The 72,089-nt window shown below is 39.2% G+C and overlaps 1 protein-coding gene across 1 annotated transcript; it reads right to left on the bottom strand.

The window, feature by feature from the left end:
• Positions 1–40,331: 40,331 nt before the first annotated feature.
• On the bottom strand, positions 40,332–64,425 carry LURAP1L (leucine rich adaptor protein 1 like). Its single transcript, XM_051643404.1, has 2 exons — positions 63,833–64,425; positions 40,332–41,239 (listed from the first exon to the last, which is right to left on the bottom strand). The coding sequence occupies exons 1-2, from the start codon at positions 64,070–64,072 to the stop codon at positions 40,865–40,867; spliced, it is 615 nt and encodes a 204-aa protein (XP_051499364.1). The 5' UTR covers positions 64,073–64,425; the 3' UTR covers positions 40,332–40,864.
• Between the last annotated feature and the right edge of the window lie 7,664 nt (positions 64,426–72,089).

Raw genomic sequence — 72,089 nt, 5'->3', positions numbered from 1 at the left:
ATCAAGAATCATCCTACAGTGTCTTTTATATCTTTTATACAGTGCAGTTTGAGAAACAAATGTCTTGTTCTGTCTTTGTTCTTGTTAGCCTTTCTGTGTGATAGCTTCTCTTCTGTGCATGTTCTCCATTCTTGGTAATACAATGCTGGCACATTAAGCTTCTGAAGGAAGGGAAGGCAGGCAGCAGGTGGTTCTGGAGGGAAGAGATTGATTACACCCTGATAATGACACAAGTGATTCAGAGGTCTGAAGTAATGACAATTTGAGGGCTGTTACTAAGAAAGTATGTGGGATAAACCTTCAAGCAAAGCTTATGTTTCATGACTTCCTCACCCATTGAGAAAGCAGACCAACTATCTCTTAGCCTGGTAGAGCAAGCTTCCCACTCATCAACCTAAAGTTTGCTGTAGATCCAAAGAATGTCACAGCGAAGTTTTATTTTAGGGTCAAAAAAGGGCAGATCTACATCTAGGGATTGTTGGTGAACTCTTTCAACAAAATTACCTGGAAAGGGACCTAGCTGTCAAATGACATACCTCAGATTGGTACAGGGAATAAAATAAAATAGAGCTTGACCATTATTTCCAAGGGGTTTGAGAATTCTTTTGCTACAATTTGCCTTCCCTCTCAATCAATGGGTCATAGTATGAGTTATATATACAGGAAATATATGTATATGTAGAGAGGAAAATGGTTGTTTGAAGAGGCCTATCAATAAATTTCTCTCAACCTTTGAAAAGTTGCATACTAAGAATTTTCAGACCTAGGTGGAAACAATACTGTATGAATGCAGAGGAAAGACAGACTAGACAATAAAAAGTATGTGCTAAAACAAAAAAGATTTGGCATCCCCCCTGAATACCTCAGTGCCTGCTCCTTCATTTATCTTTGCTGCCATGTGTAAACTGAATCTGGAAGAGACAGTGGCATCAGTGAAGGTATCATAACTCAGCCTGCAGCCTGCATTCAGCTTTGTGAAAAACAAACTCTTTGCCATAATTTGATAGAAAACTGGGTTTAACAATCTGAAAAGCTGATCAACATATAGATGATTCTGATCTGTTGCCAGCTTAACTTAAAGAAAGAAGGATGAAAGGGTGCAGGTCCTGGTACTTGGGTCAACAGAGAGGTTAGTTTGGCTGCAGATATGCAGATTCAAATTCTCCAATATTTTCAGTAATAAATGATGGTCTGATGATGAGTTCATTGTGGGTATTCAAAGGAAAAGCTCTATTCATTTTACTAGGTAAGCATGGAGTTAAAGAAATGGTAAGATAATTTTTGACACTTCTTTTGTCTTAGTTGGGACTGGCTGTCAGAATCTTCAGGGACTGAGGTCTTCACTGTCTGATACAAAATTCAAGAGATTCTTTTTATTGCTGCTAGAAGAAACATTTTTGTTTGTAAGGGGCCAAGTCAGGTTGCAGCTTTGACTTCGGGGAATCTGCTTGACCCCACATTATTTCTTTGCAAAGGTCATCCAGCTCCTGTTGCATTTATGACTGTTGACATCCTTCAGCCTTTGACTTGCTCAAAAAGGTCAGCCTCAACTGGACCCCATCAAGATACGTCTCTGCAGCTGTGGTTCTTGCTTGCAGGCACAGGTGTGGTGTCAGTCAGGCTAGCAGCTCTAGCTGTGCTGAAAAGCTTCTGACAGCAGCTGTCCCCCTCTCCAGGGGAATGAACACTCTTCCCACACTGCAAAGAGCTGTAAGTCAGTCTTACAGGACAGCAGGACTTCTTGTTTTTGCTCCCTAGTCTCGGTGAAGTTTGCCATTAAACGCTTGCCACTAGCCCAGTGGAGTGCTGTAAATACCAGAGACATACTTAAAAGGAAAACCAGTAACCAAGTTATTTGCTTGTAACTTCTGGGCTACAAGGAACTCCCAGAGAAACAAGCATAAATTTTCTATGACTTTGGAGATATATCGAAGAGAGGATGTCTCATCCATGCCACTGACTGCAATACTGCTGTGCATCAGCAAGGCTCATACCTGTTAAAGTGACTATAGGAGCTCCTATATGGAACAGCACTGTTCTCAGCAGAAGTACATCAGAAAGATTCAACATGTTGCTCCTTTTCACCCTGTACATTTCATGCTTTAACTAGAAAAGCTAGTGGGCTTGTTTCCATTGAAAGACCATCCCTACATGTCAGGAAGTGAGAGGGGCAAAAGAAAGTAGGTAATAGCATGTGTTCAGACTGTAATACAAATTAGGGTTTCTGCTTTACAGATTTAAGTCCTTATGCATCATCCATCAAAACATACCTATAAATAAAAATAACAAAATAAGTATTTAGCAGTGTGTATATATATATACACACATGTTGCAAAAAAGGAAAGGGACTTCAAGTTAACGTGCCCCACCACCATTCAGGAGAAAATAAATTTCCAAACATATAAAGAATTTCTTAGTAGAGTCAGTTAGATTCTTTAGAAGCATATTGATGAACTAAACATGTAAATTAATTTGAAGAAACTAGATCTTGACATATTACATATACTCTGCTCATCTAAGGAATTCCAATTTAATTACAGTGTAGGACACAGGCACTAGGAAAAGTTGATCCCAGATAATGCAATTCAGTCTTATTAACTTCATGGTTGGACACAAAAAACATGGTCAAACAGTGTATTTCTTATAAAGCTGGGGAGTTAAACAAGCATATTAAAAAGGGAGTGGAAGATCTATTTTGTTGGAGTTTTTTTGGTGAGCCATTTGAACATAAGACTTCAGTCTATGCTAAACAATGTTGTCAAAACACTGATTACAATTATTGCAGATCTGGATAAACTACTAGATCACACAGTCTATCTCCCTCCTGGCAAATCTGTAGCATTCCATTGTTCATATGTACAGATTTTTTTACTCTTACAATATTAAATGTCATGTTCAGTAGGTTTCTCCTTCACATATAAAAACAGGTTCTTTAAGAACAAGATTGTAGTAATATTACAAATTAACATGACATTAAAAATATCTAGTCAAGTAGTTTTTTTAATAGTCACAAGAATGATCTTCATGGTTCCACAGATAAAGTACTAGACAATTTTCAGCTCCAAGCTGAAAGGACATAGCTCTTCAGTAAGGAATTGCTGTCAATCTGTGCCAGCATACTGCATGATTATGAGACAGTTTTCCTACAAAGCTGATTTATAATGGGCTACATATCAGACAGCAGGTGAAGAGGGCCACAGTTTATTTCATATGGACAGAAAAAAATTCAGCTGAAATGGAAGGGAAAGCACTTCAATAATTATTACATTTAACAGCTTGCTAACCATATCTAGAAAGAGTAAATAATTCAGAAACAGCAATGTAGAAAATATTTACACTTGGCCATATTCTACAAAGCAGAAAATTGTCGAGAGTTTAATAGATAAAGAATGGAATGCTATCAACTGTCATGGTTTGATTCAGGATCGGCAATTACCTTGTGTTGTCCCATTTCCCAGTCTGATGAGAAACTCTGACTCACACTGACGTCAAACTAAGATAGGTTTCTGGCTAAGCATGAACAGAGTAAAAAAAAGACTTCCTCCACTTCCATGAGAAAATTAATTTGGTACCAGTTGCCACTTCAGCTACAATGTTGAAAGCCGTAGAGATAGGGCAAGTGGAAGGAAGAACAGAACAAATGTGATGGAAAATACAAGTGTTCTCACCTAGCGATGATCAGTAGACCACTGAACCATGAATCACTGAAAAGATACTCTAAGATGCCTACTACTCTAAGGGTCAGTGTATAATTTCTCAAATTAACCAAAATTTCAAACCTTTAAAAAACTGACAGCATCAGTTTCTGTGTTAAATCCCTTTAAAATTCTTCCAGGCTTCCTGAGGAATGTAGTATGCAGCTGAGAAGTAAGGGGGCACGAGGTTACAGTCCCACTGTACATGTTAAATATGTCTACAACCATATGTAATGAACATGTAATACATTACATACACCTATCTATCTGTCTGTCCGTCCATCTGTTTCTAATGTCCTTCAAGAAAAAGGCAGAGAGGAAATTGTCTGCTCCAAATAAAATTAACTTGGAAGAATAATATCTCTCATAATCTTCTTTTTCTAAGCAATTCATTTGATACTGAGCTCCATGTTTCCAAAGGAACAAAGATATTCTACAATAGATCACCTTCAGACGTTAGATGACCTGTTGCAGGGGAAAAAGAAAATAATATGAACTACCATTGCTTAAATATTTATTGATCGTGCACAAACTTTCCACTTTACCTAGAAGAGATTTAATAGATAGAGCTCTGAGACAGCTGAAAAAATACTGTCAAATGCTAACATTAAGCACTCCTATTTCACCAAAATGAAATCTATATAAATGAGACCAAACTAGAAAGCAAGGTATTGTCACAATTACCCAGGGATCTAGCATAAATAACACTGCAGAAGACAGAAATACAGAAACACGAAGAACAGAATAACTGTTCTGCACATACAGAACTTTTACTCCTATATGCAATTCTGCAAAAGTTGCATACTTTGGTACTGAATGTGAAAACTGTAAACAAGGTAATACCTGTGACTCTGAGGATCCTAAAACCAAAATTCCTTATAAAGGATGAAATAATAAAACTGCACAACTACAGTTTGGCGTAGACATCCACTCCATTTTCTTAATATATGTAGCAAAAAGAAAAATAGCAAAAAAGCTATCACATACCTGTGTTATGCATATCTAAAGCAGATTAAATCTTAGGAATAGATTTCTTTTTTCCTCATTCCCCAGCATGGTCGGCATGGATATTATGCACATTTAAATGTGGTCATAAATATGTCAGTGTTGTCAAAGAGATGCTAGAAGACTGAATGGCAACAGAGTGAAGAGGAATACTGGAAAAACTCATTTGAAGGCAAAGGTGGAGAGTTTTGGTCATATGAATCATACTGAAAACTAAAACCAACATAAAAGTGGTTGCAGATCAAAATCTACAACTTAGACTACTCTTTCATTGCCAGAAAATGCAGATAACTCTTTTTTTCACCATGGAAAAATTGCTCCTTCCTGTGCACATTCTCCTGGCAAAATCTGGTCATTAGAGACAGTTGCATTCCACACTGTTACGAATAAGAGAATGAATGAATGAAACTAATTTTGTTTGCAGTGTTAATATTTGCAGTCTTACTAGGGCTTATCAGCCTTTAACATATAATTGGGGGGGGGGGAAGAAAAAAAAAAAAGAAAGAAATAAAAGTAACATTAAGTAGTAATTATGTTAGTATGGACAGAATTTAAAGACAGGCCTTTATTCTAACTGTCTCGGATTCTAAAACAGAAATGTGTGCAGATCTTCCATGCCTTTGCATTTAAGAAGAGATAAAATATGAAGATGTATATCTGCTTCTACTTACTGCAGAGTAAAGCTGTTTAATGAGAATATAGCCAGATTCAAACTCCCTCCAGATTGTTTCAAATTGAAAGTTGAAATACCATAAGAAATAATATTCCAAATGATTTATTTTATTTTTTTTTTAATTTTTGGAAAATGGAATGCACTCCTGTTGGAAGTATCAAAATTTTACTAGCTTTCATGCATTTGATTACTTATTCTTTTCTTCTTAGATGTCAGAAATATTTTCAAGGTCACAATGAATTTGGCTGGGAACTCTATTAGCAGAACTTCTAAAATGTAATGAGAAAGGAAGATTATTTCACTAGCCATCCTTGTAAAATATAATGACTGACAAAGCAATACAAAATTAATAGACTTCATAGGAAAATTAAACTTTGGTACATTTAATAGTGACAGCTGTAAATATTGGTGTAAGAAGTTGGTAAAAGCAATTACTGAAGTCTACTTAAAGCCCTAAACATCTTCTAAATCTAATATAAAACAGCTGGTGCTTCTGTGGCAAATACGTCCACCAAGATGCCTTGCTAGCTCAATATTTCATCATATTTTTCAAGGGACTGGTAATTGTCCAAAAGACAGAATGTTTTCAGCTCCATCCGATCCTCCTCCTACATCTCCTAGCCCAAAATATAGGACACCTATCCACAAATAAAAAGGATTAATTGAACTTACCTTGTTATGAACTCTACAGTGTGCCAAGAACTAAAATTACTGACATATCAGAATCTTATGGGGCAAGTTAATAAGGCAGTGCCTAGCTCTCAAAAACTGCTGAAGTTTCTTTAAGCAGAAGAAATATCTTTCCCAGATTTGACACTGCTTGCCGTTTTCCCCAGGGTCATGGAGATATCTGGAGGACTGTGGCCAGCTGAGGGAAACTGCAGGCACTTCAGAGCTGCACTGCAGAGAGGCATGTTGGTTTTGTGCAATATGGTGTAGTCATCTACAAAAGAAGAAAATAAAATATCAGAGGGAAAAAGGAATGTGTTCTGTCGGGCTGAAATGCCAAGTATTGCAACACAATTACAATTTGCTCACTAAAAGAATGACTGATAGCCTTTGATAAGGGCTTTGACACTGTCTCCCACAGCATTCTCCTGTAGAAGCTGGCAAATCATGGCATAGACAAATTTACTCTTCACTGGGTAAAAAACTGGCTGGATGGCCAGGCCCAGAGAGTTGTGGTAAACGGGGTCAAATCTAGTTAGTGGCTGGTCATGAGTGGTGTCCCTTAGGGCTCAGTTTTGGGGCCAGTTTTGTTCAATATCTTTATCAGTGATCTGGATGAGGGGATTGAGTGCACCCTCATAGGTTTGCAGATGACACCAAATTGGGTGAGAGTGTTGATCTGCTTGAGTGTAGGAAGGCTCTACAGAGGGATCTGGACAGGCTGGTTCCATGATTTCAGTAAGGCATTTGACACTGTCTCCCACAGCATCCTTGTAGATAAGTTGATCAGGTATGGGTTTGGTGATCAGGTAGTGAGGTGGATTAGGAACTGGTTGATGGGAAGGAGTCAGAGAGTTGTAGTCAATGGGGCAGAATCTGGTTGGAGGCCTGTGACTAGTGGAGTCCCTCAGGGGTCGGTACTGGGACCGGTGTTCAACATCTTCATCAACGACCTGGATGAGGGTATAGAATGTACCCTCAGCAAGTTTGGTGATGACACCAAGCTGGGAGGAGTGGCTGACACACCAGAAGGCTGTGCTGCCATTCAGAGAGACTTAGACAGGCGGGAGACTTGGGCGGGGAGAAACATGATGAAATTCAACAAGGGCAAGTGTAGAGTTTTGCATTTGGGGAAGAAAAACGCCATGCACCAGTACAGGTTGGGGGCTGACCTGCTGGAGAGTAGTGTAGGTGAAAGAGACCTGGGGGTCCTGGTAGACAGGAGGATGACCATGAGCCAGCAATGTGCCCTTGTGGCCAAGAAGGCCAATGGCATCCTGGGGTGCATTAGAAAGGGTGTGGTTAGTCGGTCAAGAGAGATTCTCCTCCCCCTCTATTCTGCATTGGTGAGGCCGCATCTGGAGTATTGTGTCCAGTTCTGGGCCCCTCAGTTCAGGAAGGACAGGCAACTGCTGGAAAGAGTCCAGCGCAGAGCTACTAAGATGATTAAGGGAGTGGAACATCTCCCTTATGAGGAAAGGCTGAGGGAGCTGGGTCTCTTTAGCTTGGAGAAGAGGAGGCTGAGGGGTGACCTCATCAATGTTTACAAATATGTAAGGGGTGAGTGTCAGGGAGATGGAGTTAGGCTCTTCTCAGTGATGACCAGTGATAGGACAAGGGGTAATGGGTGTAAATTGGAGCATAGGAGGTTCAAGGTAAATATCCGAAAAAGTTTTTTTACTGTAAGAGTGACAGAGCACTGGAACAGGCTGCCCAGGGAGGTTGTGGAGTCTCCTTCACTGGAGACATTCAAAACCCACCTGGATGCGTTCCTATGTGATGTACTCTAGGTGACCCTGCTCTGGCAGGGGGGGTTGGACTAGAAGATCTTTTGAGGCCCCTTCCAACCCCTAGGATTCTTTGATTCTATGGGCCAAGGCCAGTTGTATGAGGTTCAGAAAGGCCAAGTGCTGAATCCTGTATTTCAGTCACAACAGGCTTGGGGAACAGTGGCTGAAAAACTGCCCAGAGGAAAAGGACCTGGGGGAGTTGGTTGACATCTGGCTGAACATGAGCCAGCAGTGTTCCCAGGTGGCCAAGAAAGCAAATAGCATCCTGGCCTGTGTCAGGAATACTGTGGCCAACTGGAGTAAGGAAGTGATTGTGCCCCTGTACTCAGCACTGGTGAGGCTGCGCCTTGAGTACCGTGTTCAGTTCTGGGCTCCTCCCTATAGGAAGGACACTGAGGTTCTGGGGCATGTCCAGAGGATACTACCAAGATGGTGAAGGGTCTAGAGAACAAGTCATATGAGGAGCAGCTCAGGGAACTGGGTTTGTTAAATCTGAAGAAAAGGAGGCTGAAGGGATACTTCATTGCCCTCTACAACCACTTGAAAGGAGGTTGTAATGAGGTGAGTGCTGGCCTCTTCTCCAAAGTAAATAACAATAGGACCAAAGGAAATGGCCTGAAATTGCAGCAGGGGAGATTTATATTGGATATTAGAAATAGTTTTCATACTGGGAGAATGATGAGGCACTAGAACAGCCTTCCCAGGGTAGTGGTTGAGTCACCATCCGTGAATGTATTCAAGAGGTGTAGGTGAGGCTTTTTAGGGCATGCTCTGGTGAGCAAGGTTGTGGGGGTTTTAGTGGGTGTTTTTTAGTGTTTGTTGGGTTTGGTTTGGTATAGTTTGGTTGGATTTTTTTTTATTTTTTTTTTTTTGTCTTCATGGTTGGATTTGGTGATATCGGAGGTCCTTTCCAACTGTGATGATTCTGTGATTCTGTGGTTCTGTGGTTCTATTATTCTTTGACTGTGTAATAAAACACAGTTCTGAAATATTATCAATGTATTGGTATGTTTTTCTTTCACCTGTGTAATGCAGATACCCATGTGCATGTCCAGCATTATTTCAGCTACCCTGTTTACAAAATTAAAGCAAAATATTGAGCCTGTCCAATTCTGGTGCCCTACAGTAGTTAACACTAGATACCTTCAAAGAACTTCTCTTGTTTTGATTTTATATTCCACATAGCTAATTGCTCAGCTGTAGATCCTTTCTGCTCTGTTTACAGTTTCAGTGATGTATGCTGAACTGGAAAGTATCACCAGTCAAAATACAGAACACATAAAAGGTCAAGTATATTGTAGGAGGCCGTCAGTGTTTGCATTGTCATGGAAAACTATAATGAAAAAAATGTTAAGAGGAGCTAAACTTGCTGACAAATAAAGCTCTAAATTATTCCTTAAAAAAAGTACTCACAAGTTTAGGTAAATACTCAGGTTTTTTAAGTATGTGTAGAAATTTCTGCATTTGAAGGAATTAAATAGAATACCTTGTTGTATCCCAAACTAAATAAATTAAACCAGTACCTATTATAATTTGCTAACTTGGTGGTGCCTAATTTCATAGGTGGTGTATTTAGCCTGTAAATATTCTGTAAGTATCTCTATACCATAATTTCTTTATGTTCATTCTAAGAATAAAATCCAAGGTATCTTAACAGGATCATGTATTACGATGGATTTATTTTTTTATTTAGTGCTAAAGATCCTTGTATTAGGCCAACACATCCTAGAGTGCTAATATTGTGTTAGCGTGTTTGGACATAGTGGTCTTGTGGATGAGAAAAAGACTCCAGATTAATGGAAATATATATATTTTAAATAACAGAAATCTCTTTAGTTCACCAGGGTCTGCTTATGTAACATTCATGTTCCTTTAGACAAGAGGAACGGGTAATACAAAATAGAGAGAAACATCTATGTTAAGCAGCCTTATGATTAATTGCTTTTGAAAGCAAAGAATGAAAGTTGCTTAAAGATGTTTACTGCAGTGCTCTTTCAGCACAGTAATTGCTGTCTCCTAGATTCTGCTTTCAATGAATGCCTCACTCTTTTTAAATTTATTTTTTTTTAGAGAATATTAGAAAAAAAGCTCTTTCATAACAAATGTAAAACTGTCTTTTGCCTTTAGTTTTCCAGTTGTGACATTTGAATATTCTAATCACCCCAAAGTGGAAACCGGACTCAAGCGCATCATCATTTTTATCTGTTTTAAGTCACTTTTATCCTGACCTTAGTGATTAGTTTTGTGCCATGAAGCAGTGAATACTATGCAGATAAATTGTGTATGTAGCTATAATTTTAACTAGACCAATTAAATGTTCACTTAATGATGTTTGCATTCCTTAAGCTTAGAATAGGCAACTACATAGGAAAATATAATAAGAGAGCATGTATTAATGATTATTACTTGTGGAAATTAGAAAGAATCACACAAGGAGAAGAATGTATTTTCAAACTGCTGTACAAAATAGGAGGTCACAATGCATTGGACTTAGTGTATTTATTAGAGGATTAGATGCTTCCCACACATCTTCACCTGAGTTCACCCTAAAGTCTTCCTTCCACTCACCAGCTGTCAGACAGAAGAGAATGATTATTGTGCCGTTTGCTGTGACACAGAAAGCAAGGCCATCCCCAGCAGCTGCCCAGCTTACGTTGCTTGAGCCTCTCCTGCTTCACACTTTCACACAACAGCATGATCACTTATCAGGTCTCTGAAGCCATGGCACTTCAGTTCTTCCTTATTTCTTAACTCAAAATATATTTTATTATTTCAAGAAGCTCAGAAAACTCCTCCACCACTGCTTTCAGCTCATTGCAATAGCAAAACACCCTACTGTGTGCAACCACAGACTAAACTATTTTTTTTGGATAGATAACCTTGAGTGACAAAAATGAAAGTTTCCTTAACTTACTCCTTTATTTCCTCCTTATGCTTTCCTCTTTCTCAGACACTGAAGACACTCCCTTCATATATTTACACAAGTGACTGAGCTACCTTGAAAGTCTGACCCTCTGTTCCAAATTTTCAATAATTAGGGAAACTAGAGACCTCTGGCAAATGCTACATTATTAAAAATACTCATAAAATTCAAACTTCTCTCAAAGTCACAGTGATGGAGAAACCAACCATGTCACATACACATTATGTGCAGACTGCAAAAACTCCTTTATACATGGAAAATTTCAGATTTTCCTCTCATGCAAACTGAGGAATCTGAAACTTAATCTACTCAAGAGACACAGATGTGCCAAAGAACTGGAAAAGAAAGGGGGAAAAAGTGAAATAGGAAAAGTCATTAACCTTTCATGGTCTGATTTATTTTGCATATATCCCTACTACTTTGACTGCTGTTTTGAGAAAGCTGGCATAAAAATTGTTCTGTTTTTCTTCCATCTGCAAATCTCTTTGATAAATCAGTCAGATAGGCCCTGTAGAAGTCAGGATGGATAGGCTTCTTCAGCAGTGGCATTTCTGGTATTTCAGTGTTTATACAGAGAGGAGTTTCAGCCCATGCGATATGATGGTGAAGAGCAGGGAGGCTGTGTGCTTTTCAGACTTCCAGTTTCTCACAGTGGACTGGGAGTGTTCAGTACCTAAAGGCAAAGTATGAAGAAAGAAACAATCCATTTCCCCTAACTACACAAGTTTTACCTTGTATCCTTGTCAGACCATGAGGCTGTCACACCTCCAAGCAGCTAAACACAGCAGTGCTTTGAAGGAGTCCTGAAAGAAACATTTAGTGAAGATTTACCTTCCAAACACCTGGTCAGTCCTTTTCAATATTATTTGCATTACTGCATGTTTGTGAAATGGTGTGTGAGTGTGGGGCTACTGACAAGGCCAAAAAAAGAAGGTAAATCGGCAAGAGGTGAGTATGAGAGCTCCTTGAAGTCACCATTTTTTAAACACCCCATGAAACACTGGTAGGCAGATGGCCTTCGTGGGGCTGCTAAGAGAAGCTGCTCGAACATGGTGTGAGGCTATGTCTTGGAGGAGGGCTTTTTTATGTAAAAATTCAAAAGTAATTCCAAAATCAAAAGAAACTCTGGGTGTTTACTCTTCCACTCCAATTATTACTCAGTAATTAAAGGCTATGCATACCAGGTGCTTAAATCCTCAGAATGTATCTAAGTGGAGAGAGACATTTTTGAAACTGTCTACCTTCATAAAGGTGTTCAAGATTAACATGATTTTAATGTGGTCCTTAATGTCACTACGGGCTTGTAGGAATCTTCAAATTCCTAAATCCATTTTTAAAATGTAAATAAATCTGCCTGTCTAAATATTGCCTTCCCTTCTTTCATATTATTAAAGGTACAAAATGTGTCAATGTACTAGTGTGTCAGCAGTAACTGAACTGGATTTCATGTCAGGACTCCAGAATTTTCTAAGAGAGTTTACAAACTGGAGAATTCCATAATCTCTGCCACTGATTCTTGACATCAGTGTGGTCAAACACAATGAAATCCAGAGAAATACAAAGGCTTTAAAACCATTAATTCTAATACTAAATAATTTTCAGGACAGTTAAAGACTCATCTTGAACCATAATATAAAAACAAAAACAATGTAGTTTTTATTTACAGAGCTACTTCTAGAAGTAGGATAATAAGTTCTGAAATAAATACATGTTTTAATAGGATCTTATACATTTTTTTTCCCTATCAAATATTTGATTCTGAAGGGAATCTTTCAGTTATTCCTGTCTAGATGCTTCCTGGGTAGGCTGATATGGGACATAACCAATGTCAACACTAAGAACCACCTGGAAGTTCATAGGTTACTGAGGAAACAAATGGAATGCTCAAGTATTTTAAAGGTAGATATTTTGCTGGTGTTTAGAGTAGTTTGCATTCTGTAAGTATTGTACTTACTAAAAGAGACAACATACAGTATGCATATAAGGTAATGATTGTTGGCAGGACTAGAAAGCAGTAAATTGTGTCTGAAACACAGCTAGTGCTTTATAACATTAGTAGTCAGGGAGTCAGTCGGCAGTTTTTGGTTGCTTTGATCAGTTTGTTTTCTTTTAGGTTTCCTCCTACCCATTGTTTTCAGAATCATTATTATATTCTTCATTCCCACCTCTAGTTCATCACAGTAGATTTTATAGTATCTGAACCAGCAGGTAAGGGCTATTTTATAAGTTTAAGGTGTGCTATACTTCTAAATTAATAAGCTGTTTATAAACAATTTCAAAAATTTACTGAATCAGCTTGCTACTCACTTATCACTAGTGACTGTCTAGATGGGAGAAAACCTGGAAAGTGCTTTACCAAGTTCTGCTATGTCAATGCTGCATTAACTTACATCACTAGACATCCTGCAGAAAGTGCAGCTAACTGGTAACTGGGTCTCCCACGCTAAAGGCAGACACTGTAATGAAAAACAGTAAAATCGTTCTCATGTGTGCTGTTACCTATTTTAAATTGAGGAAAAAGTGGAAGTGACATTTGACAAATACCAAACTTCACTTTTTACAAAAGTGACAAATCACATAAGACTACAACTTGCTGTTTACGAGTCTGAATTCACAAAAAACGGTATTGCTACAAGACAAAACAGACATCTTTTGCAGGAAAAAAAGGCCCAGAAATTTTTCCCAAAGTGGAATTATATCCAAGAAGGATCCCATTTCTAACCCACATATTTTTTTTTTTCACAATCAAAACTTAATTCTTTTTTTTAAATACAGACCACTTTACTCAGATGCATCACTAAAGTACAGGTCAAGGTATTCTTGTTCATTCTGTAGAGAATTGTGAAGCCACATCTTCATACTACCATTGACTCATTTAATTTCTGAGTCTAGTGATCCAGAACTCATGATTCAGCAAACTGCAGACAGTAGAAACTTATTTTAAAAAATGTTATATAAATGCTTGGTGAACAAGAAAACAATCCTGTCTTGCCTTGAGACAGCTGAATAACTCTTACTTTTGAAGTCTTTCATCATGTTATTACATGATTGTCTTATGAAATGAATGCTTACAGATATACATAAGAAGCAGAAGAGAACTACTGGCTGTTGTTATCGTCTAGAGAATTTTGCTAGTCTTGTAATTTTTTTGTATTTCAAGATACTAACTCAGAGATCTACCATGACTGGGATTTCTAACATTGCAGAATTCTTTGAATAAGTAGCAATATATTATACTTTAGTCATTACAATATGACTTTGACAATAAACAAATCCTTGTGCAGCATTAGAGACCTGTATCTTATTTTCCAGGGTTGGACAAATATACACATGACAGACAGGCGATACATGGTGATTAAAATATTCATCCTTCCAGAGGATGATCAAAACTGTGTGAGTTTTAGGATTGAATTATAAAATGTAAAATATAATAAAGGTGCACTCCAAGTGCTCTAAAACTAAAGATCAGTGATAAGAGCAAACCTGTTCCTGTGGAAAAGCTGCACAAGAAATAACATTATTCAGGTTCAGTATCACTCAGTTCACAAGGATTTTGTGTTACAGCTCATTGGTCTACTCAATATATTTTTAATTAAAACTACTTGCTATCCTAGGCTTAAGCTAATACCTAAGAATTATAGACATAGATATATAAACCAGAGATAAAAAAGTTACCATCAGCTAACCACAGAACAAATCTGGGCTCTTCAGGTTATCATGGGTGAGTTTTGAAAGTGAGGATTAATGCATCCAAGATTTTGTTTCAACCTGTAATAAAGTAACCTCAAAGAATGAATCACAGAATCACAGAATCTTAGGGGTTGGAAGGGACCTCAAAAGATCATCTAGTCCAACCGCCCTGCCAGAGCAGGATCACCTAGAGCACATCACACAGGAACACGTCCAGGCGGGTCTGTACTGTGAGAAACAGTAGGTAAATTGAACCACAGATCTGAATGCAATGTTGACCTCATCTAGATGTTCTCAGTATTTTGCTCCCCTGGGATTCTCATATTGATAGAGTTAAGATGCACTAATAATTTCAATGTGGAAAGGAAGGGAAGAAAGAACTAAATTGATACTAGTAAATATTAACATTATAACTTATTAAAATGAGGCCTTGTTCTTAGATTTGAGCTAGCATAAAATGAAGTCACCATGCAGATTTGTAAAGGTCATCTAAAAACTATATCTATTGATGCCAGTAGAACCTAGACTAGGGAAGAAACAGTTTGATAGTAAGGCTGCTTCTTTGCTTCTCTTCTAGAAATGTTGTGAAAGAAAATATTGTAGACAAGTAAATGATAAATAGTTGCCATTGCTCCTTTGTTAGATGGTTATCAAGGAAAAGATTTTACATCAGTACATAACTTTTGATTCTCCACTGAGTTAAAATGAACATCTTCTAGAAAGATGCCTTCTAATTTTTATTTTTTTTTATTTATCTGATCATTAGTGTGTTGATTAAATTTGGAACTAATTGGCAGCAAACCCTCTGTTGTTCATTGCCAATGTGTTGACAAAAAATGGGAATATTTGTCACTATGGAAGACAAAGGACCTGCTAAAATGAAGAGTTATTTCTATATTGTTTATCATCTCACTCTGCATATGAACACTTGTGTTGTTGTTTGTTGTTGTTTTGTTTTGTTTTGTTTTTCTTACTGGAGAGACGACAAAGTAAATATAAAGTCAAACCAATTAAGAGAAACAGAGAAAAGATAAACATTGGAACAAGAAACAGAGCTGTATTAAGTACCATTATGTCCATTTTTCGCTTTAAAGTAATCTTGCTTGAAATCAGTACTTTCATAAGAACGAAAAACTTGTGACTGGAACCTAGGAATGAAAAGCACCTCATTTGTTTAGCTACTTCACTAGTTACTAAGATGCCAACTTTTTGATAATTATGTTTATTAATTGGAAGAAACATCTTCCTAATGCTCCCTGATAAAGACCTGTGAGAGCAGCCTCATGAGACCACTGCTATCTGTCAGTCCTTCCTTTCTGCTTGTTGTTGGTAAAGATCTGGTCTACTGACTTGAATAATTGTGCCTTCAAATGCACATATCAAAGCAATATACAAGCAAGAATTCATTAATACGGAACAAATGAATAGGGAATTAAGTATTCCAGTTTATTATTTTTTAACATCCTTATTACTGATTTGGAATACTGTCACGGTTTAGTGCAGGGCTGGCAATTAAATGAATGACAGATGCTCTCTACTAACCCTTTCCCTTCCCTTACAGGGAAACGAGAGACATTAAGGAGATAATTGTGGGTTGGAAGCTAGACTACACAGCCGTAAGGAAACATTAGGGATTAAAAGGAAAATAATGAAATATGTACAAATGCATACCAATATATACAAGAAGAATACCACTTCCCCAGCAACCCCCCAGTAATACCTGTGTCACCACTGAGGTTGTACAGCAGCTCTGGGAAAGTCCCCGTCTTGACTCCTGGCCTCATAGGCAGATGGGAGTTGCACACACACAGGCATTGGGATCAAAGGCAGATGAACAGAGTGAGTCCTCTCAGGATGTCAGCCATGGACAAAGTGAGATTGACTCTCCTGATCTTTCAGATTTCTAGCAAGTCTGATGTGTATGGGAAGTATTACTTGGCTTGGTCAATTTTGGTCACCTGCAGGTCTGCATTTAGCATCAGAAATGTCTTAATTATGAATGAAGGATGGATGATAAACCCTACTGAAAGCCAGTCAGGAGCCTAGGGCTGTCCAATAGGTTAAAAAATAAAAAGAAACTATCCTTTGCTGAGGAAAAAAATAGCAGTTTTGGATGGACACAAACCCTGGGATACAACACTGCTGCTCTGTTACAACACCGTTTTTCAAAGTTCAGAACAACTTTTCCACAATTTTACCTCCACTATCTCCCCTTTGAATAATATAAGCTTGAATTAATGGAAAGCTAATTCTTAAAGTTGTTGTCTGTGTCCTGGTTTGAGCCAGGATGAAGCAAATTTTCCTTTTATTGATTCCTTTTTTTTTTTTTTTTTTTTTTTTTCCCTGCAGTGAGCTTTATTTTAATGACCAGCAAGTTTTACAGCTAGTGGACTGATAACACTGGAATATTTATGTTATTGCTGAGACACCTAGATCGCTTCTTCACTCTGCCATCACAGATGCTATCAGAAGCCCTCCCATAGGGTGGAGTGGAATAGATGAACAGCAAAATTGACCAAAGTATTCCATTCCACACATCTATGTAAGCTCATTGTAAGGTCAGAGATCATGAAAGTCAACTTCCTTCTTTCCCTTCTCTTCCCTCCCTGGCTGGCATCCCGGTAGGACTCCATCCATCACCTTTGATCCCCAGGCTCGTGCTTCCCTGACCCTCATCACTCTCCCCTAAGCTCCTGTCTGCTCTGCCTGTCTCTCTGGCAGCTTCAGGACATTTCAGAACTGCTCACAGCTCAGGAGCTGCTGTGGGAGCTGCTGGAGGTGCGGGGAGGCAATAAGGTTTTGCACATTCCTGAACACACTTGTTTATAATTGTACATGTTTTCTTTTATCGCTAGTGCTTAATTAAAGCTGTCTAATACAGTTTTCAATCCAGAAAGTTTCTGTCCTGATTCTCTCTCTCTTTCCATAGCTGGGCAGGAGGGGGAGGGGATCCAAAGTGTTATTGTCACTAGTTTAACTGCCCATCCTGAGTCAAACTGTGACAACCAGTTCAAGAGAGCAAAGCCTAAATGATGTCTTAGTACCCACAATAATTTTGTTTAGCTTGACCAGTGCCTTGTTCTAAAATGAAGATATGCATATTAGGGAACAAGCAAGAGGCAGAGCACCAGTATTTATGTCATGCCTTCAGTGTCGGCTTGTAGATATAGAAACAGCAGCATAGATGGCAAAAATATCTAGGACTTGTCATCTGTGCTGTCCAGACTTCTGAGTTATCTCACACAAAGAGAAAAGAAGTTTCAGCCACAGGCAGTGGAACAGGCTGAGCTCTGAAGCACAGTCTGAAACTTTCCCAGTCCCCATAGGAGAAATTAAATTCTGACTAACTGCATAACACTGCTGGTTTTGCACTAAAACCATGATTTCTGTTTGAATTATAGTGTATCTTTTGAAAAGACAGTTTGCATTGATTTAATTGTTCAGGTGGCACGAAAAACACTCTGCTGTTAATAGATGGCTTTATTTCTAGTTTGCATTCACCTCCACCGGCTTCCTTCGTTTGATCTCATGCTTTGTTGTTGTTTGGTTGGTTGTTTTATTTTTTTTTAATTTTCTGCTAAAATCCATAAATCTCTCCTATGCAGATACTTCAAAAATTGGATCAAGCCACGGCTAAACACCTGTCGGATTATTTGATGGACTGATACCTTAAATCTTCCACAACAGAAGGGTCTTAAATTTTACTCTATTTAGTCCATTATTCAGACTTCAGACCATCTCTGTAGATGTTTCCAATTTTGTATATTACTTCTAAATATGACTGTCAGGCACAGTAATAGCCTCACTGATGCTATAAAGGGTGAGAGCACTTCCATTCTCCCACTAATATTCTCCAACCACTCTGTTCTCAGACCATATTTGAGATGTGTTTCTGAAGCTTATTTTTCAATCAAAAGATGCATTTAAGAAAAAAATATCTTAACAGGAATATAAATTTCCCATTTATTTTTAGCTGAGTTTGTCCATTCAGTAGAGGCTATACTGACTGTATGGTATGCTTTTAAAATCAGAATATGTGAACTGAGCCAACAAAGTTCCTGTTCTGATTCCCTGTACAGTGAAGATACCATGTTACTTTGCAGCATTGTTTTTAGTACTTGAAAACAAGGTCTGAGGTCTATAAAGGATCACAGTGTTACTCTGTAGCACTTTTCATGCAGGATATCAGTATTTCTACAACTCTAGACTCCTGTGAGCCACAAAAAGCAAGAGGAGACAGCCTTTGTATCAGAGCTCTACTGAACACATCTAGGCTGCTCCCTCCGGGTGGAAATGGAAACAGGCCAACCAGGCCTTGCATTACTATTCAAAAAAATGGAGAAAACAACACATATTATGTCAGGAAGCATACCTGGTGCAATCATTCCCTCAAACATGTTTTCTCTTTGTATGTTAAGAGAAACACAAGACTTGAAAGCATAAAGCACTGGGCCTGAAACCTTGCACACTGGACTATCATAGCTGCAACAACATGGAGGAGTTTGAATTTCCCTTTCCTTTGAAATGAAGGCAGAGTAAAACAAACCCCATCTTGTCTTCTAGGGTAGGGGGCTGGGGGGGCAAAATAATATGGCAGCAGTTGTGCTTGCACTGTGGTGCTGTGTGAGACTGAGCAAGAGCTTCCTTCCTCTGCCTACCAGACAATAGCCTCTCGTTAAATGCACTAGTATGTTGCATCCTTCAAGAGGCAGTGCCTCACTGCACACTGCAGCTGTAGAGCTGGAACTACTTTTCCAAGATCCAAGAAAAACAGTCAAGGACAGAGCTGGTTATATGAATATTTGAGCTTCAGGACCTTCCTTTAGGTCAGATTTAATTCCTTGGGGAAAAAAGATCATTGCTCTGGGATACTTAAAGAGTATGTATTAAATGTATATATGTTGTGTGTGTGTACTAATAACACACTAACACTTAACTGCCTGTGAATAACATCTTTCCAGGAAACGTGTCTTCACTTTCCTGAAGTTCTTCTTGACATGTTAGAGGATTCTGGCAATAACCATGGCACCTGCAATCAAATTCCAGGGTAGCAGTTAAGGAAACGTTTCAGAACTATAGGTTTTTAGAGGTACCACTTTAAGATTCCAAGGCTTTACCCAAATTTACACTTCAAAAAGTTACCTTTAAAGCATCACCCCTTCTTTTTATTTCCTGATGAAAAACATTCGGTACATGCTTTGCTGATCACACAAGCCTCTAAAACATTTGGGAGCACATTTCTCCATTCTATTTGTGATACAGTGTCAAATAAAATATTATTTCCTCTTCACATAATAAACACCCATCTCATCAGTGTTTCTCCATCAACAGGAAAGTGAAATCCAGACCTGTACTTAATAAAACTGATGCCTTCCTACATTCCAAGTAAAGCTGTATCAACCATCTCTCATTTCTTAAAAAATAACAAGTCTTTTCATGGTTATTATTAATCTACACAGTCTTGCAAGTACTATTATTAAACTCCTTTTGATGCTTGCTCAGCAAATGCTGATTTTGCATGGCCCAGCCTCCTTTTTCAACAACACAATGATTGCAGGGTAAATACTTTGAAACAAGCATCAGAATTAATGTTCCTAAGGACAAATTAAAAAAAAAAAAAAAAAAAAAATTCACATTACTGTTTTTTCTACGTAAGAATACATAGTTTTTACCTGATTTGGGACAATTCTCTATAATAGGAATTGAAGCTTCTTCATGCTTGCATGTTCCAGGACAACTTTTTCAACTGTTTCATTATTTTATTTTAATGAAATAATGGTATCTATCCTCTACAATAATTTAAATTCCTATGAGAGTCTATCCCAGTTCATTAATATGATGAGGGTCCAAGCATGGAAAACCTAGATTTCCTGTCAGTCACAGCCTCAGTCTTCTTTTGTGTGGTAGTCCTGCATTTGGGTTAGGACAGTAGTAAAGGCAAGTTAATTAACTTTGAAATTCCGAGGTTCTCGTATGCAAAAATAATATGTACATTTAAATTCTCAAAGTAGAGTGCATTGACAGTTATGTCTTTAAATTCCAAAGTCATTGTACTAATTTGCATTCTTGTTTTACCAGCTATCATAAGAAAGAAGTTAGGCAAGAAAAGAGATATCTGATAACACATACTTGGACTTCGCCAGGCATTGTAACATAAAGCTCGGTAAAAAATAATCCTTTAAGTGGCAAAATAGCCATTAACAGAGACAGTGGTGGACACAAAATATATCCACCTTAAATTTTCTCTCATTTAATTTGCACATTGATGAACTCAAAACAATGAGAAATGTAATGTAAATTACATTCACAGATTATAAGGAAATAGATTGGTGGAGTCAAACCCTGAGGCAAGGGCAGGAGGAAGAGATGCTAGAACAAGTGATGGATCCCCTCCCCTCCTGTTCTCAGACAGAAGGAGAGAACTTTAGGAACATGGAGGAATGGAGGGAGGTCCGTCCTCGGAGAGGCAAGAAAAAACCCTCCCAACTCCGTCCATCCTCCGAATTGCCCTTGAAGAATAGGTACGAGGTCTTGGAACTTCAGGGAAAGGAAAATGAAGCTGGAGTGACAGATTTGTCTAGTGAACCGCCTATGACTTGTCGCTCAGCTCCACGACTTAGGACTTCTTCAACTAAGAAGGAAAGGAGGGTAATTGTGGTGGGTGACTCCCTTCTGAGGGGAACAGAAGGGCCCATCTGTAGACCTGACCCATCCCACAGGGAGGTCTGCTGCCTCCCTGGGGCTCGCATTAGAGATGTTAAAAGGAAACTCTCTAGTATGGTAAATCCATCTGATTACTACCCACTGCTGATTTTTCAGGTTGGCAGTGACGAAATTACTACAAGAAATGTAAGGGCAATGAAGAGAGACTTCAGGGCCCTGGGACGGCTAGTTAGGGGGTCTGGAGCACAAGTCGTGTTTGCCTCCATACCTCCTGCAAGAATGGGTGGAGAGATAAGCAGGAAGAGTTTAATGATGAACGAATGGCTAAGAGACTGGTGCCAAAGGCAGGGCTTTGGCTTTTTTGATCATGGGCTGCTCTATGAGACATCTGGCCTGATGGTGGCAGGTGGGATGCACCTGTCCCAGAGGGGGAAAAGGCTTTTGGGGCAGGACTTAGCAGGGCTCATTGAGAGAGCTTTAAACTAGATGTGAAGGGGGAAGGGGAGAAAACTGTGTCTGTTGGGGACAAGCCCAAGAGGAACATACCAGGGCCTGTAGGAGGATGGGCTAAGGAGGATTTAGTCCCACCGATGTGCTCTACTTGCTTCCTGAAATGCCTGTACACCAATGCACGCAGCATGGGGAATAAACAGGAAGAGTTAGAGGTCTGTGTGCGGTCTAAGGGTTATGATCTGGTAGCAATAACAGAGACATGGTGGGACAGCTCACACGACTGGAATGTGGCCATGGATGGCTATGTGCTTTTTAGGAAAGATCGGTCGGTGAAGCGAGGTGGTGGAGTTGCCCTTTATGTGAGAGAGCAACTAGAATGTATTGAATTTTGTACAGGGGCTGATGAGGGGCAAGTTGAAATTCTGTGGGTAAGAATTAAAGGACAGGGTAGTATGGGTGACACAGTTGTGGGGGTCTACTACAGACCTCCTGATCAAGATGAGGAAGTTGATGAGGCTTTCTACAGGCAGCTGAAAGCAGCCTCACAACTACAGTCCTTGGTCCTCATGGGAGATTTTAACTATCCCGATATCTGCTGGAAGACTTATACAGCCAGCCTTTCACAGTCTAGGAGGTTCCTCCAATGCATTGATGACAACTTCTTAATGCAAATGGTGGATAAGCCGACTAGAAGAGGAGCGCTGCTGGATCTTGTGCTCACCAACAAGGAGGGCCTTATTGAAGCAGTGGTGGTCAATGGCAACCTTGGCTGCAGTGACCATGAGATGGTGGAGTTCAGGATCCTGTGTGGGAGGAACAGAATTTCCAGCAGGACCAGAACCCTGGACTTCTACAGAGCAAACTTCGACCTCCTCAACCAATTGTTAAGGGAAGTCCCATGGGACAGAGTGCTAGAAGGTAAAGGGGCTCAAGATAGCTGGACAATATTCAAGGACCACTTCTTGCAAGCACAGCATCAGTGTGTCCCAATGGGTAGAAAATCTAGTAAGGGAGCTAGGAGACCAGCGTGGTTAAAAAAGGAACTGCTGGGGAAACTCAAGTGGAAGAGGAAAATCTATAGATCATGGAAGGAGGGACTGGTCACTTGGGAGGAATATAGGAATGTTGTCAGGGAATGTAGGGAGGCAACTAGGAAAGCTAAGGCCTCCTTGGAACTTAACCTTGCAAGTCGGGTTAAGGACAGTAGAAAGGGCTTTTTCAAATACATAGCCAACAAAGCTAATACCAGAGGCAATATAGGCCCAGTGCTGAATGAGGTGGGTGCCCTGGTGACAGAGGATATGAAGAAGGCAGAGGTGCTGAATGCCTTCTTTGCCTCTGTTTTTACTCCTGCAGGCTTTTCCCATGAGCCCCAGATTCATATAACCCCAGAAGTAGTCAAGATAGGTGAGGACATAGTAGATGAGGATTGGGTTAGGGATCAGTTGCATAATCTGGACATCCATAAATCGATGGGTCCGGATGGAATGCACCCAAGGGTGCTGAGGGAGCTGGCGGAGGTCATTGCTAGGCCACTCTCCATCATCTTCGGTAAGTCATGGGTAACTGGAGAGGTGCCTGAGGACTGGAGGATAGCAAACGTCACTCCATTCTACAAGAAGGGCAAGAAGGAGGACCCGGATAACTATAGACCGGTCAGCCTCACCTCCATCCCTGGAAAGGTAATGGAACAACTTGTCCTTGGCACTATCTCTAGACATATCAAGGAGATGGGGGTCATCAAGAGCAGTCAACATGGTTTTACCAAGGGTAAGTCATGTTTGACTAACCTCACAGCCTTCTATGAGGAAATTACAAGGTGGATAGATGATGGTAGAGCGGTAGATGTGGTCTATCTTGATTTCAGTAAAGCATTTGACACCGTCTCCCACAGCATCCTTGTAGATAAGTTGATCAAGTATGGGTTTGATGATCAGGCAGTGAGGTGGATCAAGAACTGGTTGAAAGGAAGAAGTCAGAGAGTTGTAGTCAATGGGGCAGAATCTAGTTGGAGGCCTGTGACTAGTGGAGTCCCTCAGGGGTCGGTACTGGGACCGGTGTTGTTCAATATCTTCATCAACGACCTGGATGAGGGCACAGAATATACCCTCAGCAAGTTTGCTGATGACACCAAGCTGGGAGGAGTGGCTGACACACCAGAAGGCTGTGCTGCCATTCAGAGAGACTTAGACGGGCGGGAGACTTGGGCGGGGAAAAACCTGATGAAGTTTAACAAGAGCAAGTGTAGAGTTTTGCATTTGGGGAAGAAAAACGCCATGCACCAGTATAGGTTGGGGGCTGACCTGCTGGAGAGCAGTGTAGGTGAAAGGGACCTGGGGGTCATGGTAGACAGGAGGGTGACCATGAGTCAGCAGTGTGCCCTTGTGGCTAAGAAGGCCAATGGCATCCTGGGGTGTATTAGAAAGGGTGTGGTTAGTAGGTCAAGAGAGGTTCTCCTCCCCCTCTATTCTGCATTGGTGAGGCCACATCTGGAATATTGTGTCCAGTTCTGGGCCCCTCAGTTCAGGAAGGACAGGGAAGTGCTTGAAAGAGTCCAGCGCAGAGCCACAAGGATGATTAAGGGAGTGGAACATCTCCCTTATGAGGAAAGGCTGAGGGAGCTGGGTCTCTTTAGTTTGGAGAAAAGGAGACTGAGGGGGGACCTCATCAATGTTTACAAATATGTAAAGGGTGAGTGTCAAGACGATGGAGTTAAGCTTTTTTCGGTGATGACCAGTGATAGGACAAGGAGTAATGGATACAAGTTGGAGCATAGGAGGTTTAAGATGAATATCAGGAAAAATTTTTTTACTGTAAGAGTGACAGAGCACTGGAACAGGCTGCCCAGAGAGGTTGTGGAGTCTCCTTCGCTGGAGACATTCAAAACCCGCCTGGACGCCTTCCTGTGTGATGTACTCTAGGTGACCCTGCTCTGGCAGGGGGGTTGGACTAGATGATCTTTCGAGGTCCCTTCCAACCCCTAGGATTCTATGATTCTATGATTATAAGTTTTGGTGTGGTAAAATAAGAACACTAAAGCCAGAAGAGAAATGAGAAAGGATAGACTCTTGGGCAAGAAATAAGAAGTCTATTTTGGAAAATATGCAGGCCACTGCACCTAGGGGAAAAATAACCCGAAACATAGATATTTAGCAGCAGAGGGATTCAGCCAAAATCCCTTAGGGTAATACCAGATAGTAAATTATAAGGGATCTTGCAAAGGAACATAGCAACAAAAAAATGCCAGACTAAATTCAAGTGCACATGTAGAGGCACAATACTGTGGACTAGAGAGAAGATAGCCCCAGTCTGTGTAGTGTAAAGGAGACCACACCACAGATCCTGCTTATGGTTACAAGCACCTCTGTGCCAAAGAAAATCAGCAAGCTGGAGGGAGTTCAGACAAAGCAATAGAAATAAACATGTGGTTGTAGGGATTGATTTATGAGGAAAGCTCAAATGAAATAAATACATTGGTTTGTCTAACTTGTTATTAGGGTGAAAGGCGATTACATTCTTCAAACAATTCAGGACTGTTACCATCAAGGAGAAGATAGATAGGATGCACAGGAGATCTGGCTCTGCATCTAATTTCATAATACCCACATGCTTGAAAAGACCTGTGTTTTCTTCCAGATGACCTCTTTCATAGTTAAAATTACTTTCAAAAACTGATGTCTTATTATAGAGTTCAAGCAGATTTTTTTTTTTTTTTTAAATAGGTCAGTTTATCCAGTTTGAAATATTGTTTTAAACTTCCCTTTCAGTCATAAACTTCGTTTATGAAGTCATTAGGCCAAAGGTTAGCTTTAGAAGCAGCTGAGGAGATACTGTATATGAGTTCTTCAGTTTCTTCTGATGATGTGGTTCTATCTTGTAGAAAATACTTATTTATTTGTTGACAACAGGGCTGTAACTCAGATGTGTCACTTTCCAGGGGAGTGGTTTAACCTATAAACCTTGTCATTCAACAAGGAAGTATCTAGAAGCAAAGGCATTGAATTAAAAGTTGGAACGTGTCTGAATTGTGACTTTCACATCTAGATGGTAGGCTGAATAATGGACTTCAAGAAGAAAAAATCTGTTAGAAGAACTTCCTTCTTATTCATTTGGAAGATAAGGTTTTGTTCCCCTTTCTCAGGCTGGCTTGAAAACTTGAAAGAGTCTGTTCACAAAAAGTCAAAATGTACTTTCTTGAGATCTCCAAAATAATTGTCCTTTCAGTTCAAACTAAATTGTTGACTGAATTAGGGCTGGATTTATAAATAGCTTTAATGTGGCAAAGTTGGCATTTCTCAGCAAAGATAACTATAAAACAAGCCAGGAAACAAAAAATATATCTCAACTATAGAATTCATTTAGGCTGTAAATACTTCCTGTGCAGATCTATTTACCCAAACCATAGCCACAGCTTAACTAATGCTCATAAAGTCCAAGTCAATTTTGAATTTGATGGAATTAAATCATTAATGAAGCTGTTCAGGCATGTGCATTGTTAATTTTTTAATATGAAGTTAACAGGCTTCATGAATTTGGCTCCACCACTGGGGAGTTAAGGCTGGTAAAATTAATCTTTCTTACTGGAAAGATCTTCAATCTGAGTCATGCAACTAGCCAAAGTTAAATAAGTAGCCAGAGTCGTATTGGTAGGACGTAACTGAGCCAAAATCTTCAAGCAAACTCAGAATAACACGTTTTGGCTTGCTTTATAGAATTCAAGGACTTCACTATGTGCACCTCATTTGTGCACTTAATAAGCATTTCCAGATACAGAGGATGTTAGTACCTTTCTGTTGGATGTTGTCAATACTTTCCTCTAGGCAGGAAGTGTTAACTGTGATGAGCATGTACATTCATGTTGCTGCTCAGTGTTTTGGGAAGCTGGACCACTTACTTGTGTTCCTAAACATGGATTTATTTGCTGAGTTTTAGCCAATAAGCTTTTAAGCTGTTGACCTTTATTTAAGGACAACTTATTCAAGTCAAAGGTAAACTCTCACTGAACTAAATAGAATAGTTAAGCTATCTCATAATATTGGAAAAAACATCAATATTCCTTAATTTCTGTTGACAGAGGAAGTCAATAAACCAAATAAGAGACTTGTATTTAAAAATAGTTGTCTGTAGGTACATACTCTTTTGAAAGCACCAAGCTACATACTTTCTGTAGGGAGAACCTAGTTATAAACCTCGCATATAGAATTATCTCCAAAAGGCAGTACAAAAACATAGATACTGCTATGCCAGTTATTGTGAAGAGAGTATAATAGTTCTGTTTTCACTTTTTTTGGTCAAGCAGATTGTGTTTTGTCTACCTGAGCAGATACCATTTATGATTTAGTCCTATACTTGTACAAGATGCTGGTCCAAAATATTTCTATATTCTTACACAATGATCTGGAAGCTTTTTCTGTGTAATCAGCATGTAATCCCCCTGAGCTATTTTACTGCACAGTTTTTCAGAGTGAAGTGAGTATATATTGACATTTTTGTCCTAATGTGGCTACAGATACTCCAGCTCTTGTTAGGCTAGATCAGGCCCTTGTAAACATGTAGACACTTCTGAAAGCATTTATGCCACCCAGGTTTTTTGCCACAATGATATTCTCATATTTTGACAAGAATAACTGACCCTGTACTGCTTCTCCCTCTCAGTGAAAGCAACAATCAGATCAGATAATAATTACAAGGGTTTTTTTTTTCTGTTGTTGGGCTCCAGTACCTAAGTAGAGCAAAGCTTCAAAAGCTCAAACACTTGCATATGCTCATGTGCTTATACCCTGGGGATGCAATCTACTGCAATAATTATTTTTTCAACAGTCATCGATTCCCTCTGTACTGGTCAATACTTACTTAATTCCATAGCCTATTATACAGATTTCTTGATTCTTGCTTTTATTTGGTAGCAGAATCCATTAAATGTGATCCTGCCGATCATTTGTCTGAATGTCCTTGAACTTCACAGAATCACAGAATTTTTGGAGTTTGAAGGGACCTTAAAGATCATCTAGTTACAACTCCCCTGCATGGGCAGGGACACCTTCCACTAGAACAGGCTGCTCAGAGCCCCATCCAACCTGCCCTTGAACACCTTCAGGGATGGACCCCCCCCAACATCTCTGGGCAGCCTGTTCCAGTGTCTCACCACCCTTAGACTGAAGAATTTAAGCTTGATCTCTAACCTAAATCTCTCTTCTTTCAGCTTAAAACCATTACCCTTTTTCCCCTCACTGCAAGCCCCTGTAAAAAGTCCCTCCCCAGCGTTCCTGTAGGCCCCCTTCAGGTACTGGAAGGCCACTATGAGGTCCTCTGGAGCCTTCTCTTCTTCAGACTGAACAACCTCAACTCCCTCAGCCTGTCCTCATAAGAGAGGTGCTCCAGCCCTTGGATCATTTTTGTGGCCCTTCTCTGGACACGTTCCAACAGATCCACATCTGTCTTGTGCTGGGGGCACCAGAGCTGGAGGCACTATTCTAGAATCAAATGAGCATTCCCTAGACAATCTTGCATTTCCACTGAAAAGAAAACAGACGCAGCTTCTCATTAGCATGAAACACATTTTTAATTAAAATGTGAATTATATTAAAGAAATTATGATAAATAGCTGGAACTTTCCCTGCAAGATAGTTTTATATTTAAAATAAAACAACCAATGCATAACAGAAATTTATTTGATCTGTAAAATGAAGGTTTGGGTCTCCTTTCTCTTTTGTATGAACACTGATAGCTCCAAGTCTACCAACACCTTCTGGTTTTACACTAAATAGGTGCTTATGCTCTCAGATTAAGATTTTATATCTCCTGCCAGATCCATGATTTCTAGGGGTCACAACACACACATGGGAGGAGAAGATAGCATAACAGATAGAAAATAGTAAATTATACTGGTCGCACTGTGTGGGACTAAGTTTTGGCATACTGTGTGCTGTTTATTTTCTCCCACAAATGGTTCTATCAAAGTTCTGAGGGCTATTTGGATAAATAAATCTGAGCAGGTGTGTAGCTGTTGACAGAAAGTGGGTTAGTCCTCAAGCATTTTTGAATGATGCAGTTAAGTTTAAGAAAATATTCTCTTATTTTCATTTTAAATGCCAGCTATTTCTATACATTTCATCTTCCTCATTCTTAGAACTATCAAGTCTACCTATTTTCTGGTTGTGGGGTCTGTGAGAAAGCTCAGACAGTTAGAACTACTTCAAATTTTCTTTTCATTTTAAAAGAAAAAAGAAATCTTCTTTTGTTAATTCATACCTAGCTTCATAAACACTAAATGAAAACTCCAATAACATTTGAACTCCTTGATCGTGGAACGCATACAGTCACCACAGTGACACTGCTTCTCTTATATATCCCTGACTAGAAGAATAACATTCTGCTGCATCTCTCTCTGTTTGTCTGTGATAGCTTCATGACTTTACAGGCTTTTAATGTTTTGCTTAAGAGACAATAAAAAAGAAAAGGCTTTTGTTGTTTGTTTTGTATAGATAGACAACAATGGAACTTCAGCAGTCAAAGAAGTTTTAGTCAAATCATGGAATGAGGATGTCAGTCAAAATAAAACAGGAACTTAGGAAGAATATCCACACAAAGCAGTTACAGAAATACAAATAGATGTATCCTTCCTTCTCCTGTTCTCACTTTTCTAGATTTTAGTAACATATGTAATGTCTTCAGGTACTACACTATGCTATGTTAGTACACAATTCATAGAAGTCCTTACTAGCAACTTATAGTAAAACTTCACTGGAGAGCTGAGAGGTGTGGCCTTTATTCCGTATGATGAAACAGCTTCCCTTATCCTTAAAAAAAAAAAAGGAAAAGAATAAAGCCATTGATAGTTCATTTTTTTCATGGGCTACTTTGAAGGTATCTGGCAAGCTTAGAAAGAAATTAGAAACTTTAAACATCTAAAGTAGGTGCCATGACATAAAGTAGTGTTGATGTAGTTGTGATTGAATAATTAGTATTTTCCCCTACTCCTGGCCTCATATATATTTTCCTTTTATTTATTTTAGAAAGACTGACTTAAAAAACTGGCCTAGATTATTACACCCCTTAAAACAAGTATTGGCTCTTAGAAAATTCTCACACTTTGACCAATAAATCCTCTTCTGTTTTGTCTGAACCTTGGTATGGTCACAATTTCTATGTCAGCTTTATCAGAGAAAACTGCTGTAAAGATTAAGAAGAAAACAACTGAAATTTAGCTGTCTTCCAGTAATGTGATTTCAGGGACAGTGAAAACAATGAACTGTGAATAACTAGTAAAGACCATCCTGCAAAGTTTCATTTGGAAAGATTCAGTGCCTGCAAAGAGTCAACTCTGTGCAGGCTGAAAGGATAACCAGAAAGATTTAGATCCTGATTCAGTCAGGCATTCAAGGACATGAATCATCTCATTGAAGTCAATGAGATTACTCACTTACTTGAAGTTAACCACATACTTAAGTATCTTCTGAAATGGGCACCCACGCTTGCAGAACAGTAGTAGGAAACTGGTTTGCCGGAGACTGGTTACAAATCAGCTTTGTAATGTTTGTTTGGAAAGTCTGGCAGAGCTTTCCCATGAAAAGGTACATTCCTCCACCCCATTGAACTGCCAGAATAGCTAGAGGCAAGTAGCTAAAACACATAAAATAGTACTTTGCCTTGTTCTTTAAGATTCTGTTGGGACATAAAGGAACCTCTTTGCACTTTGCCTTGTGTGTCAAGAGAGACAATTTTTTTTTCTGGACTTGATTTTCTCATATTTTAATATTAATGAGTAAGCTTATTAGTGTAGCAAATCCTCCTCCTGGGAAGAACTTCTAAAACGAAATTAAAGAACAAGTGCCGATTGATTTGCAAGATTTGTAAAAAGTTATTCATGTGGTTGTTTTTCAAAAAGGACAAAATATACGAACAGAATTATTCCAGAACTTTGAAAGGAACTATCTCTGTCAATGATGAACATTCTCAGATGAAAAGAAGCAGAAGCTGAGAGGGAGGATGGCACTACTGTTCTTATTTATCTTCAATTAGAGCAACAAGAAAGAGAAACCAAGGTCCATTGAGTAAAAAGGAAAGAAACCATGCTTTTGCACTGTGAAAACAAAATGCTAAAAAATTGAAAAGGTCCTTAATTTAAAATAATTTTAAACACTGAAAGGATGAGGAGCCTGCACACAGAACAAAAACAAGCAAACAAGCAAGCAAACAAACAAACAACAAAATGCCTATTTTCCAAAATAAGACTAATTTAAAAAAATGACTATGATTTGTTCCTTTAAAAAAAAAAAAAAAAAAAGAAGAAGAAAAAAAATTCTTCTACAAAAAAGAGTAAAATACTTAGAAAACATGAAGTGCAACACTTTGGGTTTTTTTGGCCTTAGAGGATGAAAGTCATAAGCCATGTTATAAAAAGATACCTACAGCAGAGAACAGTATTTTGTCAATAGGAAAAGGTAGTCCTTGGTAAAGTTACATGACTTCAGATACTCAGAGCTTTATTCCAAATCTTACTTGGAACTTCACTCATTATCAGGAAAAAGAGACAAACACACGTGCCTTATTGCTCCATATCAAAAACCTAGATATTACTTTTGTTTTCCCCTAAATTTCTTCATGGCGAAGTCTAGCATTTTTTAAACTGTAACTGTGATGCTTTGACACTATAAAGCCCTATTTTATATACAAGCTGCTGAAACATAAAGAAAATATAAACTGTTGTTGAACTAAGGAATCACCAAACCTATTTGTCACCTTTCCACTACTTTTTGAATAATAAAGCTCTATTTACTGTACTGGTTAACACAAATGACCAGCTGGAGGAACTGCAGGACAGTTCTGAGGAGGGAACGTATATTGAGTAGTGGTCAGTTCTCTCTTTGCCATCATTCCTTCCCTGAGTTTCAAAAGGTACAGGGTAGGTTTCTTCCAGGCTCTTCCCAAGGTGAAAAAGTAAGTGGTTTGAGGAAAGAGATAGAATCGTCAAGCAAGCTATAGAATTTTAAGGGGTTAATGAAAATTTCCCCTATATGTGTAGAAACAGCCAGTGAAAAAGAATGATGGATCATGGTTGCTCTACCAGTGTACACAACCATTACCTCTGAAATGGTGGAAACGAGACAGACTGGACAAATGAGATGCAAATTTTTTGCTGATTCTTGTCTTTCATGACTGATCCTGCTTTGTGCTCTTAGTTCTCAGCCACTGTCTGGAACATGACACCAGCATCGTTTGTTATTGGCTACATTGTAATCCTTTCCCCTGCTCTCTCTTCAGCTCCTAATCTTTCTTGCTAAACAGTTATCTTCAATATCATATGCATGCCAACAGCCTCTGAGTTTTGCACCAAATAATCTCACACTAATGAAAATGTATGTTTGTTTTCTGGGTCTGGTTGTAAGAAAACCCAGCAAAGTAAGCTTTGAGTTTGTATCTCAGAACATGGCTTTTGTCCAATAACATGTCAAGTTTTTCAAAATTCTCTCACTGAAGCCCTTTATTGTCACACACTGGTGAAATGGTTTGCCTGAAAGGGAAACAGAGCATAATAAATTAAATGAATTGCACATTGTTCGTGACAGATTGTGATGGTACAGTCTTCTGTGTGCTGTGCATTCCAAATACCACCCCAGGTCCAATCTGATCAATATTCATCTGTATAAAAGCAGAAGAATCAAGTTTGGATTGGTAGTACAAATCAGTCATTTCTAGGATGAGCCAGTGAAAGAATTTCCCAGGCTAAATCATATGTCACCTAGTCTTAAACCATGGCAATATATCATATTTACATTGTCAATGACTCATTAGCCTAATGACATGGCAAAACTGGCAATTCAGACTTTAAATATTTCTCTCATAATATCAAGATTAACGTCCACTTAGACATGTGAAGTAACCTAAACTTGTAATTTTCATTGCCCTAATTGCCATAATAAAGGATTGGAGGACATGGTTGTTGCCTTGTAAGTCCTATACAATTTTTTGACTCCTTGAGAAAACCCCAGTAAATTTATTTGTCTTCTAAAATAATTGTTGCATCTTTATGAAATAACAAGAGTTCAACAGTCTTGCTAGAATTTTGTTGATCCAATGACAATGGGAAGAGAAAAATAGCTCTATAATCCATTGTATTATGAACATACTGTATTATGGAAAAGAGAGTTATGAAACTCATAGAATCATAGAATGGTTAGAGTTGGAAGAGACCTTAAAGATCATCTAGTTCCAACTCCCCTGCATAGGCAGGGTCACCTCCCACTAGACCAGGCTGCTCAGAGCCCTATGCAACCAGCCCTTGACTGCTTCCAGGGATGGAGCTTTCACAACTTCTCTGGGCAGCCTGTTCAGTGACTCACTACCCTCACACTAAAGAATTTCCGTTCGATCTCTGAGCTAAATCTCTCTTCTTTCAATTTAAAACCATTAATTCAAAGATATACCAAATTATTTAAATTATATTTATTTAAAGGTACAGAAATATCAGCATTTTAACAGGAAGTCCAACTCAAATTGCAGTGTTACAGATCATCATTACTCAGTGAATGCCTTTTTGGCTCTCATAGATAAGCACTTGAAAATACATACAGAAAAAGGGAAAGTATTTGATTTCCTAAACCTTAGATTGGTAGGAATATGAGTTTTCCCTTACCATGCAGTAAGGAAAAAAAACCCAACAAAACAACAATAACCTAAGAACCAAAAAATCCAAAATTCCAAACTCCAAAGCTGACAGCCACAAAACCTTTACCCAGAAGAAGTCTCCACAAATACTGCATTAAATTCCCTGTCTCTTGTAAGGTTCACCTCTGGAAATCCATTCAGATTTTAATTGGTTTCCAGGTTTCCAGGTTTTCCATTTGTAGTACATACTTCACTAGGATCAGAGCTTACTCCATTTGCTCAAATTATTCTCTCCGTATTCACTGACTCCCTCATCTATGTAACCTAGTTCACCAAGAAACTATATACCCTGGAGAGTTTATATTCTCACTGAAAATTGGTGGTGTCTTTCTCTTTTGTGTATGCTTCTGCATAAAGAGTCATCAATAAATCACAGGTTTCCTGTTAGAGCCTGAAAGTAACCCTTCAGCTTTCCTCACTTGCTGAAGTGATTTAATCTACAGTATGACAAGTGGAATGATAAGACTGAAATCCCTAGGCTTATACTACTATTTAAAAAACAAAACAAAACACACACAAAAAAACAACCCCAAAAAACACAACAGCAACAAAATATCTGTCTAAAAGACTGTTCTCTACCTTTCTTTATGATGCTGTTCTGAAGAAGCAATCTGTCTTATGTGAAGTTTGAAACAAGTTTGTGGCTTACCGTACAGCACAATCACTCACTTTGGATATGTCTGCAGATATCAGCATGCTGAATACCATGAGAAAGAAATTAACCCAGCAATGACTTTGGGTAGCTTCATGGATTGAAGCAAATATTTACATTACTTCAGGCAATAAGGAGGTGGGGTGGTACAATGAAAATCATATTTGTCCTAAGGATTATGTCACTGTTCCAAACACAGCCTCTCTGTGCAAAAAGTGAGGAACAATTTAATTACCCTTCTCCTCCCCAAACATGAAAATATTTTTAGGATTATGTGACTGTTCAAACTCTGTGATAGCCAGTTGTGAGGAAACAAAGAGCACTGTATTCCTGAGGGAAAAAGATGGTCTTCTGAGCAATCAAAACCCTGAGAGAGGCACAAAAGTTGTTTAGGTTCTCCCTAATCCTATAATTTGTGATATCAACTGGGCAGTAATAACTTTGCCTAAAGAATTGATTGCAAAATATATAAACATTGGGACAGTCCTCTAATGTTCACAGAAAAAAGTACTTTTTAGAAAAAATGGTACCAACTTTAAGACATGGCTGTCAGAAAAAAAAATAGGATAAAAAAGATACAAAATACTCCAATTAAATAGTTTTTTTTTATATTAATGTACTACTTTAAGACAAATGTAGCACATTCTGTTCCAACATTTCAGCTGTCCCCTGGAAATCATTGTGTCTTACTAGTAGAACAAGCAGTCTAGGAAGACATACTACCACATGTTTGGCTCACAATTTTTTTTCTTCCTTGGTTTAACAAACACTTTTAGGTAGAGTTCAGAAAATGGTTTGAAATGAAAAATGTAGAAAAGACATTCAGATCTGGTTTCTATGGGTAAACCATTTCGAATGTCTCCTGCAAGCTTGGTCATAGGAACACCTCTGTCCTTAACATACTGTGGGTGGGTTTGTTTTTTGTTTGTTCTTGGGTTTGTTTTGTTTTGTTTTTCCTAAAAAGGCAGCACAATCACTTCATCACAAGTACTACTTTAAGCCATATTGCTTAATTTTAATTTGCCCGATAAGTCATATGATGTTATTTAGACACTCATCTGGTAAGATGATGGCAACATTTCCAACAGTAAAACTTGAACAAAGAAAGAATCAAGACATTTTCTACAAATACTCTCACATACAGCATTTGTTGTTTTCTTTCTATGGTGTTGGTTCTTGGAATTTGACTTTGAATGCAAATTTAAAAAAGAACCTGAGAGTCAAAAATAAGATTTGTATTTTTCTTTAAAATGAAATTAGTAGCAGTAGCCATATTGCCCAACAATAAATAACTTAGAATTAAACTTTCTAAAGCTTAAAATCAATTTTTAACTCAGTATTTTGAATATTATATTTTATTCCTTCTGAATAAGAAAACAGAGCTGTTTTCTTTTACAAGTAAGAACAGTTGTGAAAAAAAAAAATCATATAATGCCATTTGAAAGAAGTAACCTGCTTTTATTTTCAAGTGGTATACCAAACGTTGAAGAGAAACACTGTATTCAGCAACCCTGAAGAGAAACACAGTCTACTACAAGATAGACCTAACACAAAACGTTTTTCGTTTTATTCTGTACTTTGTCCTTGGAGTTTGTAATTCTTAGACCAAAACTACGTAAAACAAAACCAAACAACACTATTGGGAAATGCCAGTCCCGAAGACCAGGTACGTTTGCTGGAAGACCATGCTTTTAAAAAGACTTCATGAAGATTGTTTATGTTATTAGTGGCGTGCCATATCACAGAAAATTCTATGGGAGAAAAAGAAAAAAGAAATAGTTTTATTTTCACTCTAGATAAACTTACTATGGAAATGAAATTTCTCACCAATGGAAAGGTTAAGTGCAGGTGGTATTAAACTTTTTAAATTTATATAAGGGAAAAGCTTCCATTTGTTTCAGGGCAGGATATTCTTATGCTGTTTCTATAGTAAATTAAAAATAGTCAAGTTTCTGAGAAAGACAAACTTGCTGTAACAGAATATATTTAAAGTGAAACAAAGCCTCCTTTGCTCTAAAGTGATGGAAGTTTTCAACTGATCTCATGTTTATTGGGTATATGTTAATTCCTTATATCAAAGACACATCTTTTAGGCTTGGTTCAGAAGAAGTGTTGGCAACATTAAAAATACTAGCACAAGCTTTTTAGACAGCTTTGTAACTGCTTAAGATTACTAAACAAAACCCCCCCAGTTTCTCAGTGGATTGTATAGGTTATTGTATAGTGGATTATATGAGATGCAGCTACATGGTATCATCAGACATTATTTCATGCTTCATAGACCTTTACTAACCAGTTCTCTTCTTCAAAGGGAAATGCAGAGAATGACTTTTGAAACTTCAAACTTTAAAACATTTTGACAGTACTTCCAGCATTTTATCACTCCCTTCAAAAGTTAGGACACATTTACACAAGATACATGAAGATTATGGGCATTTTTACAATCCTGTTTCAATTTGCAGGATAATGGTACTGCACCTTCCAAAGGCAGAGATACAGTTCTGTCTTCAGTGTCCTAGTACATTTCTGGCCTACTGATGGATCCAAAAGCTCATCTTTGGTTCTTCATCCTCTGATAGTATTTGTGGAGACACAAACAGTCCTGCAGCCCCGAGATCAAGACTAGAGCCAGTAGCTGGCAAAGAGATTTAAAATAATTTTAATTGCTCTTTTGAAAGTGCAGTGAAACTTCATAGCTAGGCTGTCTTGGCAGAATCTTTAAAGCACCACGGATTGCAGATATGAAAGTCTGAGCCTTTTTTTTTTTTCCCCCTAATAGTTTGTGAACCAGAGCACATCCATTTACTAGCTGGTTCCTAACATTAGAAGGAAACAATTATTTTAAAACAGAAGAATACTGAATCTATCTTTTTTCACTGTCCCTTTTTGTCTCTGAATTACACAGCTTACATAGTGGAACATCATTCAATGAAAAACATTCAGCAGTATGGAAATAAGAATGGATGGGGTGGTGTTCATTGTCTGTGATTTCAATAATTGTCTTGAAATTGCTTGTAATGCCTGGAAGCAAGGTAAGTGGCAGAAGTACCACGATGATAGAAAATTACCAAGAATAAATTAGTTATATTAATTATTTTTTTATCTTTTTATTATTATTTTTAAATTCTGTTGCTTCTATGCATTTGAAACAGACATAGATTTGTAAAGTGCTGTCAGGTATACTGCTGAGATTCTGAAAGTATTTAAGTATCTATGCTATTGAACATTGTTTTTTTTAGTTCTGTATACCAGAAAAAAACAAACCCTACAAGGCAAGGGAAAAAAGAACCCAGTGCTGCAGAATGCCAGAAAAGCAAATCCAGATCCCTTTTTGCTGGACAAAAATTTTGCAAGACCAAAGTTGACTATGTCAACAGAAAGCTGGAACAAATACGTAAACTGTTTAAAAGCAAAATTAATTATGCAATGGAAATATTTTAAGGAGCATTGAACATTTTCTACTGTGTGAATAGTGAAGTTGTAATTAAACTGTAAGCTGTTATCATTTTAGGAGGTAACAAAATTTCATGCTTTGTCTTAAGCAGGAAGTTAGAGTAAGTTACCATCTTCTGGCTATGAAGTCCTATTAATGTAATTAGGGAATCTAAGTCAAACCTAAATATATATATATATAATTTTTTTTTTTTCTTATGCTTTAAAATAAATACAAAGGTGCTCACGCTCTTGGATATGAGAAACAAAACACCTCGTAATCCTCATTTTCTTCTAACCGTCTTCTGGCATTATTTTGTCATTTTTACTCTTTCTCCACTTCCAGCCAAGAGGCATAAAGGAATAAAAGCTTCTAATAACATACAGTTTTTATTTCACCACTTCTGGTAGGCTATTTATTTTTTTTTTCCTGCCAGTTTTGATTTCCATTTAAATAAACTTTTAATATTAATATGATAAACCTATCACTGATGTTATTACTCTTTATCCAGTATTACAGCTCTGAGTGGGTGGGTGACAGCTACAGCCGGTGTTTTCCTTGAAGTAATTTCCTCATAACTCTAGGGGATATTTGAGAAGGTATGTTAAGAATATTTTTTAATTTCTTTCACAGTAGAAAAATGTTATGTTCTTCTTGGCCTTCTACCCAATATTTCTGTTGGAGAAGAAAAGGCTGTATATATTGCACATTCATTAAATTCAGAGAAAGTATACCTCCTGAAATCTAACTTCCATATCAAGCAATAAAGGTAGAAAAACTTTCAAGAGTCACAGTTTTATACCAGGGAGTTTGTTCTGTTCCCTAGATTAAAATAATTTAAGGTACAGTAATAAGCCTATTTGGAATTCACAGTTGATACTCTATTTAAAGATACTCTTGAGAATTTTTTAATTTTTTTTTTTCCCCTCTTCTCCAAACTACATTCAGCAGTCATCAGCTGGGGCTGGACTTAAACAAATTAAAAATATAAAGTCAGCATGGCATTGTCATTTGAGGGTTTGCCCGTTTTCCTTCAAGCTGTCTGCAATACCCTGGTTGATTTCAGAAGCTGATGCCTCTTTCTTTGTAACCACACATTTCTTCACTCTTGTTCTATTTGAATAATTCATGACATTCGAAGCAAAATATACATACCTTGGTTTTTTAATTTTAAGGGACATCTACTACACTGAGAAGTAATGGAGCTTACCACAAAGCACAAATTGCCTGTTTTAATTTATGGAGTTTTTACCTTTTTCTCCACATTTGATGTTGATCAAGGCTGGACAAGACAGATCCATGAAAACATGGCTTGGAAGACTACAACCTTACTGGACTACTACTTTATCCCAAAATGAAGCAAACAAACATACGCTGACTGCTTCATGTATTAGCTTTATTCCTTCAGAAAGTGTAAAATGTATTTTAAATAGGGAGCTGATACTGTATTTCGCAAACATTAGCTTCTTTACTGAGGGAATTTCATGCCTTACTAGCAGCAGGAATCCAGACATGGCAAGAGAGGACAGCTTCAGATGAGGTTTAAGTATCAACATCTCTTCCACTATCTGTGAGCTGCATATATAAGTTCATTAATCTGTTATAATGTCTAGTTCAATTCTATTTCCTTCATTCTAGAACTAGATGGTCTCCCTGGTCCCTTCCAACCATTCTGTCATTCTCTGAATACAGAACGGGTGGGAGTGTCACTCTACTTGAGGTTAGGGAGGCACTGTAGAGGGATCTGGACAGGCTTGATTGGTGGGTTGAGGACAATTGCAGGAGTTTCAGTCAGATACTGCACTTCGGCCACAACAACCCCCCGGCAGCACTACTGACTTGGGGAGGAGAGGACAGGCTGCAGAGCTGCCCAGCTGGGAGGCACCTGGGGTTGTTGACTAACAGCCAGCTGAACATGAGCCAGCAGTGTGCCCAGGTGGCCAAGAGGGCCTGTACTGGGAATAGTGTAACCCGCAGGACCATGGAGGTGATCCTGTCCCTCTACTCAGCCTTGGTGAGGTTGCACCTTGAGCACTGTGTGCAGTTTTGGGCACTGTAGTATAGGAACGACAATGAGGCTCTGGAAAGGGTGCAGAGAAGGGTAAGTAGGCTGATCAGGGGTCTAGAAACCAGGTCTTATGAGGAGAGGCTGAGGGAGTTGGGCCTGTTCAGCCTGGAGAAGTGGAGTCTTGAGGGGAGACCACATTGCTCTCTACACCTCCCTGAAAAGAGGTTGTGGTGAGATGGATGTTGGCCTCTTCTCTCTAGTGACTAGAACAAGAGGAAATGGGGTCAAGTTGTGCCAGGGGAGGTTCAGACTGTGTATTAGGAAAAATTTCTTCACAGAAAGAGTGGTGAGGCATTGGAACCTCCCTGCCTAAGGAGGTGCTAGGGGCACCATGCCTGGAGGTGTTAAAAAAATAGGTAGATGTGGAGTTTTGGGAGATGGTTTAGTGGTCACAGGGGTGTAGGGCTGACAGTTGGACTTGATGGTCTTCTAATTCCATTATTCTATGATATTTGCAAAACAAGTAACAAAAAGAGAGAAGGCCAACACTTTATCTTAGTAACAACATTTGGTAAAAAAAAGCTAAGCTTGTTAAGGATGAGGGTGTGTATACAAAAGTAAAACAGGACATGCCCTCTAGCATGTTGCCTCCTGTAAAATGTTTCAACAGCACCCTCTACATCCCTCAAAATGTCATGGTAAATACTGTCAAGACTTAAAATTACATTTTTAAAATTGGTCTGATGAGGAATTTTGGCTCAGTAACCAAACTATTAGAACTGGATGTTTGTATGTCACATTCCTCTTTCATTTTTTTACAGATACAGACTATGCTTATAAAACAGCAGGTACAATGAAAATGAAAGGTACGAAGCACAAAAATGAAATATACTCTTATGCAGAGCTTCCAGTTTGGAATGCATCACTACAAGACACCAGTGAAGCCTAGAATTTAAAATCATAATTAGACAAGAAGGATGAGAATATTCAAGAAAGAAAACCCACACAGACAAGTTTACAATTCTTTATATTCCAAGTGAAGAAAGCTTAACAGAATAAAATATCATTACTTACAAATGGAAAATTATTTCATAGAGGTATTCTTAAGATTGAGATTTAAGGCTTAATAAGAAGTGTCTTTGGAAAGACCAAAACTGGTAGTCAAGAAAATTTACTACAACATACATTTATCAGATGATACTTTATTGCCAACAAATACAAAATTTTTGCTCTCATTCTCTGATATCTCATTTTAAAGATAAAGCTTTTTCTTCACAATCTTTAAAGACCTGTAAATACAGCATTGTAAAAAAATTAAGACAAAGAAAAACTGCGACAATAAATTAAGAAAAAGTGAGGAGAAGCCAAGTCCAACCTACCTAGGAGAAAATATATTAGAAACAACACAAAAGTTATGAACTGGAATCAAAGTATCATGTTTTTCTTCCAAGACATGTTTGGGGGTTTTACACATGAAATAAAATAGCAGCAAAGAAAAAGGCTAAGTACAAGTGCATTTGTGTCCCACTGGAACTTGTTTTTATTAACCAAAACAGTAGTACTCATCAGAATCAATTTTGGGATGCTTATGCAGGGGCTGCGAGTCATCCATAATAGAAGAATCACTGAACTGGTCCATATCTGAAGGGGTTTGGTGGCCAGGGACATCATCCGCTAAGGTGTCCAGATAACTCCCCACTGATATTCCATCCAGTCCATCACTACAGTCTTGTAAACTGTTACAGCTGCCATGGAGGGATGTCTCCTGACTTTCCAGCAAGCTGCAGAGGCTGCCACTCAAACTGCTACCTCTGCTGGCAATGGCCTTCTCTTCAATCATCCATTTGATTGATTCAATACTTTCATTGATGATGAGTAGCTGGCGCATAAGCTTCACATCAGTGGCTCGAAGATTAACCTGCAAGTAAAAAAAAAAACAAAAAACAACTAATTTTCTTAAAAATCAAAGACTAAGTACAGGCAGGAGGCAATGAATGCATTAAAAAAACACTGGAAAAATCAATCTCTTACACCTAGGACAAATCTATTTAAATAATCGATAATAATAAAAAAGTATTTCTATATTAATACTTTCAATGAAGTTCAACTAGGAAACTGATAAGGCTACAAAAGCAGTCCATTAACAGGAACATTAGTCAGTGACATGACTTGTACACACACTAGTACAATTATATTTACATGGCTGCTATGACAACTCCTAGGACAGCTTTTTCATTATTCAGATAAGTAAGACACAAACCTATTTCTATTTCCAATTACTCTAAGTTATTTAGCAGATCCAGGCATTCACCCCAGATTTTCCTTATTATGGCTACTTGGGTAACTTAAAATTTTCAGATTGGCAACATTTGGTACAAGGCTTGTGGACTTTTAACTTATTCACACCACGCCTGGGTTCATGGTGCAAGCTGCTGCGTATGTCTGAGAGTCAACATATTGAACTTCCTGAAACACTAGATTTAAAATAAGTTAAACCTCTGTTAGATGAAGGTAATGAGTTCACAGTTAACTACTTATTATAGATTTACATAAAGAGCAATGATTTTCAACAAAATAACTAAATAAAAAATACACACTAAGCACAAAGTCCTTTCCACTTAGTTGTGGTGGTTCATGCATACACACAGAAGTGTTAACGGTAAAGCACAGTCGAATATTACAGTGCTCCATTTCATAGGTATATTGAAGTTAACTGATTTAATGTTTTCCTTAACAGTCAAGCTCTTTATAAATCATGGTTTTACTCAAATCTCCAGAATGAGACAACGCATATAGGTGAGGCCGAAGGGTTTTATTTCTTGCTTCTTTATCTATTCTGAAACATCACAAGTGTTGGGAAAACATAAACAAAACAGACACACAAAAAATGTGTGGCCTGCTATTTGTCACATGAAACAAGCAAAAAAACTGAAAAGGCAGTCTGACAAACTCAAGATTACTCCTGGTTTGACCCTAATATATCAAGTGTGGAGAACCAGAAGCTACTTCCATCCATACTTTGAGAAGATAATGCAGTCTGTGACCTAATCAATTCTCCAGCCCCTTCCAGCAGCACCTCAGCACTACTAAGTGTTTGACACCACAAGAGGCACACTCCCAGTCCCAGTCCCATCACTGCCACAGTTAAGACCTCTGTCAAGATTAACTTTTGCCATAGTGTCAATATAGGGCATGCATGCCTAAAATGACTGGAAAAAGGATGCCAGTCATTTCAATTTAGCTCATCAGGATACCATGTCTAGTATATAATTTATGTCATATTTTATCACATGTTCTCACAACCTTTAAATGTACTAATCAAGCATGCTGCATGTAGATAAGTCACTACTTTAATACATGCATTTGAAAAATACTTTCCCCTGTACATAATCTGAGTGTTCTTCTCTATAAAAATACATGTGCTGTAGTGACTGATACATACACGTTACATGCTTTTTTTTCCCATAGGACACTAACATCTTAACTTACCCATTATTTCTTCAAAAAAGACAATACAGTATATTGAAAGTTCGAGTACCTTCACTCAACTGAGAAATAAGGAAGAAAACCAGTAAAATCTGTCATGCCAGAAAATAGTCATTTTATGCTGTTTTCCAAGTCCACAATTATTATACAGAAATATAACATTGTTCATCCACAATGGACTGGAATGGACTCAGAATTCTCAGGAAGCAAAGACACTATCTCATTTTGCCAAAAGTTCAGTCTGGAGATGGTTCTTTCCATACTCAAACACCATCTTCTCAATATCCTAAATTATACTGAACTGGCACACTTCTTCAAAAAGTTATATTTTTATTCTGTTAGATACTGCAGAAAGTTGTAGTGCCTCTTGATGAGATGCTTCATAGCAGCCAGTATGGTGCTGTCTTCTGTATATGTAAGTAAAACTGTGTTGATAAGAGTAGGAATGTTTCAGCTTTTGCTGAACACTGGTTGCACAGTATCAAGGCCTCTTCTGTATTTTTGTCTTCACCCTGAGTAGGTTGGGGCTGGGAAAAATGTTTGGAAATGACTGAGCTGGGACAGTTGACCAGAACTGACCATGTAATCTTGTGCTCAGCAATAAGCCCTATGAATTTGTCTTTCCAGTGTAGTTGTTAATTGTGGACTTACTGGGCATTGGTCTACTGCTGTGTGATGGTGACTGACTGACTTTACATCACTTGTTTTTTTCTTTCTCTTTCATTCTTCCAATTTTTGCCCCAGTCCCACTGGAGTCATAGAAGGGAAGTGAATGAGTAGCTGGTGGGTCCTGAGTTACTGCCCAGAGTCAACCCAATACAAAGACATTTCAAGCTTTGCTACTACCAGACTGCCTATGTAACTCTCACCTGTACTCCCAGCCTCCTTCTCCAGTTTCCAGAATGATTTCTGAATTATCACAGAAGTATCACAGGATTTAACATAGCTAACATGGTACTGTGCAAAGCATCTTTACCATTCACAGTTTTAACAATACTGCCCATCTATCATTGTTTCTGATGTGAGGTTCTGAAAACAGATTGACCATTTTGTAGCCCTCCTGCTCAAGCCAGTTCTTCTACTCTTACTCATAAATCACTATAAACCATTTGCTCAGCAACTAGGCTGTCATGAAAGCAGTAAATTACCTGACTTCTTCAGTGCAACTACAGACTTCAGCAACTTGCTGAAATACGCAAGCCTGGAGACAGCAAATTTCCCAAAAGGCTGATTAAGGAAATGTTTAATGGAGCTAGCACAAATACACCTCTAATGAAACAGTCCTTATAAGATAAATCATGAACCTACTAAATATCATATTCAGTTCACAGGAAATATTTTTTTGCTTTAAATATACCTACAACTTCAGCATTTCTGCGAAACAGCCTTACTGGGAGTAATTCTTTGCATTCCTGTGTACTTGAGACCTCCTCCTCCAAGCTACCATGTCACCAACAAGTCTCCCATATCAGGAGTGTTTTTCCTAAAGCAAACATTAAAAAGTAGTCCACCAAGTGCCATCTGCGTGGCAACATAAAAATGCCACCTATGACATTTCATGCCTCTTACCTGCTTCAACTGAAACACAATCACATTTGTTTGTACTCACTTACTTAGCTGCAACCCATGTAACCGTTGCAGTAAATAAGTCAGTTCCAAGATGGTTCAATTAAAGGGACTAAACACAAAGCAATCTGATCACATTTGACAGCTCCATTTCTTCTGCAAAGTAACAGATACATTTCAGAAGTAATATGAACAGAGTGTATCATAACTAATAGAGGTATTTCAGAACAATTTCTAGAGCTGCTTCTTGACTTGAAGGTAGAGTACAGCATCACCATGGGTTAAGATGTGTGTGACTATGTAAAAGTCCTCAGCACAAACTTGTGGTGTACTGAAGAAATGAATTTGAAAAGAAGACAAAAATGAAATTCTGGTTATAGGCTAGTTTTTACATCTTTTTGCTTAGCTTGTATAATTACAGTAAGGCAGATCCCTAGGAAGGACTGAAAATATTTAACATTGAACAGCTAGTCATGACAAAGAAAATACTGAAATTAAAGTGACACTGAGTATCTTCCAAGTCACACAGTCTGGTAGCATAGGTGGACAGACACAACCAGCTCTTCAGTCTGGAATGTGTAACTGGTAGTTCTCTCTCATCTGGTAGTTCTAACAAGACATGTCTTCCTTACACAACCAGCCTTGCTTGTTGTATTCCAAACATATGCAACATTTCCATAATTTATTCAAGAGATTTTATATATATATACAAACTTATGGACGTCTATGTGCATATATTTACACACAAATATATACAAATATTCATGTTATTTTTATATATAAAGTTTTTTTAAAAAAGAACTTAACTAGGTCATTGGTTTTAGAATAAAACACTTAATGACCAGGACTGTTCACGAAGACAATTATTGCTTCCTGGCAGTTACCCAAAAGAGCACATTAGCTGACCCTAGCCTGGTCACTTTGCTTTGGGATCAAAGTCACAGTTATTCTCAGACTACGGGCAGAATGGACTTGTGTTTACCTGCTGAAAGTTGTGCAGACTTGCAGCTTCCAGTCGGTTCCAAACACAGTGGGTCCCCTTCCCCTCCAAAAATGACAATGCTCAAAATTCTGCTTAATGTAACTTTTTCATCTGTCAAAGCTGTCTGCAACTCTAGTTCCCTTCTGCATATTACTTTCTTTTAGATTCCTGGGGTCACATGTTGCTGCTGCTGCTTCTTTTAACTACAGGAAGTTTGCAGGGATATTAATGGTAACTATAAAATATGGTCTGAGGAAAAGGTAATGTTTCATTTTTTTTTTCAACACCCTTATGTTGTGTGCAGTAAAGAGCACACCAGTAAAAGAAGAGAAAATAAATGAGTCTGAATAATAAAGTATTTTCTTCAAGACAAACCTTTTAGCCAGAACAGAGTGAAGTAAATCTCTATAAAACACAAAATCTTAAACTTACAAGTTAATGGATTTAGGGAGCTATTGAAATCACTCGGTTCACAAGGGATCTTGAAAGAAAAGATTATTTAGTTCCAACCTCCTTGCATGGGCAGGGACATCTCCCACTAGACCAGGTTACTCAAAGCCCCATTCAACCTGGCCTTGAACACTTCTAGGGAGAGGACATTCAGAACTTCTCCAGACAACCAGAAGCTCTGCTCTGCATGGTATCCTGCAGGACTCAAATACAGATCTGGTTTTGGCTATTATAGAATCTGTGATTCTAAAGCAGTTCAGTTTTGGACAGATATTCCACAATAAATGGAAGACGGATGCAAAGAGTAGCAAAATATGGCACAACACTGAAAGCTGCTCAGAAGTTCAGCGGATTAGCAGTCTTCCCAAAGAGAATTAGTATGGGAAGAGGTTAGACGAAACAGGCACTGGATCCAGTTCCATCTGTTAAGCACTGCCATACCCATTTCAGACCAGCAGAATCTTTTCCACGCCAAACAGGTATGCGTGACCACTACAGCTGAGGAGCACTAATGCTTTTTCTGTTTTCCATTTTTCTAGGGCATGTCAAGAGATGGCGTTCCACCTTCACATCCAATTTCTTCTATTTCCCATGTCATTAAGGATAACAGCTTTATGGTTACCCAGACATGCCTGCCTTGGTGTTTTTGTTTTGTTTGTTGTTGGCTGCTTTTTTTTTTAGAAAAAAAAGACTATCTCAGTTTTCCATTGAATAATAAATTACATTGATTCCTTTGACATGTAACAAAAAAGGATCTAACAATTAATGTCTCAACAATAATTTGTTTTGAATTCTGAGAGCTCTCTTTCTTAACAAAAGCTAACCTTATTCCACTTTCTCCTGGTGTTACTTCTGCTATAACACACACTGAGTAACAATTTTTAAAGTAACTAAGAAAATTTATTTCCAAGGAGAAAGGGAATGTGTAAAACATAAAATAAACATTAGTTGGCAATGCTGAATTATTTGAATTTTATGAAGATACAAATTTAGTAAGTAGATATAAAAGTATATAAATCTCTTCAATAAAACCTCACCAACCACTTCTGTGAGAGAATATACATAAGAATATTTTTCGAAGACCATAAGCAAACCTATTCAGAATCCAAAATTCAGAATACGTGACTGCAAGCATTGTTTAATTGGAGCCACTGAGCCAGCATGTTTACAACAGGGATGAGTGTGGTCACACACACAGGATTTGTTTATTAAGCAACCAGCATAAAGAATGAAGCATTACACTTGAAGGTTAGCAAGTTCACTACAATAGCTTCTCAATACCAGTGAGTAAAATAAATTCTTTTTTTCCTATTTAACATGTCTAAAATAAAACCAGAAATGACAGATAAGGGACAAACGTGTGCTCCTTAAACACACAGGCTGATCAATAGGTTGTGCAAGAGCTACCACACATATGCATGTACATCACTTCAAATCTCTTGTCTTCTTCAAAACTGTCCCACTGAATCAGGATGTAGGCATTGGTTTCTTCATATAATTAAGCCACTTTGGGCAATGGTATTTCAGGATCAAGATGAAAAAGCAGAATCCTCACTTCTGAATTTGAAAGCAATCTTCAGAACCACAAGTCAAAAAGCCAGAGAGTTTTTATGTCACAGAACCTAAGAACAAACACTTACTATGCTTAGCTGGAAGGGACCATTTACACACAAGTAGAACTGTAACTGTGTGAGGGAATGCTCCACATCCACTCTACCACAAAGTCTACTAACTTGGATTAACTCAGGCGTTTCAGTAATTCCAGCTAACCTGGTAAACCTTTCACTGTATGTAAACTCTCTCATTTCTACAATTTGTTCATCTGCTTAATCAATGGAGGTGGTAACCAAAATCGGGCAGATGTGAGACTCAGTCAGTTGAGGTAGAGTGTCTAGTGTTTATCATTGTCATATGTGTCTGACTTGGATTCATCTCACATTGATTTAGGTAAATTATATTTCAGTCAAAAGTGATATGTGTAGACAGACAGCTTTTTTGCATGTCTAGTTTCTTTCAGGACGGACTTGTGCTACAATGTATTGCTGGAACTTTTTCCCCTTGCTTTCCTCATGTTTTTCAGGCTTGTGGAAATCTTCAGATGAGGAAGCATATGCAAAAGCTGCATGTATAAAAGCTAAATTTATGTGACCCATTGTTGATTTGTAGTTGCAGTTTGCTGATCTAGTTTATTTCTGTAAATTGAGCAAGTTACTGACCCTTCTCAGGTTCACTTCTATAATGAGTCACAATAAAAACATTGTGCCAGGTTACAGACGCAGCCTTTATCACCTATTTTGTGCCTTCTTTTGCAATATATTATTTACACTTGTTTCTCTTGGACACTCCAAAGTTGTTAAAAGCCTCATAGCAGAGTTTTAGGCAGCATTCATTACAATCACTGAAGTTCCAGCTGTTCAAAAAGCAAGCAGTCACTGACCTTGCTAGTTTAAATAGAACCTCTAGCCTAGCCATGAATCTTGTTTCAACCTGCTGCAGTTCCAGTGCAATCCTGCACTAAATGCTTATGACTAATATTTCTACAAGTCCTTCTGTAAAATTTGGCAGCAACACAACATAACTTTGTGAACAGTGTTTTTAAACAAGGAAGGAGAGAGAGACACACAGAGTGAAATCTGACATCAGCCAGAAGAGAGTAAGCAGAGCTTACTAAACATCCACTAAAGTAAGGAAGCGGGCAGGTCAGAGCTGAGCCACCACCAGAATAATCAGGAGGCACAGAAAATTCATGAGGGAACAGGTTAGCTCAGTAAGCAGTGTGTGTAAACAATAATCAGGTTTCAAGGACACTACCTGCAAATATATGAAAAAAATATTCTGCTAGGATAGATATCATCTGGTGGACGAAACTGCAGTAATGGTGATTTACATTTCTCTTACAATACCCTATTTTAATATGTTAGTTTTATACATCCTAATTGAGTCCCTTCAGACTTTACAGGAAAATATATGCCACCAAGCTGTGCAATTGTTTAATTATATTATTTCTATAATAAAAAAGTGGATCTAAAGGCCTTTTTCCACTTCCCTGAAACAAGCATGATCTTCTTCTATGGAGCATCCATGGGCAGACTGCCATCTGCATTAATATGTAGTAAAATCTTAATAATTTGAATGAGTCATTCACCCGGTTGGGTTCAATTATTATTTATTTGTTTTAATATTATAGTATTTGAAGTATTTTGAATGCTTAAGTGTATCACAACATTCTCAGGAGGCAAATATTAGTTTGTTTCTTTGTCTTAGTTTTTGGCTATCTTTTTATTTTTCTGTGAAAATGAAGAAACAATTTAAACACCTACCAAGTAGGTAAGACAATGATCAACAGAGAGAAATATGCTATACATCAGAAAGCAAGTAACAGGAAAAAAAATAAAGGCTAGTTAGTTAGGTCCCCATTCTATCACCTCCTGCCCAAATAAAATAAAAGCTAAGTCTTTAAATACAGAAACACCAGAGAAGTCAGAGAGAAACATCCAGTCCTGATGATTTTAAAGTTTAATTGAATAAATACGAACGGGAACCGTAAGAAAATGTAGGGGGGTTGAGAAAAGCAAAAAGCTTCTAATTAGACAAGAAGTTATTTTGAATGTTTCCAAGTATCTCCCACTGTTGTCATAAAAGCAGCATCTGACCTTAAAAATGTATCTACAATGGTAGAGGTGAAAATGTCTAGAAAAATCCATACTATCGATCACATACCTTGACAGATTACACCACTGCAAACATTCCGATCAATATGTAGCAGTAACATTAACCTGTCGGTGTCAGACAGTGTTGCAGCAGACAGATGATCACAGCATCATTACATGTTCTAGACACCGGCCACAACACAGGGCAGCACGTGTCTTCCCCACCAACATGAGACAGCACTGGGGCTCAATAGCACATCTAGATTTTTTTTTTTTTTAATGGGATCACACTCTCTGCCTTACTTACATTTGTCTTAACCAAAATGTGCACTTAAAAATACACCACAAAAATGGATAAAATATGTGTTAAGTTCTAAATCAGGTTTGGTTAATGAGCACTTCAGACCTGCTTTTCCCTTTAAAATTAATTAGTTTATATATTGGCACTCAAAAGCATAGAACTAAAAGGGAAAGATCAGGGGTTTTGCTTACATGTATATCCAAATTTGGAAAATGTTGTTTTTACTGATTATTATTTTTAAAAGGAAAAAAAAAATCAACAAAAAACTCCAACTTGTTCATTAAGTCAGAGTTGAGACATAACAATATTATTACTGGAGACAAATATGAACTTCCCTGAAATTCAAGTCTGCTTTTGCAATACCACTGGAGAGACATATAAGATTAAAAAAAAATCCTAATATTTGTCTAAATATCCTTGGAATTCAAAATGGGATTCCATTTGTAATAATTCCGTGGCTCTGGAGATGGGGTAGGTCCAGTCAAAAACATGCTTTTAATCTAACTACCAAATCTTTTATAACAGCAAACTCCAACGTTTATCGGAATAAGAATTACAAAGGAATGTCAAGACAGCCTTGTAATTTTAAGTGATGACATGTGCTCTTAGAACTGACTTAATCGAGTTAGAAAGTGACACAGTGATCACCTTATTTTTTCCCTATGAAAAAGTTATGAACATTATGTTTCATTGTTAAATATTTTCAAACTTATTGAATAAAAATAAATTAAAAATCTTATCAAAGAAGATTTGTGTTGGCTTTTTTGCCCTTAAATTTAATCTGTGCAACTATTTGAAGTTGCGTGTCTTTCAGATTCAGCCTTTTTCTTTTAAATGAAAAACTTCATCCAAATCTCCCCATTGGTGTAATTACCATCCTGTTAAAATAAGGTTCATACAGAGGCTCTGAGCCCATCTGAAGGTACTACTGAATTTGAGATCTTTCAGACAAAATGAAGCAACGCTGATCATTTTGAGTCTTTCAACCAAAAATATCCTTCCAAACTTCAGGTATCTATAAGTAGTTAACTACTTTATTTATTTCTCATCCACTAAGAAGGTGTCAAACATCTAGCAGCCAACCTGCATCTGGGATCTCCAGGTTAAAAAGTTAGAAGCACACAGAAGAGGCTAGAACCATTTTTAGTGAGCTGAAATCGGCCAGCACAACTAGACAAGAAGGCTGCTGCAGGCTATATTTAGCTGCAGCTTTGGAGCCTTTTTGCCTAAAAATACCATGGGCTTCTTTGGCTCCAGCAAAACACACTGCAGTAATCCATTCTGGAGGTCACAAAGCATGATTACCCAGGTAATAAAGTGATAGAATATATTAAAAATTAAATACACAGAAATCCTATACTTCTAGCCAAGGACATCTCATGAGAAGGTAGCAGGAGTAATCAGTCATGAACCAAAAACTTCAGGGCAAAATCAGGCACCTTAGGTACTATTCTTTACACATTACTTGATCCCTCTGACCAATAACCATCATCCACACCATGTAGTGCAGACCTCAGTTTCTCCTACACCACTCTAGCTCATGTCACATTGCTCTTTTTACAGCTAAACCTGCTCTTAGCAAAGATTTCTACATAGCAGACTACTGAGGTGGTGCGGCTTACTCCTAGTTCAGCAAAGAGTATTAATCGTAACTATCAGTTACCAGAGGTACCACTAAAGCAGGAAAGGAATCAATTTCACCAGTTGTATTTCCCATTTCTCCTTCTCTTGAGGAAACACTAGCTATTAAGTCAGATAGGGAGAAGAATTAATGTGCAAGACTTGCACCCGATGGCTAGGAAAAGACAAATACTGCCTTTGCCAAAAACCAAGAGTGACCTGGAAAGTGAGAAAACTAGACAAGGAAATCTGGGATAGAAGTTAGACTAGAAAAGTACGGTTGTATTTGGAGAGGATTGTTGGGCTCTGCTGAAGTAATTTTGTCACAAAACATCAGCGCAGTGAAAATTAATAAAAATCCCGGGGCGAAAAGACAAAAGTTTAAACATCAAGTTGCTTTTTTTGGGTTGCATTTCTGGAGAGCCCATAATCAGCTATATGAATTGATAGTCACTATAAGCTACCTCATCTGCCTAGGGGAAAACAGCAACTGTGTCTTTTCTCCACTGCTCTAGTCACAGCAAATAGTGCTACACACTAACGAAGGAGCCCATAAACTCCATGAGCATTTGAAGTTGAAGAAAATTACTGTAGCTTTGGCATGCTAGTAGTCCTGCTCTTCTCTTGCTTTCTCCTCCACTTTTGGAGGATTTAGTTTTGTCCTACAAACCCTGTAGCACAGGCCACAGGCTGCCACTTGAGACTACAATATTTCTGCGTATGGCACAATTCTCCCACAAACTATGGACAGCTCATTAGCAGTTACAGTGGTTGAAGTGGCCCCATGAAGGCAAAATGTATTTGCAGCCGCAGATCTGGAAAAGTCCTCTAAAAATTATTGCTCTGGTTTCATGTTCACTTCTCTGATCACTGTAGTTTTGAAAAGACTAGAACAACAGTCTTAAGTCTGAGTTTACAATGACTCCTAGAATGACTTTTTAAAGCTGACATGTTTTTGTACACACCTATCCAAATTCTTTAAGAAAACCTTCCTGCACATGGAAAGGATTCTTCAGTCCCAAACTAGACAAAAGCACTACACTGCCACTGTTTCATCATCATGTACTTTGTTCTAAACACGCATCATGTGGCTTTGCCCAACAGAGAAAATGGTCTGTACTAGCAGCCAAACTTGGAGAAAAAATTCAGGCTTGCAATGTGGCTGAACAGGTCTTCTCCAGACACCCTCTCAAACTCACATGTAAATCTCATCTCAGGAAGGATGTCAGATATTCACTTCACTAGTTTTCTGAAGAGGTGAAACTCATGCAGGTCCTATTTCTGCTTACACAGAAATGCTTCACAGTTTCCTCCTTTCTGTCAGGACTGTTTTTCCCAGTAATTCATAATTCTTGGAAGAGTCAAGAATCTGATGCTTTGTAAATTAAAAAATCCATTCAGCAAACACTCAGTATTGAGAGTCATGTCTAATGTTTGCTCATAAGCACCTATATGAGTGACAAAAAGCAGTGAAACCATTTGAAATTGAACATTTTTTTGAACCAGTGAACATTCTGCTGGAAGACAGAAAAAAAATATGCAAAGCAACAGAGCTATTCTATCTTTGTTTCTACCTTGGGGTAAAAACTTGGGAGCTTGGAAACATTCAACACATTTGTTTCATTCTATTTATTGAATGTGGGCTTCCCTCTGTATCTAGAGGTAGGTCTCATGAGCAAAGCAGCAATGCATTAAAATTACTCTCCTTCTGGAAGCATAGAAATGAATACAGCTGGTATCTAACAATAGCAAACAAAATTACAAGTTAAGTGTTTATAAAACCTGAACTTCCCCTAGCTAAATAACAATTCAGCATTGCTTTACAGACATTAAATGCTTTCACTTCACTGTGCACTTGCAACTCACCAGGGCCACACAGTATTAAGAGGAGTTTATTTTACAGCACAGAAACCGAAACATTCTGATAACTTCTCTTAGCAGCTCAGCTAGTTTGTCTTTCCTGTTAATTAACAAATGTGCCATACCATTCCCTCAACAAACTAAGTATTAAGAAATGCCACGCTGGTGAGAAGGGAGGAAAATAATTAGATTGCTAAGAGCAGAGTTGCGTGGCTGTGCCAATATTGCTCTTCTCCATGTTTATGGGAGCTCTGGGAGAGGATGCATATATGACAAAACAAAAGTAGCTAACTTCAACACCTAACATGCATATACTCTCTAGTGTCCTTTGCACATGTCCTCTTACGGAAGGAGGGAAACATCCTTTGCAGCAACATCAACAAGGGATCCTCAGACAGATTTTATTCAACACACTCACCCACAGGTGGGCAGCCAGAGGGACTTGTCACTGGAAGGCAGCACAGGATACTTCTGAAGTAACTATCTGAATACGCTTCTAGACTTGAAAAAACTTGAGCTGAGTTGTTTATACCTTTCAAAGCTGTATTACAAGGTGGTTTACAGACCCTCTGGATCTATTTTGGTCACGTACTTTGACCACCCTCCACAGTTGGGTTCCTTCTAATTGGTTATCATCAGCACTTGTCTGACACGGCCAAGCATACCTTGAAGCTTGCAAACTGCTCAGGTACGTGGCTGAAAGCTTTTCAGGACTCATTGAAGCGAATATCCCAGGATGTACCTGCAAAGCCCACTGGTCACTTTGGACACAACCCAGGTTTTGCTAGAGACAAAGACAGATATGGAAAGACATCCATTGACACATCAGCTGTAAACAACTGACGACAAGGCATGTTAAAAGCTGTGAAAAAGAAGGATGATTACTTCAGTAAGTATAGTTAGTATTTTTCTCCAAACAAAACAGTTTAGACGTGTTACAGGCACAATCCTTGCTGATGTTTTAATTCGACAGCAGACACTAGTTGTGAATTCAAAAACTACTGAATGAAATATCCTAGTCAGACACCTATCTGCTACAGGAAAGCAAACAGCAGTACCATGCGGATTACACTGCAACTGTTTTAATGGATTCATACAAAAACATGGGTTCTGCCATTCTAGATTTTACTCTTAGCACAGGTACAGCTTGCTATAGACTCAGAAAAAAAGCACACTTGGCTCTAGGGATACCAAGGCCATTTGTACACTCATATGGCTTTGTGCATCATGATACATAGTTAAATGGAGGTCAGAAAGCAACTTATCCTTGGGGTAAGACTTACTCCTTCATAATCAATATTACTGTGGTGAGTGCAGGCACATCTGTTTTGTAGCCATTCAGCTGATAAAGGATGATCCCCTCGCAGTCATATCCTTAACTGCACAGTACAGATGAGCAGGAATGTTTTACATTCTACATTGAAGAATCTTAATTATTTTAATTATTAATCTCCTCCTTGGCTTTTATTGCAGCCATATATTTCAGAACAAATATTTCAGCCTCTTCAAACTCTGTAGCAATCACCCCTATCTAGTTCGCTCTCCAATCCTTCCCCAGTTCTTTAACACCTCCCATCTATCAGAAAAAAGCTAAGAAGTGGCTACGAAGATGAAGCTTCACAGGTTTAAAATTCTTAGTACTATGATTGCCTTTTGGCATTAACTGAAGCTACCCAATGACAAGGATCGGATTTCAAAACTATGCTTGAAAACAACTACACTATGTACAAGGCCAGAGGACACCTAGATGCAACAGCTTAGGTTAATATGTTAAAATATATCCACCCTTTCCTAACAAGAAAGCCAGACAAATTGAAATCTTACAGAGTTTGGTTTGGAGTTTTTTGTTTGTTTGTTTATTTTCCCTCAAGCATTCAGTAAACTAAACTACGGCCAAAACTACGTAATCTCACTCTTAAGAATTGCTGTGTTGCTGCACAGTCTCACATTTCAATCCAAATTTAAGTTTCTCCTGCCTCCTTCTCTTTAGCTGCTTTTAACAGCTTCAATAAAAAGTTTCTTCAGCATTGTAGATACTGTAATAGCCTTCTGACAAGCCTGCAAAAGCCATTTTTGTTGCAGATATTTTAGAGGAATATTTGGTCAAGCTACTTCTGAGTCATCACAGTTCATAAAGGCATTACTTTCCTGTATGTCTCCAGCACAGAAGGTTTGTATTCCCCCCCAAAAAATGCTAAAGTTTCAAGAATTGCCTGTTACCTGTTTCCATAAGAATTTAAAAATACTTATACAGAAGATTACAGACTTTGTAGAGGACAAATGTTCTAATCTGAGGTGGCCTTAGCATTGCTATCAAAATAGTTACAAACTTCTCAAATTAGGAAATTAAATTACACACTGATGTAATCTCAGTTGCCCTACGAGATACCAGCTCACATTCCACACCAGCAGGATATGTAAGTGGTTGAAACCAAAAAGCAACACACAGAAAAAGTAGCATGAAGGTAAAAAGTAATCCACCAAGGGTAAATTCTTATAACTAGCAGGCCCACTTATGAGAATGGAGGCTGGAAAACAAAGGCTAAAAGTCAGCCATCCCAACAAAAAAGATCCCATTTTATTGGCATTGCCCATAATGTTCTGTTCAGAGCTCTTAGTCTTTACAAACAATAAACTGAGAACCATCTTTTGGAACTGCTTACATGTAAGATGCCCAACTTCGATGTTTATAAATGAAGGTGAAAGTCGAAGAGAGAAACTGCACTCAAATTAATTAAATTCCAATTTTATCTTTTTTAAAAAAGCTCCGGTCCTCTGTCTTTTTGCTCCTGTAACTTCATCCTCATTTGCTCCAGATTTCTAGGACATGGACAGAAATGAAACGTGTAGGAAATTAACATGCCCACTGCATAAAGTTACTAGGTTTTGAGTTTGATTGCAGACAGAGGTACACAGAAAATACACAAAGGATCTTGCAACCTTTAAAAAATTATTTGAAAATGTATTATTTCACTATTTACTGTTAGGGGAAAAAGTATGAAAGAGTAAAAATGCACTTGTTGGGAATCACCTCTGCTCAATATATGCATTCGGTATTGTGCATTTCAAGTTTTTCCTGCCCCCACACAAAAGCTACTTTTGAATTATTGTTAGCTGTAAGTATCCACAAAAAAACAAAGTATCCACAAAAAATGATGATGATCAAAGGGCTGGAGAACCTGCCATACGAAGAAATCCTGAAGAAACTAGGTATTTTCTCCCTGGAGAAGTTCAGTCTCAGGATGAGGGAACCTCAGTGTATTCCAGGACTTTATCTCTGCCTTCACAAGGAGTCACATGGAGAAGACAAAGGGTGACAGGTATCTGTTGTACCAGGAGAGGTTTAATCTTGATTTAAGAAATAATTTTTTTAGAGTGAAGACAATAACTCACTGGAAAAGCCTTCCAAGGAATGTGCTAGAGTCCCCATCACTGGAGGTTTTCAAAATTTGATAGGAAAGCATGCTGGATAATCTCATTTAGACTCCATGAAAGGCTGAACAAGATCATCTTTTAAGGTTCCTTCCAGCCCAGGATATTCTATGAAAACAATGCTGTTCTGCTGATTTAATAATAAAGTTTGTAATCTATTTCCTAAAAGCTATTTTAAGTCACTTAAATTATAGATCTCTGTGCTCTTCATGTCTTCTTGTTACAAACTGCTAGCAATCAGACTCTGAAAAGCAACTTCAAAGCCAAAATAGCTTTCTCTACCCCTGGAATGAAGCAATCAAGAAAGAGACATCAATAAATGGTAATACATAATTTTTCAAATAAGGGCTGGCAGAAGTCTCACTGTATGTGGGCAGTCTAACTGGAAGTCTTGAGAGAAGTTTCTCTGTCACTGCTGTTGACGATCCACACATGAGACAGCAGCTCTTGCACCAAGTGTTTCACACTCAGGCTGCTAGGTAAGGTACCAGCAACGTCTCATAGACTCCTGGTCAAGCAGCAGATAATAATGGAAGCACATACTTATCTGTACATCATGGGGACTGAAACCCTTGCGCAGCTGCTATCAATGAATGAGAACTACCATAAGCATTCAGTGTAACAAGATTTTCCACAATTCAAACCAGGGACTGGGTGAGATTTGCCAGTCAAAAGATACGTTTAAATACGCATTCATTTAAATAACTTTGCTCACCTCATCCTTCCAATGATGGTTTGAGAAGATGGAAAACTTGGCAAAGTTCTGGTAGTATAACTGGGTTGCAATTTTTTCTTGCTAGATTTGATAATTTTTCCCTAAAGATCAACCTATAAATCCTTTTTATTTTAACCCAAGTATCCTGATATCACTGTGCAATCTGCATTACATGTAAGAATTACAAATTCTTCTACCACATAATGCAAAATGAAGGGCATAAAGGGGAGAACTCACTAGCAAGACCCAAGATTACCAGCTTTTCCAGTGAACTGCAGGAAGACTTCAGGAATTAACTTCATCTCTATTTCTGTATGCCTTCTTCCTACTTCTAAGAAGAGCCTCATTATAAGGATTCACTGAATAACTGCTCACTAAGATGCCAAGATTAATCAAACCCTCCTACACAGGCTTGAGGCTTAGCCACTAGTAATTTTAGATTTAAGATTTTATCTTCAATCAAGTTTTTAAGCAAAAATTCCAATTAATCTAATAGAAAACCAGCATCTGATACACAGCTTTGCACTGCTGACTAGACACACTGAACCAGATCTTGGCTTCAATTAAGTCAATTGATGTTATCATACAAAACAGTGATTGTAACAGCCTGGACTTACAGATGTGTGAAAGAGATGTTTCAAGTCACAGTTGTTGACTTTTTAGCAAGGTCCTTCAAAGAAACTATTAAAGGCAGACTCCCCATAACTGTGTATCTAATAAATCTAAGAAAATCTTAAGTTGTTCAAACTCCTAAAAGCTGGTAAAGTAGAGCTACAGCAGCTCTGACCTCCAGCCTACACCTTCTTTTACCTGCTAAGGATAAGTTAAAACAATACTAAAATAAAAGAGAAGGCCTAGAATTGTAATGACTGTATTTCCCTTAATTCCAATCAGTAAAAAGTACTTCTGCTTCATTTTGTTAGGGTTCTATCTTATTTAGCCTTTTAAAAATAGTTACACTAAAACAGAACTAAGAAAACAAATGGGGAGAAAACTCAGCTAATGTGAGAGCATAGGAAAATGCCTCTATATCCAATAGATTTAGCCTACATCTGACACTTTGCTTCTTGGCAATAGGACTGAATCCATTCATTTATACCTGCACCCTAAAAACTGCTACATTCAGAAGATCCACTCTGGCCTTCAGACACTGGAAGGAATCTCATCTGTTAAGTCCCAGCACTGCCACTTCCAAGACAGTTTACCTTTTCTGCCTGAAATATTTTTATGCAAAGTATTCTATTTTATTTTTCTTATTGCATGTAACACAGATTATACTCTGTAACTCTTTTAGCTTTCAAGGAAGCAATAAAAATTAATTTGGGAGACTTTTGAATTAAAAGAGAAAAAAAACATTTTTTTTTTCAGGCAAGGAAAATCTCATTCTGAGTAACTGCTCTGGTTTGGTGGGTTTTTTGGTAGCGGGGGAAGTGCCACAGAGTGGCTCTGGTAAGAAGCTGAGAAGCTCCCCCTACTCCAAAAACCCAACAGAAGAGCCATCAGCGAGGCAATAGATGCACCTCGGCAATTAACATACGAAAGAATCAGCGGAACACCGAGGAGAAGCACTTTGGAGAGGAGTGCAGTGCTGGTGGTTGGTGAGGAAGAAGGGGAAGAAGGTGCCTGAGCAGAAGTTCCCTTGCAACCCATGGTGAGATGGCAGCTGTCCCCCTGCACTCAAGGAGGAACGTGGTGGAACATGCCCTGGGGTTGCCAGGAGGGGTGAACTTGGCCACTGGACTCAGATTTTGTGGCCAGTGGATTTGCTGCCTGGGGCCTCTGATTATGCAGCTTTGGAAAACCCTGGTGCCAGGGGAGTTTGTTCCCGAAGCAGCCCGTGACTCTGTGGGAAGCCCAGGCTGGAGCACCTTGCTCCAGACCTCGTGGGAAGGACTCAGGTAAGAGAGGTTCATGAAGGACTCTCTCCCATGGGAGGGGCCCCGTGGGAAAGCAGTGAAGGACTGTAAGGAATCCTTCTTCCTGAGGAGGAAGGAGCAGCAGGAACCACCAGCCTGTGAACTGACTCTAAACCCCATCCCCTGTCCCCCTGTGCCGCTGGGGGGAAGGAGGGAGAGAAACCAGGAACAAAGTGATTTGGGCCTGGGAAGAAGGGAGGGGTGGGGTAACATATGCAAGCCCTGCTCTGTGTGTTGTCTGTGTCCTGTGTGTGTTTGACAAGTGTGAAATTAAATTATTATTTTTTCCCCCAAGCTAAGTCTGTTTTGCCTGGGACCTTAATCAGCAGAGAACCCTCCTTGTCCTTTGTCTCAACCCATGAGCTTTGTCCTCCTCATCCCAGTGTGTGTGTTGTGGGGGAATTTAGGGAGTGGCCATGTGGCTGTTCTTTTGTTGTCATGTTGTCCCAAACCACGACAGTAACCTCAGAACTTGTGAAGGAGAAATAATGCTTTTGAAGCAGTATCAGTTTGGGCTGCAGAACGAACCTCACTGATTATTTACTGCAGTAAATAATCAACTAGCTGCTGAAGTCATATGTGTTGAATGGTGACTTCAGGAGCATGATAAACCAGAGACAATGCTGGAACTATAAAGGGTTATTTTTAATCCCCCAATGGAAGATTCCTTCAAAAATAGCACAGGAGGAAAGACTTTAATATGAATATTGAGACAAATTTCCTACTGAATCAAGGGCACATGGGCTAGTAGGAAGTACCAATCATATCCTAGGTTTGCCACACTGGCAATTACATCTTGATTCTTCTGTTACTTGATGGCCTTATGCCTCAAATGGTTTCAGGATCTAACAGACTCCTTCATGGCCTCGGTGGGGAAAACTGAAAGTAAATATGGGGAAGGAGGCCTGGCTAAGAAGGTGTGTATTTCAAAAAAGGTAACTCTGTGGTGCTTTGTGTGTGATTCCAGTGACCACCAGTGAATTCAGGCTTGAGGCAAAAAGAACCATTCCGTGGAAACAGCAAAAGGATCTGAAGAAGCAAGATGCAAGCCTCAAGGCCTTTAGCCAGCAGATGTACAGTTGCCACAAACACACACCACTGATCCGTCTGGTTCTTTACCTTACAGTCAAAACTAGCATTTCCAAGTCAGATATTGACAGGATAATATGCTTATCTCTTAACATTCCCCTGCAGCAGATGACACAGATAAGGTAATAACTTCCACCATATAATTCATGGTCTTCCCACCCAAGGACACAACAACTTGATGAGAGAGTTCTCAAAGGTTTCACCATCTCTCTCTTCCTCAGAAGTATCCAGCTCAAAAGATATTGCCAGTTTGTTCTTAAGCAAGATAAGCACTACCATCACGTATCACAAGATGTATAGAGAACAGAAGATCAGTTCCTCTGGAAAGACAAAGTGCATTGACAGGAAGAAGATGGTCCTCTAGTTTCAGATGAACAAAAACTTCCACCTACTTCTTCTCCTGTTTGTTTGAATTTACTCTGGTCATTAGAAGGATTATATGCTGCCTGAGCTAAGGCTTGGTGTCTGCTCCCAAGTATTACAAACAGGTTTAGGTATGCTTCCCTGTTCTTTGCTGTCAGTGGCCAAACAGTAGGATGTTGGAATAACACAAGGGTATTTTATAGTAGCTATGAGCTGGAAAGTGACAAGAAAACATGGTTAACAGTAAAATACATCCTTAGAACAGTGACGAGTTTTGGGATCACATGATTTAAGTGCAGTGATAAGCCAGAACATACTAAGGCAGTATCTATGTATCTAATGACTTTGTCAGATTCAGTTGAAGTTTGTCAGCACAGCCACAGTGATTGTGACAAACAATAGCTGTGTGAAAGATGTGCTGCATAACTGCACCATTTGTATAAAGCCAAGTTTTCAAACAGCCAAAGAGAAAAAAGCTACATCTGTACAAAATCACTTCATTAAAACAAGAATAAAAGACAAGAATAAAGCAGTACTGCTCAGCATCAAAGATCAACATGTCAGCACAGTAATCAGTGTCAAGTTTTTTATATGTAACTAGAAAGATCTGAATAACCTTGTTTAGCAAACACAAAAAGTTTGTCTCAAGCCTGAAGCAAGAAAGCAAGCAAAAACAAAAGCACAGGTATGTCTATCCAAAGTTCAGTGAGTGGGCTGCAAAAGTTGCCAACACCATACAACTAGAAAAAGATAGCTTGATGGATGACACTTGGTCTTGTAAACTTCTAATCTTTTCCATTTTTTGCACCTGTTCACTACTGCAGCAACTATCAATTACTTTTCTAGATGTTCAAGGCCTCTTAGGCTTTGCAGAGAATCTAAAGAATAATGTTACAAAGAGGTACGAAATATGAAGCTAGATAGAAGTTTTGGCTCCATTTTAGGAATGATGCACAGAAAAAGAGGAAAGAAACATAGAAAGCAGTGTGATTTTTACTTGATACTGTCCTTAAATTGATCCAACCTGTGCAAAGAAAACTGTAGAAGAGAAAGTGACGTATTAGGAACCTGAAGAAACCTTAAGAATAGAGGAAAATCCTTAAGCTGCTAAAGTAAGCAGAGGACAACCACAAGAATATAATTCACTTTCATACTCTGGGTTACAAAAGATAGATGAGAGCCTGAAAACATTGTATCAATACTCCATCATTTACAAATAGTCATTACATTGGTGGTTTAATGGGTATACACAGTCCAGAAGTCAAACTGGGAAAAGTGTGAAACAGAACTCTCTTAACTTAGCACAAGCAACAAGCTTGGGTGTGAAAGTCAGTCAATATTTGAAGTGAAAAAGAACAGGAGAGGTCAAGGATGTTGGGACTGAAACACATTTTAGGCTAGGGGAGTGAAAAAAAAAAAAAAGGAAACATGGTGGGTGTCAGGAAGAGGCAAATTGAAGATTGTGACATGAAACTTGCCAATGTAAAGCAGGTGAAGAGACCAAATCAAAAGAAAACCATGATAGTCACTTGGTTTCTCCCCCCTTGGCAGGCCTAACAGTCATGACTTACCTAGACAGTCACACCAGCAGCTCTGGCTGCCTTATTTATTACCTTTGCAGTCTGATATCCCTAACGGTTTTACGTTATAAACTGCCTTCAGGTCACTCTACAACCCTTGCATAAAATTAGAAAATAAACATGAAATAAGCTGACAATGTGGAACTTTGCGTTACAACTTAAATTCAAATACCATTACACTAAAATACATTGGTAGTCAGATTTGTGAGGATGTCCTAAAGTATATGAAGCCATACAATAGCAAGAGTGATTTATATATGACTTCTCATCTTGGCTCCATATTCACTCCCAGAATATCCCCTCTTTGATTTCCCTTTTCTCCTAGCAAGCTTATTTTTAAAAAAAGTCTTACAAACCCATCCACCTTCTGCTTATATACACACAAGGTTGCACAGGGACTTATGATATGGCATTATACTTGTTCACATAGGATGAGACTGCTTTGTTTGCTGTAAATGGCCGAGTTCCAAGATAGTTGCGTAAAGCAATCTCAACACCCTGCCAGCAAAATCCACATCCCAACATCCATACTGTTTTCAAATAAGCTTAGTGGCAGGAGTTATGGAAAGAACTGCTACCTAAGAGTCTTTTGGGACCTCACGTAACAATTACACCCTAATGAAAACACAAGCCAAATACGCCTGCACATCTGAAATACTCTGCATTGTAAGAATATCTGCTCAGTGTTCACTAGTTGCTTGCTCACTTGCTTGTGTTGCTTTGCCCTAAAAAAAATGAAGCCAGTTTTATGGCATCATTAAAAATTAAGTTTACTGACATGGTGACATATAAAGTAGGACAAACACCTGTATAAATAGAGTAAACAAGTGAGAAGTTCTGAACCAAATATAGCACAGTCCCACCACAGGGCACTGGCACAAAAAGCCTCTTGGCCAAATAGTTGCTTTTTTCAAGAAATACTGTGCATCTTCGGCACAGTCTTTATGGAACTAAGTAAGTCTCAGAAGACTAATGTTCAGAAATTGAGTCGTTGAATACCAGGCCAACTTTCCAGCCGGAAAACAGCCAGTGTCTCTTTAGGTGTTAGTCAGCAGCAGGGAACAGGTGTGATGCAGAAAACGCACGTCCAACAGAGAGTGCATTGCTTTGTTTACTGATACTCCAGCTTTCCGTACTTTCAAGGAGCCAACAGCGGAACAGAAGCCAGCAGCGAGTCACTGCCCAACTGCAACTCCGAGCGAAAGCGCCGACAGGTCTGACGCCCCCCACGCCGCGCACCTGAGCGGCGGCCCCCTCACCTGGGCAGCGGAATTCCAGCTTCCCCGGAGGCACCGGCCAGGCCGAGGACGGGCAGCACCACCCTCCTGCGGAGGGAATGAACCGCAGGACGGGGGTAAAGCCGTCCCCGTCTCCAGTCGACCCTGCGGGGAGCTCTGCCCACGGAGGGCCGGTGCCGCCGGGCGGGAGGCCGGGGTGCGGGAGGGCTGCAAATGTCCTCAGCACCGCCGCTGGGCCCCTCGGCCGGCGCCCGGTTACTCACCATCTCCTGCTTCAGGAGGTGAAGTTTCGTCTCCAGCCTGGCCAGGGCGGCAGCGCGGCGGCGGCGGGAGACGGGAGCCGCGGCGGGACCGCGGGCAGGCGCGGCAGCGGCAGCAGCAGCAGCAGCAGCGGGGCGTCCCGTCAGCTCCTCCCCGCGCAAGGGCCGCGCCAGGCTCTCGGGAACTTTGCGCCCCAGCTTTTGCTCCACGTCGCGGAGATCCGGCGCGGCGCTGGGCTCCATGCCTCGCCCCGCGGGGGCCCGCGGCGGCAGCGGCAGCACTACCTGCGGGCGCCCGGGCGCGGCAGGGGCGCGGAGGCGCGGTAATCCGCGGCAGCGCAGGAGCTGACGGCCGGGCCGCGCAGGTGATCTGCCGCAGACATGGGGATTTCCTGGGCGAACCAGGCCCACCCCACCCCCACTTCCCCGGCCCTCCTTTGCCACCGGGTGGAAAGACAAAAGCAAGCAGGCGGGGGCGACGGAGAAAAACCTCTCCCTAAGCCACAGCGGAGCCAGCCCCAGTCCTGCTCCGGCTGTGGGACCTCGATGCAGCCCAGCAGCTGCCACCCGCCCGTCCCGGGCACCAGGATCCGACTCATGGCGCGTCCCGGCCGGCTGCAACTTTAAAGCCCGCTGGCAGGTGGAAGAGGCGCGGCGCGGCCCTCCTACCGTAATGCCTGGAGAAGCGGCGCGGCGGGGGAGCGAGCGGGCTGCCCGGGGGCTGCCCGGGAGGGCTCCTGTATGTGCCTTCGGGAGAGGGGGAGGAGGGTGACAGGAACAGGGAGAGGAGGCAATAAAAAGAGAAAAAGAGAAAAGAAAATACGAAAAAAAAAATACAAAAGGTAAAATGGAATAGACTGCAGAGCTTTTTCACCCTAGATCACTTTCTAACAGTGATAGGAGTATACACAGAGTGTGTACGTTATTCCCACTCTTCAGTAAGGTGTTACCCTGGTCTCATCATCATCATCATCATCATCATCATCATTGTACCCACTCCCTTCTCTTTAAAAAGCAAAGTTTTCTAGCTGAGCCAGTTTCCGTAAATCTGATAGTGAGGCGTGTGCTGGTCATGAAGGCAGCAGGTGCTGGAAGAGCTCTTCTGTTCCTTGGCTCAGGGTGTTGCTCCATACACTTGCCATAGTGCTGGAAAACCTTTTAGTCATGAGACCTGGGGTAAGAATAGTCCATCCATGGAGCTGTACCTGGTGCATGTCAAGGGCATTGGGAGAGTGAGGCCAGCCGCTCTGGGTACCAGGTCCTTTATAGCAAGTAGAATCACAAACAGTGATGTAGTGAGCTTGGGAAAACAAAATATTGTTTCAGTAAACCAGATGTTCTTTGTGAAATAATTTCACCGGTACTTTAAAATCCAAGTTTTATTGGTCAGAACTTTGAAAGGGTTAAGTACAGACAAACAAAAAGGTGTCATAATCGTACAGGTGCATTGATTTTAGGCCATGACCCTTATTACATCAATATAATCAGACCATATGAAAATCCTTTGTCTGAGACTTATGCAAAGACATGCATGTCTCTTATATTTGCTGGGACTGTTCCATTCAGATAACCAACAAAATTAATAACAACATAAAAATCAATATTTTTATCAGAAAAGAAAGCCAAAAGCAGCTGCACACAAAAATCAGAATCCTCCTTCTTCCTGCTAACACCCCCAAATGTGTCTTACAATTCTATTTTAATCTCTGCATATTTGGAGAACAGCCTCTAAATAACCTCAAATTAATATTGATTTATGCTATTCTGTAGATCAGCAAGGACCATACTGAAGTTCATTACCTGAACTATGAACATGTCTTTAAGTAAAAGTTGAAGTTTATATTACTGTTGCTGCAATATTGAACTATAAAAGGAGGGTTCTTTGTTATACAAGAAGCACCTTATACAGAAGGTAATGATTTAGCTGTATCCAAACTTGAAGAGACTTAAAAAAAACAGATTTGAAAAATTAAAATTAGCATTTCAGATTACCTGAATTATCAAGCTTTTTAAAATGAAAAGTAAGAAGAAATAACCCAAGTATCATTTAAATTTAAAATAGTGTTCCTATTAATGAAAAAGTTATCTGAACCCTACTGTAAATAACCTGAAAATAATGAAAAGAAATCCTTTGTGTTGTTCCAGAAGAGTAACATTCAGAAAGTAAACTATATGACTAAGCCTGTGCTTTCATGAATTTATGCTTTGCTATCTCAAGGTCTGATTTTTACCTCACACAGGCTTTGCATCAGTACAACAGCATGGAAGTCAATGAGTTTACTCTTGAATTACAAAGATAAAAAGATTTGCCTATGTTAAAGCCACTCTGTTAAATCATCAGGCTCCCAGATTTGGAAAACTAATCTGTGTTTCAAGGAAATAGGTGTCTATTTAAGTCAACAAAAACATGTACATCAAACAGTATCTAAATTGTATTTTCACCATATGGGAAAGATCCTCTGCCTTCATTTCATAATCCTAGAATATTCCAGGTTAGAAGGGACCCATAAGAATCATGGAGTACAACTCCTTGTTCTTTGCAGGACTACCTAAACCTTATGACCAAGAGTTTTGTCCAGACACTTCTGGAACTCTGACAGAGTTGGTGCCATGACCACACTTCTGGGGAGCCTGTTCCAGTGACAGACTATCCTCTCACTGAAGAACCTTTTCCTAATGTCCAATCTGAACTCGCCTAACACAGCTTCATTCCATTTCCTCATGTCCTGTCACAATCACCAGAGAGGTCAGCACCTCCCCCTCCACTGCACCCCTTGAGGAAATTGCAAACTGCAGTGAGGTCACCCCTCAGCCTTCTCTTCTCCAAGGTGAACAGACCAAGTGACCTAAACCACTCCATTCACCATCTTTGTTACTATCGTCTGGACACATAAGTATAGCTTGATGTCATTCTTATACTGTGGTACCCAAAACTGCACATGGTACTTGAGGTGGGGCTGCACCAGTGCAGTGAAGAGTGGGGCAGTCACCTCCCTCAGCCTGCCAGCAATGCTGTGCTTGGTGCACCCCAGGACATGGGTGGCCCTTTTCACTGCCAGGGCACATTCTTGACTCCTGCTCAGTTTGCCATCAACCCAGATCACTATATGTCTTTCTGCAAGGCTGCTCTCCAGCCTCTCTTGCCCCAATTTGTAACCAGGATTACACCATCCCAAGTGGAGAATCCACACTTGCTTTTGTTAAATTCAGATGTCTGATGGTTGCCCAGCTGTCTAGTCTATCCACATCTCTCTGTAAGACCTCTCTACTCTCAAGGGAGTCTACAGCTCCTCCTACTTCAGTATAATCAGAAAATTTACTTAATGTTCATTTGATAACCATGTCCAGATAATTTATAAAAACATTAAAGAGCCCTGGCCATAAAATTAAGCCCTGGGGAACCCCTCTGGTGACTGGCTGCCAGCCTGATATAACTCCATTTACTGAAACTCTCTGAGCCCAACCCTTCAGCCGATTGCTTACCCAATGAACTATGGACTTGTCTGTGTGCTGGACATTTTGTCCAGAAGAATACTGTAAGAGAGAGTACCAAAAACTTTCTGCCTTCCCGTGGTCAACTTGTTGGATGACCATGGCATAAAAAGTTTAAGTTAGTTAAGCAGGACTTTCTCCTCATTGGCTGTGACCAATGACTGCATTGTCTCTCAAGTGTTCTTCTAGAACTCCCAGGATAACCTTGCTCATAACTTTACCAGGTACTGAAGTGAGGCTGTCAGGCCTGCAGTTACCAGGGTCTTCCTTCTTACCTTCTTGAAAACTGGGATAACATTTGCTGTCCTTCCAGTTGACCGGCATCTGTCCACACTCCTAAGACTGAAAAATAATGGAGAGAGAATCTGTCATGACATTGGCCAGTTCTTTCAGTACCCTGGGATGAATCCCACCAGGTACCACAGATTTATGAGCAACCAGCTGGAAGTAGCAAGTCTAAAGCAAGTTCAGTCAGCTGGGAGTTTATCATTCCCCCACTGAAAACACAGTGTTGGAGTTGTCAAACCTCCCCCACACTCTGAGACTGAGAAAGGAAAGAATGACTCTTTGAAAGCTGTGAAATTGAGACCTAAAATGGCTGCCTCAGCTTGCCAGGAACTTTTGCAATGCTATGCTTGCTAGTAACTTCAGCAAAGGCAATGTTGCAAATAGACAAGCAAGCTGGAGGTGGGAAAATCACAACAATGTTGTGCCACCACACCCCCTGATACAGATTGCCTGTATGGACAAATCTTGGATAATGATTGGACATGGCAGTTTGCCAAAAGGCCGGATTGAAAAAGCGGCCAATTCAGGACAATGGTTCACTTCAAAATCAGGATAAAAGGAAAGATTGCACGCAGCAGTGTGTGGCATTTGGGTGGTGTTTTTGAGTGGTGGTGTGTGTGTGTAGTGGTGGAGAAAAGTGGCATAGAGGAGCCCGCAGTGAGGAGATGATGCACCAGAGGAGCGGCTCCCTGAGCATAAATAGGTGCAGCTATCAACGAGGTTGGTGAAGCTTTCAGTAGAGATCGAGTGGCCAGAAGAAGGAATCACTTTTGCCTGAAATCACTCCTTACCTGTCCTTTTCAGGGCGAGCTAACAAAAGAGCTGCCAGGGCCACTGAAGATGAGAACCCAAATAGCAGAAGTCTGGTCGCATTGATAGGTCTGCGACTGGTCTGCTTGGAAGACTGCTTGAAGACCAGCCCCATTGCATCCTTCAAGAAGGACTTTGTGGGTATATTGGGATCATCTATCTCTTTTCTTTCCGTTTTTTTTGCTGCACACATTTCTGCAAACGGTTCCTGTCAGGATCTCTATCCCTCTGTTTCCTTTTAAATCTTTTGAGTGTTTAAACAAGAACAAACACAAACACTGACCCATCTTTTCCCTTTCCCTATTCACAAATACATTACCCTTCCTGAACCTTTGTCCCTTTAAGTTATAAAAAACCCTATTGTTTTACTTTAACCTTTCTCCCTTCATTATTGGGGTGTGGCATATTTGTCAATTTGTGTTATCCACCCAATAAGATAAATTCAGGTCAGGCCGATCTGTCCTCTGAAAGAGGCGATTGCCTGCATGTACGTTTGGTTTCCTAAACTGATTAAATTCCCCTGAAAATTAGGGGTGGTATCCGCAAAAATAATCCTGACAGACTCAGAGGGATAATTCAATTGGCCACTCGCCCTCTGAGCCTCCCACAAACATAGTTTTCCAATGCAGGGCTCTGGGTATCTCAGGGCCTATCACTGGTGTTTAAGACAAAGGCAAAAAAGACATTACACATGTCTGCTTTGTCTGTGTCCCTGTTGGTGAGGTGACCAATCTCGTCAAGTAACAGACCAATGTTATCTCTGGTTTGCCTTTTGCTGTTAACATATTTTTTAAAGTCTTTCACATTGCTGGTGAGATTGAACTCTACTTGAGTTTTGGTGACATGAATTTTCTCAGTGTTGAACAGCAACCCTGTAGTCCTGCCGTGTATCCCTGTTCTTTCTGCCCTATGCTGTCCACTCTTTAGGTGGGATTCAGAGCTTTTTGAATCTCTTGCTTTTAGTCTCTAAATAAGACCATTTAGATCAATCCTTGCTAGCATTTCTTTTTAAGTCCAGATAGACATATTCCATTATTTTAACACTTTGCTAAATCCTCCTATCAGCCTCTTCATTCTTTCTGTGTCCTGAAGTCTTGATAGTTTAGTCCAGCAAATTGTGAATGCTTGTGCAGACAACACATGAGGTTGTTCAGCTACATGTTGGATAGGCTCTCAGTTGTCACACCATCTAATCTGAATCTTCAACTGGGTGTAAGAGCCAAGGAATAAAAGTTTCTTCATGTGACTTTATTGAGCACCACCTTAGACTTGTCTTAGGTCAAACCATGATTTTACGTAAGAAATTGGAGAGGGCTTGTTATGCTAAACAATTTGAAAGTAAACTGGTGAACCTTAAATTAATCCACTTGGTAATTTCTCTTGGCACCTTAAACCTATGTAATTACTTTCCAACCTGGATGGTGGGATCCTTCTTTTAATGGTAGTTCTTTGCAGATTTAGCTCTTTAATGATTGTTGAGGATAATCACATGGGAGATGAGAGTACAAAAGCCCTTAACCAGAACAATAATGGGCAGCATGAGAAGGAAGAGGATAGTTTTCAGTTTATGATTTCTTTTGCTTTCCATAAAAGATGGTGCTTACTGAGAAGTGCTAGAATTCAAAATAGAAAGGATCAGGAAAACAAAACAAATTTTTTTAATAGAGATTTTATATTTAAGGGATGAGACACAGCAGCTTAGATTATTTATATAATTGATTTAAATACTATAGTTTCCTTTTATAATATGTATGTTTAAAATTTCTATTAAATGAAGTCTTCAAGATGTCTTAGAGGTCAAAAGTAGCTGTAATAGGATCCTGCAATGTAGGAATTTTCCTGAAGTCAGATCCAAAGGGGGCACATACAGTCAGGCCCTCCCTCAGCTGGAGTGCAGTCCAAGAGTAATTTGACTCAGTGATTTTGGAAATATCAGTCCAATCCAGAGACTGCTCAAGGCTCCCACTTAACTGGATGGGCAATCAGACTGATCTCGACCTTGGCCAACATAAAATTCTTAGCCCTACTGAGCCAAGTGCTCAGATACTGTCATCACTACTAGTTCCCCTTTATAAAACTTAAGCTCAAAGATTATCTTGGAAAGCAGCCAGCGGGTGCCTAGGTTCATACAAGTTTTCTATTTCCTTAATTTGTTTACAGTGTCAGACAGATTCCTACAGTACAGCAAAAAGTGTGGTTGATATTTAACCTGGAGTTATGTCATATCAGACCTTGGATGAGTAATGGTTTTAAAAAAACATACTTCCTCAGGACAACCATTCTTCTGAGTGTTAGTTGTGTTATTTTTCATTTTGTGATAAAATAACTTTTTTTTTTTTTTTTTTTTTTTTTTTTTTAACATTCCCAGTAATAAAGTATACTTATTTAAGTGTTGGACAAAGACAATACCATGTATAATGAGAAGAAAATAATCTTTGCATTACTTATCCCAAGGTGCTGGGAACTTTGATGAATAAACTGTGAGAGATGAGGTTTTAGTAATCTGGGTCCTGAAGGAATTCCACAGTCTTACTGAAGTATATAAGCCTTATTTGAATAATTGCTCTAAGTAGACCTTCCCTTGGAAGTAAAGGCTACAGAAGTGGGACCTTTGTCTTCTCTTCAAAGGCTGCAGGAGCATTAAAAAGAGTTCCAGGTACATGACAAAACAGGGTGTGGTAGACAGAAGTCCTGCCATTCTTGCTTTCAGCTAATTACCTCACTAATGCCAATATTCTTTGTCAGAAGCTCTTAGGAAGCAATAATTTGTTTATTCAAACCAACACCCAGAGGGTGAGTCAGTTTGAGCTTGATAGTCAGTCATTGGTCATGTTTTGGTGTCACATTGCATGACTTCTACTCGGGAAGGATAATGCTGATCTTCTTAAGCAGGAGCCTTAAGACAATACTCTAGAACTGAAGAATTACTCCAGATGAATAAGGCGAAGCAGACTCTAACAGAAGACATCAGTTATCATCATCAAGGTGACTGTTACTCAAATTCAGTAGCAAAATAAAGCCTGGTTCATGCTTACAAACCAGAAGTTTGGGTCATACCAACCAAAGTAATAACTTTCAGCTGGGGCAATGCACGGTGTAGGCAGTTCACCTCAAAACACACTTTACACTTTAGACCTTTCCCAGCTGTAAGAAAAAGTATGAAAGTCTGGACTGGCTATCAAGGACACCTTGCAATGACAAACTGTCACCTCAGCAGCAGCAAGAATAATTCTGTGATGCATTGTCTTGTGCTCAAAGGCCTGTGAACAGTGGAACATGAACACAGTAGTGGAGTGCAGGGCATTTTATTTCTGTCAGTTTTGACACATTGTCTCAGCAATGCTTTCTAAAAATGATTAATCCTCTTTCCTGAGATCCTTGCCATAGGTTGGGAAAAGAGAGCAGAAAAAGGAACACAGAAACAGCATTTAGGAACACAGATTAGTATTTTCTTGGCTTTGTTTAAAGGGAAGCGATGAGACTGCTGCACTTGCTGTTTCACAGACTTGTACAAGAATCCAGATGAATCGGGACTGAAGGCATACAGAAAAGGCCCAGCTTTTCAATGTATTCTCAGCAGTGTGTACTAATGCAACCTACTGGCTTCAGAAGTAATACTCATTGCATGTATAGAACACAGAAGCATATCTAAGGCACTATTTTTCTTTCT

This window comes from Apus apus, chromosome Z (assembly GCF_020740795.1).
Source record: "Apus apus isolate bApuApu2 chromosome Z, bApuApu2.pri.cur, whole genome shotgun sequence".
NCBI lineage: Eukaryota > Metazoa > Chordata > Aves > Apodiformes > Apodidae > Apus > Apus apus.
This window is presented reverse-complemented; position numbering and strand designations above follow the sequence as displayed.

What these genes read in the sequence shown, in the direction of transcription:
- LURAP1L (XM_051643404.1), bottom strand. Translation starts at nt 64,072, where the DNA reads ATGGAGCCCAGCGCCGCGCCGGATCTCCGCGACGTGGAGCAAAAGCTG. An exon ending in ACCTCCTGAAGCAGGAGATG is followed by an intron (nt 41,240 to 63,832) that starts GTGAGTAACCGG and finishes TTTTACTTGCAG; the next exon opens with GTTAATCTTCGAGCCACTGA.